This window comes from Tiliqua scincoides, chromosome 5, assembly GCF_035046505.1.
Source record: "Tiliqua scincoides isolate rTilSci1 chromosome 5, rTilSci1.hap2, whole genome shotgun sequence".
Lineage (NCBI taxonomy): Eukaryota > Metazoa > Chordata > Lepidosauria > Squamata > Scincidae > Tiliqua > Tiliqua scincoides.
In genome coordinates this window covers 114,432,167-114,504,255 of record NC_089825.1, presented here as the reverse complement: position 1 = coordinate 114,504,255, position 72,089 = coordinate 114,432,167, and the positions used below count along the sequence as shown (strand labels likewise).

Below are 72,089 nucleotides of genomic sequence, written 5' to 3'. Positions count from 1 at the left end.
TATCTGGCACGGTGCTGAGGGCTGAAAAAAAAATTTAAATATAAAATTTATATAAATAAATTAGAGATGGAACTCAGTTGGGCGAATAAATGAATGACAGCCCAATCCTCAGCTGCCCGGGACTCCCAGGCTCAGTGGCACCGAGAAGGGCTGAAGCCAAATCCTGCACCTCCCATGCTACCGTGGGAGGCGCCTAGGCAGAAGGGAAGTTTCATCTCCTTCTCCCAGGTAAGGGAGGCAGCCCCACGATGGAGCTACTCACTTTCCCGCTGACCAAAAGTTTGGCAATAAGGGAAAGGCGCTCGTGTAGGGCGTGCAGCCATGCACGAGCTCCTTGGATCCTGTGGAGCACAGCTCCGCGGACACTCCTGCCTCCCTCCCCCGACATGCCTCCCACCCACCCCCTGGCACACCTCCCTCCACCCTCTCTGCCCCCACCAGCCTTCCCCCTCCCTAGAATGCCTCCTCCCCACCCCCCGTCCATGCCCCCACCTCCTGTTCTGCAGCTCGGCGGTCCAGGAGACTGCCGAGCCGCAGAAGCTGGGCAACCGCAGGGCTAGCACCAGCGGAAGCCCGGCAGTGAGCCCCGCAAACGTGCCTTATGGTGACTGTGCTCGGCGGCACGGAGCCGTGCCACCGACCAGAGGATTGGGCATTGAATGGGCTCATTCATTCAAACTCTCTGGCCCTTAGAACACTCTCCGCATGCAACCAGAGCACAGTTCGAGTCATGTTTGACTAAGCTGGCCAGAGGCTTTCAGGGGACAAGAGGATGGCTGTGGGCCGATTGAGGCTGGCCGCGGGGCCGCATCTGGCCCCAGGCCAGGATTTGGAGACCCACGCTTTAAACGGATGGAACTGGAGGTGGAGCAAAATGGATCAGCTTTGGAAGGGAGGAAAAGGTGTGTTTGTTAAAACTTGGTGGGTCCTTTCCTTTTTGTTTTTTCTTTTGCTGGGCCAGGTGAGGTTCCGGCCTACCCTGCCGCCCCTGACAGCACATCCCTGCCTCATTAAAAAAAATAGAGAGAAAGGTTAAGATCTGAAAGAAATTTTAGTCACAGGCAGTGATGGTTTGTTGACGGTAGCATTGACTGCTCTGTTTAGAGAAGAGAGAGGGGAAGTGGTAGTGATGAGATCGGGTTACAAATTCAGGGCAGAGAAAACAGAGAGCGAAGCGCTTTAAGACCTGCTGTAGAATGTTTTCCCACTCTGCCCAATGAAATCCAAATGCTTAAAATCAACTGGATAGCTACTTCATTTGAAAGACAGGCAAGAATGAGAGGCAAGGGAGGGTGTTTGAAAATTTAGATGAAGGCCCTCAGTTCTGTTGGGAATCAGACAGATCATGAGCAGTAATGGACTTACACCTTGCTGCACCTGGGACAAAGGTCTGTGATGCAGCCTCCCCCCCCCCCCGTACAATGCCACCCTCCATACTTACCTAGTGCGATGGAGCCCTGCACGACTCCAGGGCTGACTGGGGAAGCATTCTGAAGTTTCCCTGCTGTCTTAAACAGTACTTCTGGGAAAGCCTCAGAAGGTTTCCCACACGGTCCTGGAGTCAGGCAAGCTCAGAACCAGGGGCATTTACCACATTTGCTCTGTTCCAGGTTCACCATTGACCATGTAAAAAGGAGTCTAGTACTTAATTGAGACATCCATTGAATTAGCCATCCGTTTCTTAAGTGGCAGCAACAACATGCTAGACAAAATGCTAGTAGGGAGCCTAACTCAAGTGAACTAGTTCTTTGCTGAAGTAGGAAGAGCCATCTCTAATCCTGACCCTGAAGCAACTGGAAAGGGTCAGACTGCAACCATAGACTGCAGCAGATTTGAGACTGATTCACGTCATACCCAGGCCAGGGCAGTCAGGCTGCTGAGCAAACATCTGGATTCTTAACCACAAAGAAAAATTGTGGACTCTGGGTCAGTGGGAGTGGGGGTGGACAGGAGAAAACAAAGTGGGAAGGAGGTTCAGGTGACGAAGGAAAACCTCATGAAACCTCCACACAACTCCACTGTTAGCTTTACATCCCCGGCACTGTCCCATTCATCTTTGTACATCATCTAAGACCTCATTGTATCGTCTCCTGCCAATTTCTCTGGCCAGCTTAGTCAGAACTGTAGCAAAAAGTGGCTCTTCATGACCTTCACCAATGCCAAACTGTAAAAAGTTAACCCTTTCTCACACAACACGGGGATGATCGATGAACATGTATGTAAATTCTACCCATTCAATTGCTTTTACTAACCCAACATCTCCAGGCAACTGATATTACTACTATGAAGCAACATAGAACTGACCTCACGATCTGAGCCCCGTAACCTGGATATTCTGTAAAAGGGTGCATTTTTTTGTAATCTGATAGTATAGAGAAGATTCCACCTATCAGCACTTGTGTCAGCATGTTTAAGTCAGGAACAGCAGCAGCAACAGCAGCAACACAAACAGCAGCATAAGCCTCACTGAATTCTTGCAAGCTGCAATCTTCCGGATGACAGCGGTCCTTACAGCAGGCATCACAGTGGAACTAACATGATCCTAGAAGTTACCGCATAGAACTAGATTCTATGAATCCAGAAATTCTGTTGAGAAGTTTGTTTCTCTTCGGGGAACAGAAAATTGCCTGAGCCCTCATTCTCTGTAGAGCAATCCCTACTCTCAGCTTTGAGCAGCACTTTTACGTATACTGAGAAGCGAGCTCAGAACTTAACCGCTAATTATTTCTTCTTCTTTTTTTTAAACTTCACTTTGTTATTTTCTGAACAGAAGAGAAGAAGAAGGAAAATAAGTCCTCAACTGCAATTTTGATAATAATAGAGCAGGCAAACGTCTTGCCTGGGGATACACATACTTTGGGTCGCACAACTTGGGGAAAAAAAAATACTTGCAAGATGTCAGAAAATTTGCATCTCTCCTCCCTGTTGTAGCTAATTAGGATGTTTGCTTCAAACTGCACTCCTGTGAGCAGATAGATATTCACTGAGTGTGCTGTTCCTAATTTTACTTCAATGGCATATGAGAAGAATTGTGTGGCCCCACAGAAAGAGGCCCAGCTTTCTAGGATGGGAGACACCAAGGAGGAAGACCCAAGTGTGGGTGTTAGATGGCTCAGTCATTGATGATAATACCCAGGCCGGACAGTGAACAAGGTTACCTATTTTGTGTTTGGTTGAGTTCAAGGCACTGCAGAAATCCTTCTAGATCCATAAGCTTACTTGTGGCCTTCGAGATTAGGAGGAACTAGATTAAGAGGACATCTGTCTTACCCAGATTTAATTTCATCTAAGCCCCAAATGCTTCCAGGCAGTGCCACAGATCTGTGACAGCCCCCTTGTAAACAGGTGGAAAAGAGAGATTGAGCTGAGTGTCATCTGCATATTGGTTGTGGACACCCAATTCCAAATCCCAAGGTGACCTCCTCTAGTGGCTTTAACATGTACACATCAAACAGCATGGGGGACAAGATAGATCCCTGTGGCAGCCCACAGGTCATCGATCAGGGTACTGAAGACATGTACCCTGCCTCACCATCTGGATCCAAACTGAAAGGAAGGAGCAGAACCTCTGCACAACCATGCCCTCAAGCCCAAACAGAGCCAGCCAGTCCAGACACCATGGTCAATGATATCAGAAGCCACTGAGTGGTCAAGTAGGACCAACAGTGATGTGCTCCCTCTATACAGTCCTCAGAGCGGGTCATCCTTCAAGATTGGCCATTGGATTGGGCCATTGGATTGGTGCCTGAATTAGTGTTCAATCCTTGATTGAACTTGGTCATGAAGTTGGTGGATTGGAGAACTTCCTTTTGAAGTTTCTTTGTTTACTCCAGGAAGCTACCAGGATGTGGCTTTTGTCCACAGGTTGGAATGTGATATACAAGCAAAGTGCACATGGAATTTTCCAAGAAGCAAAAGCAAGAATTCTCTCAAGCTAGGCAGATAGAGTGGAGGGTGATGCTAGTGTCTGACTGCTCAAAGTGACCAAAGTGTGGCCTTCCTCAAGGCCTGTGGTATATGAAGTCTTCGCCATTAGTCCTAATTAAGGGTCAAAGCACAGGCCTGGGTCGTGCTCTCAGAATTGACCATATACATATATAATCAAGTGTGCCATGCATCACACATCCAATCAGAAGATATCAGGGCACAACACTGCAAGACATCATGCAGATGCAAAGGAGACATCGGAATGAGTGCAATGTGCCCCATGCAAAAGGCACTGAAATGCAACATACATGATGAAATATGCAAACATGTGCAGCAGCAAACAGCTAGCAGCACACCCAACACAAACACCTCATTTGCCAGCATCCAAACATGTTAATAGACGTGCTTTTCAAAACATACACCAAACGTGCACACACGAGGGGCGAAGCAAACATGTGCCCAGATTCTGTGTCAAAGCTACATGAGCCATCCATGGAATTTGGGGGTGAAAAGATGACTGTGGTCAAATTCGGTTGGACTGAAATTTTTATTGAAGTCTTCAGAAAACCAAGCAGGGGTCTTGATGGGGACACTCAAAATTAGCATACTCCTTCTGACACTATGCAGGGGAAATCTAATACTACCAATCAGGCTTCATGGTGTGTGATGATGGCCAATGGTATCTTTGTGTTTGGTCCGCTGCTGCAGCATTTGTTTTCATGTGAAATGCCACATCAGCTATGGTGCATTTTGGTGTGGTGCACCTCACAAGGGAGCAAAAATGAGCTCCTTTGGTCCTGACTTCTGCTTTACTGCACAGGGCCAGGCCATCTTCAATAACCAAACCACCACCATGAGGAATAGAGCCCTTTCCAAGTCACATTGCACTCGCCACTGGCATAGCGGGGGGCTGGGGCATGGTTTGGAAAAGCCCTGGGTAGCATTAGGGAGTGGGCGGCGGCATGCCACCATCCAATATCCCATGCCACCACCACTCCCATACACCTCCTGTGCACCCTGTACTGAGGCCTCCAGAGGGTCTCCCAACTGCTTCTGGTTTTTAACAAAAAATGGAAGTGATGTTTTAGGCCCTTAGAATGCCTTTGGAGGACTGAAAGGCCCCCCTCCCTCTGCCATCCACAGCCTTCTAAGGACCTAAAATGTCACTTCCCATGGGCGCATGGGGGGGGCAGCAGTGACAGTCTCAGGGATCAGCATCTGTGGTCCTGCCCCTTGGCAGCACAGTAGCCAGGATCGCAGCTGGCACTAGCCACCCTCTCAATATGGATTAATCATATTAATCAACACCTTATGAGTTTCTGTTGCTTCCAATTTCACCACCAGGGGGCAGACACCTCAAGTTGCTTGCTCTAGGTAGAAAGCTTCTTTCCCCTTTCTAGCTCTAGGTAGAAAGCTTCTTTCCCCTTTCTTCTGTTTTTAAACATGCTAGCAATCAAATTCCATATTGACATGACCCCCAATTCACCCTAGATTTTTTGTGGTCCCCCCCCCCCTTGCTACATTCTCTCAGGTATTATTTGGGGAGTATATAAGCAATTGCATTTATGTTGCCTTCTTGAGCAAAGTACAAGAAAATACCTACAGCACTGATCAGACATCCTTTGAAGATCAGAAAATAATTCTAACATTAGTAATTGTGATTCTTAGTGGCAATGATTCATTTAACACATTATCATTTAATGGAGAACGTGTATCAAATTAAAAACAGGTTTTAAAAAGGCTAAGTGAGAGAGCGTGCACAAGAGCCACAACGTGCTACAGCCTTGGTTAGTTGCAGCTCTACGTTTTTTTTAATCCACGCTGGACTGGGGCCCTTGGTTTAATTCAAATATGTTTGAAACATTGGACCAATGTGTAAAATTACAGGCTTGTACATTAAATATTCTGCATCCACTTCTCCTTCACCAACCCCAGTTAAATCATCTATCATCCCAAGCTTCATGGGTGACAATATTCATTCATTTTTCCACCCCAAAGAAGAAGAAATTAGTCTAGTTTTAATTTCACTGGGAAAACTGTACATCCACACCAGACGACAGTGATTCAGAAAAAGAACTACGGGAAACAACATCTATGATTAGTTTTACAAACTGCTTTTTTCTCTTAATAATGCCTTGCTGTTGAGAACAGGTCTTAGAATAATGGTATAGCATTTAGGGGAAAAGATGCAAGCCAAACCTGGATACTAAATTGAATGAAGGAGCAGGGCAGAACAATGGAGTTGGCCACTTTCTGACCTAGATGTTTCCTCATCCTACTTCTACAAGGACCACCATAATTGTTTTTGCCAAGACACAAGACACTGCCATAGAGAACACAACGCCAAAAATTGGTTGTTGCAGAAGGCAGGTCACTTTTCCAGGTTTCCCAATGAATAGCAAGGAAGAGAGATAGCAAAGCAGGATAGAGCCGAGAAGAACACAGGTGAGGTTCTGGTGGTTGGCTTTGACAATGGCAGTATCTGGCAGTTCACAGAGCAAAAGAATGCAGTTAATTATGACTGTGATAGGAAAAAAAAAGTGTTTTCAATTATTGGAGGGCTCACTGAAGAGACATCCAGCCAGTTGGCCACAATCACCAGTGTCTACAAGATCCCACAGGAATGGGATTTTGATGTTCATTTTCATTTGTTCTTTGCTTTATGGTCACTGAGGGTCCACTCCTTCATTAAGTTATGCTCAAACAAATTGAAGAAACTGAAATGTCTGCATTATTGGAAGCCAAGTCTGAGAATGTTCTGGCCTTTGGATTTCTCTATTTACAAGTTGGAGAAAAGTGATTATAATGAATCAATTGGTACACATTGTGGAGAGTGACATGAACTGACTGATGAGTTGTTCTGTCCTGCTTAGGAAGACAGATAAGAACTCAACTGGAGAAGAAAATAAGTTTTGAAATACTGAAATTTGAATGGAAACTATTTCTGCCCAATGTTGCATATAAGCAACAGGGATCAAATGTGTATGCATTTGGGCTGGGCAAAAATGGATTAATGTTTTGAGTACTTACCCCTGCTAATTAGGCAAAGAGGCACCTTATAAAGTGTGCTTTTCTTATATTTAGCAAGGAGAGAACAACTGTCCCTCTTCACCTCATCATGGCATCTTTTCTATTGGGTATTGCTGGTGTCTCTCACTTTTTACACTGTAAGCCTTTGGGGACAGGGAGCCATTTACTGATTGGTTTTGCTCTGTAAACCACTTTGTGAACTACTTTTTTGTTAAAAAGCAGTATATAAATATTTGTTAATAATAATAATACTAAATATTGATAGACAATATTTAATAACAATAGACAATAATAAGAGGTCATTTCTTGATAAATTCAGTGTATTTTCTGTAAGATCTAATGCAGCTTACTTCTCCCTTCAGCTCTCTTATGGTTCATCTGTGACTACGCTGAGTGGTAAAACCAACTTTCCTACATTGTACCAAATGGCACCAAAGGAAATGACTTCTTATGTGGGGCTGGTTCAACTTCTTTGCACTTCTCATGGACATGGGTTGGCATTGTTTCAAATGATGCGGAGGAGAGATTTGTATGGAACCTCCAACCAATGTTTGAACATTACAGCGTTTGTGTGGAAATGGTCAATATATATGGTGGACTGAAGCATGATTTCATGAACAGCATAGGCTTATTATTAAAGCTAAAGGAAACACTTTTATTAACTGAAGCCAATGTGATTATTCTCTATGGGGAACCATGGACAATCCTTTCACCTCTCCACCTTCAACAGAAAAAATTTTTCAGAAAAATTGGTGGGGCTATTTTTTGGATATTTCACCTTTTACCAGTGTTGCGTTAACGTGTCTACGGTAGAATAAGGGTTAAGTAGAATTATTATGACCTTGAGAGAGGCCGTATTTTATGGTCATTATAGTGGTTCTCATAATATACTGATTTTATATTTTAAATTAGAGTAGTCTTGTGAACAGCATTTTTACAGTACCATAATATGGGTTTTTAAGCTGTGTTGGCCTTGTATTGGTACTGATTTTATGCTGGTCTGTGACCATAAAAAAGATTTTGACATTTGAGACAAACATTTCCACACTTCCCCTAAAAGATTTCCTGGTTGTGAACTGGAAAAAATATATTTATAAGAACAACTCAACCGATGTTCTTCTCCTTGTAGCTAATTACGAGGTTGGTTCAGAATGTGCTACTTTGAGCAGATGGGCTTTCTCCAAATGTAGACACAGAAATTCTTCTTGCAGGCTTTTGCTCTTTGGTAACTATAGTGAAGAAAATGGATTGAACCCTATTTCTCTATGGAGTGACACCTATTATCAGTTCAGAGCAGCACATTTGCTTCATAACAGGTGTGAGCTTGGCAGTATCAGGCTATATTTTTACCTGGGCATGTTGTGTTACTGAACTGAGAAGAAGAAGGGGGTAAAATTATCAGCAGTGATTTCAATAATTACAGAGCAGACAGACACTGGTATCAGAAATTCCCTGTCTATGCAAGTGGGGGGGGGGGAATGTTAGCAAGAGTTCAGGGAATCTGCTTTGTCATCCTTATTACAGCTAATCAGAAAGGTTGATTCAATTATACTAATGCAAGCCAAAAGCTTGGTCCCCTACATCTGTATGGAGGGCACAGAAAAATTCCCATCTGACCCCCATCTGCGGGTCAATATCACTGAGATAGCTGGGCAATGCTCTGATTCAGTATGAGGCATCTTCCTAGTTGCTTAATACTAGAGTAGTAGAATTATTTATAGGCTAATTCATTAGTTGTAGGGAAAGAATATCTAGATAGAGAGCGGATGATTTTTTTTTTTTCTTGAAGGCTCTGGATCTGAGAAGACCTTTGTGACAACTGCAGTAAAATGTTATGTGTCCCAAGAAGCAAATGCAGGAGACCACTGAGAACAAATGAGGGAATAGAACCCTAATACTACCTTCATAGTTTTCGGATTCCAAATGTAAAAAAAAAAAAAAATTAAAAAAAAACAGAGAGAGAGAAAAAGATGAGGAGATCTGGAAAGCCCCTAAACTCTGACAAAACTATGTTGTTCTGTGGTGTACTGACACTCACAAATTGGTTATATTCCACAAAGAAACTTTCTGAATTAACAGGGGAACTGCTACGCACAATGGTCTTTACCATGTATGTCCAAAGTTAACTTCAGAAAGATACTGAGTGTTTTCTAATAAATGAGACTTGGGGGATTGGGTCCAATGGGAATGCAGAAGCAGAAAAAGTTTTTTAAAAAGTCAAAACATCTTGTATAAAAGAAACTTCCTCTAAAGACAGAAGAGTCCCTCTTCTAATTTACACTGATATTAAACAAACAGACGTTTGTTAGAACATATTTCTCCTTCGCTTACTTGCTAATGAAACTGCAACATCAATTATTCCTTCAGCTATTTCTAATTATTATGACAATCCCTAGAAACATTTAACTTAATAAAAAATTTTCTAAGTATAGAGGCTGATTCAAGAACATTGTTGTCCCATTAGAATTAACATTTTAATCCATTTTAAATAATTTTTTATCAAGTGATTTTTTATCACCAGTCACTTGCTCTGGTGACTTAAAAACAGCCTTGCTGACCTTTGTGATGTAAGATAAGAGTCATTAAGAAGACAATCCATCAATCAGTCATCCTCCAAGCTAGCCCCTCCCTTCACCAAAACTTCACCAGTTTTTGAACTGATTTTATTTTTATTTTTATATATATATTTCATTCATTTATTTCAGATAAAGGAAAGGAAATGGGTTATACTTAGGTCAGGTACAACACAGGTTACACATGAGGATACTGGCCCTAAATTCCAACATGCATCATTCAGTTAACAAAAAAAAACACAACATAATCATCAGTACAAAGGCTATCATATTTACCAGTTTAAAAAAATTAAATTTAGCAAAACACTCAATATAGTTTAACTAAAATTATCTATCCAATCATAAAAAAAACTTCCAATAATTTCTTACTCTATCTAAATCTTTCTCTTTCATTCTTTCTGTTAAACTTCCATTTCTGCTATTTCATAAATTTTATCTATTAAATTTTCTTTAGTTGGCACATCTATAGATTTCCATTTTTGCGCAAACAACATTCTTGCCACTGTAACAATATGTACAATAAGGGCCTTCTCAGTAGTGGCACCAAGGTTATGGAACTCCCTTCCCCTTGACTTGAGAATGGCTCCCTCTCATGAGACCTTTCGGCGAGGCCTGAAGACCTTGTTGTTTAACCAAGCCTTCTGACGTTATGGCCTTTTTAACATCTTTTATACATCTTATAGTTGTTTTTTTTTTACAGGCTGATTCCTCTAAGAACTGCCGTTTTATGCTCTTTTTTATTCTGACTTTTATCTGACTACTGTTTTTATGGTTTCTGTTCATGAGTTTTTAATATGTTTTTATCTGTTTGTTAAATTATGTTTTAATCTGTTTTTATATGTTGTAAGACGCCCTGGGTCCCTTTAGGGAGAAGGGCAGGATAGAAATAAAGTTTATTATTATTATTATTATTATTATTATTATTATTATTATTATTATTATTATTATTATTATTCCTCCTCAAGCCATGAAGAAGATATTCAGAGGTCAAAGAGACACCCCCTCCCCAAGGCTGGTAGAACTGAAGGAATATAAGAACCTAAGAACATAAGAAGAGCCCTGCTGGATCAGGCCAAATACCCATCTATTCCAGCTTCCTGCATCTCACAGTGGCCCACCAAATGCCCCAGGGAGCACACAAGACAACAGGCACAACCTGCTTCCTGGTGCCCTCCCCTGCATCTGGCAATCAGAGGTAGCCTGCCTTTGAAACCAAGAGTCTGCACATACCTACTATGACTTGTAACCCATAATGGTAGTAATTATGTAGAAGCATGCTTTGGCTTTAGTGAACTTGACAACTTGCAGGCACATCTGCCCCCCCTTGAGGCAAATCTTGAGCAAGCCGGTTCCTGGAGCTAAAGCCTGTAAACAGGATGAGTTATGGCTTTTTAGATCAAGGTTAGCGCTGAGTTGTTAGGAATGTGCTTTTGCCTGCGAAAGAGTCTTTTATCAGTGGCTGAGAGTAACTTGAGCTCTGTTTCGTATTATTTCATGAGAATGTAATAAAGGCTGAGGGGCTAGCTCAGAAGAAGCTTTCTGCTCCTTGGGCTCCACCTGAAACCCTAGCTCCATGTGTTCTTTGTGTCAACTCGTCATTGCTTCAGTAATGAACTTCTCCTCCAGAAATTTGTCCAATCCCCACTTAATGGCATTCAGGCAAGATACCATAACTACTTCTTGTGGCAAAGAGTTCCACAAACTAATTACATGCTTACTAAGAAATAACCTTGTACTAACCTTGTAATGCTGGCTAACCAAATGGTGAACCAACGTTCACAAGGTATTCAGAAGTCAAAGAGGCACCCCCCCCCTTGAGGCTGGTGTTATTGAAAAAAACAGGTAGCCAATTAACCACAAGTTGAGCCAAGTGGGTCATGAACCACAGTTTGAGAAGCATTGGCAGTAATGCATGCCCATTTCATTCTCAAATAGGTGAACTCTCTTTCTCCATCATCTTAGAATACATTCTCCCCCCACCCCCACTGCACCTCTCTCTCAGTCATCTGGAGCATATGTATTTTCCCAGCAAATTCTGGTGAGACTGAACAAACATGTTTTCATCTCCATTCTTTTTCAAGTGCTGCCTTGAGCATCACAATACTCCAGGGACATGATTTAGTACCATGTAATTAACTCCAGTTCCTCAAATTCATCCTTCACATTGCCAAAGCCCACTTGGAATGTTTGAGGCGACAGACAGGATGAATAGCAGAGCCTGACAAATGATAGAAGGGATCCCTGCAACATTCAGATATGAATTGAGGGACTCCAGGCAGGTGGAACTGCAACAGTCTGAATGAAGTACTTCTCCCTTCAGCCAGATAATCCACAGAGGAATGATTGATGTTTGAGGAGACAAATTGTATAATTTCAATCCAGATTAGCTTCCAGATAGCAGGGATGCTTCTGTTGCTGTTGCTCTTTTGCTGGCTGCCTCATCCTGAAGCAAGATTACTATGTGTGCCAGGATCAATCCCTTCCAGATGCCCTATGAGTATTATAAAGCAGGAGACCTTACCATTGGCGCAATTGTGACTCTGTTTGGCTGCCTATTTGATGAGCTCTCTTTCACCCAAAACCCAAACACGATGACTGTGAATGAATTTACGTAAGGAAACTCTTTTCTTCCCTACATGACATTCACTATTGTTTTTGTATTGTATTGTGATTGTTGGAATTGTAGTATATGTTTATGCTTGTATCTCAAAGGTGCGTAAATTTTGTTGTGCTGTAGCACAATGACAATAAAGTTACTACTACTACTACTACTACTACTACTACTACTACTACTACTACTACTAGGCCAGAAAAAAAATGCAAACTGGTGGTACAAATGTTTTCTTACCTTCAGGAAGCCTCTGTGACTGCTTCCCTACAAAATGCATCACCATGGCCTGTTGGCATGGCTGCATCAATGTAGGAAAGTTGACTAGTTTTAATTGAAGCTACTTACACTTACAGCCCAATCATATCTTTGGCCAGCACAAAGCATGAAGTTCTGCCCAAGCACCAGTCGCTGATCCTATGCATTTTCTGGTAGACCAGGCCAGTTGGGAGAAAGGAGAGGTCAAATATTTACCTTATCTTAAAGGAAGCTGCATGGTACCCCATGGAACTACTTCAATCCTTGCCAAGCCTAGGATGGGGATTTGGGATCCAGTGGCCACCAGCAATGCTACAACCAACCCCAACCCTCCATGATCTGCCCCAATCCCCACCACAATCCAACTTGACACCAACCCGGATCCACCCCTGTGCCGAAAGTTTGGCTGAAATGCCAGCAAGGATCTCATTGTGCTGGAGAACCTCACAGCATACTGTTGATAACGAGGGATAGGATAGGACTTCTGTCTATGAATTTTATTTCTGATCACAAAATACTCAATGTTCCTTACTCTGCAGTTGAGGGGAGGGAGTACACTATTTAAATTATTTATGTCATTCTGCCTTTACTGTCTTGTGTAAGTGTGAAAGTATGCATACCTTCTGAACATAATGCTATGCTCTCAAACAATTCCGCCATGCACAGTCCTTTATTTGTCTTACGCATTCTTCAATTCCTCCTTTTAGTGGAAAACCAAAGGGCTACCTGCAAGTCCTGTCCTTGGTGTTCGCTGTCAAGGAGATCAATGCCAACCCCGAGATCTTACCCAATGTCAGCCTCGGTTTCCAAATTTACAACAGTTACCTTGATGAAAGAATGACTTATCAGAGCACCCTGAATCTTTTTTCCACCCGGAGTCGCACAGACCCCAACTTCAAATGTGAGAAGCAGAAGAATCTGGTAGCTGTCATCGGAGGACTTGATTCCGAAGTCTCCCGGCAAATAGCGACTATATTGGGCATCTACAAGTTTCCACAGGTAGGATGACTGTCTGGGGTATGAAGCTTTCCCACTTGAACTAATGCTTATCCCTTCAGAATATCTTCATGCCTGCCTTTCTGTTTTTATCAATCCCCCCCCCCCCCCGGAAGGGAGAGTAGCAGAAAAGACACATGTGCATAGAATAGTAAATGGAAAGATAGGTGGGAGGAAGAAAAGTATATCTGCATTTTGTGTATGTGGAGCAGCGTCACTGTGTGATTTGATTGAATAAATTAAAAAGACTGAGGAGATAAAGTGTAATATTTTGCTGTCAGTGGTACAATTCTACAAAATGGTTTTGTGCATACATGTATCAGAGAAAAGCATTGTGAAACATTTCTCCCATTCTTCCCCCCCCCCCCAACTTCATGAATTTCACACGATGAGATATTTGGAAGGGAATGTTCTCATTCAGCGTTGATGTGATATTTTTGTTTGTTTAGATTGCATACTGTGTATTAGCTCCAGTGAGGGATGTTAAAACTCAGTTTCCTTCCTTCTACCCGATGGTCCCCAATGAAGAACATCAATACCGGGGGATTTTGTATTTACTTCTCCATTTCCAATGGATCTGGGTTGGCCTCATAACAGCAGATGATGAGAATGGGGAAAAGTTTCTGCAGACATTGACTTCCATGCTTGCCCAGAATGGCATCTGTTCAGCCTTCAGTGAAAAAAACATCCACTGTCTCCCAAGCAATCGACAAAATGACTTCATTTGAAAACCTCCGTACACAGGCTAATTCAATCATGAGCTCCAATGTCAAAGTACATATTGTAAATGCAAGTCATCAGACCACAGTATTTCTGATTGTGTTGATATATCTGCATTCCTTACTTGAAGGTGTTACAAAGGTTTTGACTGGTAAAGTGTGGATCATGACTGCTCAGTGGTACCTTGCAGCAGATACAATGCACAGGAATAATGATATATAAATATTTGACGGTGCCTTGTCTTTTGCTGTTCACTCCAATGAGGTCCTGGGTTTTGCACAGTTGCTCCAGAGCTTACATCCTCAGTCTCCAAAAGGAGATGGCTTTCTCAAGGTCTTCTGGGAACAGGCATTCAACTGTTTATTTTCCAATTCTGACAAACCTGAAGACACCACTGATCTATGTACAGGGCAAGAGAAACTAGAGAACCTTCCCACCACGCTTTTTGAGGCAAGCATAATGGGCCAAAGTTACAGTATCTACAATTCCATCTATGCCATTGCACATGCTGTCCATAAGATGCACACATTCAAGTCAAAAGTCATTGGAAGAATTGAGAGAGGAAGATGGGAGCATCTGAATGTGCAACCTTGGCAGGTACTATTTCACATCAAGAACAATGACCTTCTCATGGCTAGTTTATTGGATGTTAGCATTTGATAAGGGCATTGTCCCAATCCTAACTAAGAATAGCACAAGAGGAATTTGTGTTCCACTAGTGCAGGCTGGTAAAAGAGCAAGTGTGAAATGTTTTGCAGCAGTGCAAGCAGCTGGCACACCACAGGAAAGGCAGGAGCCTTCCCTCATGGGCTGGTGACTGTTGGAATGTCTGCAGGAGCAGGTAAACCCAGCGAAGGGGGTGGAATGGGGCAGGGCAGAATAGGGAGGAGCTGGGATGGAGACTGGGTGTATCAGGCTGTGGAAGGAGGTGGGTTCAGCAGTGTTGGCAAACATCAGTTTCCAAGTCCCATGCTGGGCCTAATCCGCCTGCACACAGCAATGTGGACCTGTGCCAGTGAATGAGCTGGAGCTGGTCTGAGTTGCCCCACAGCGGTTGCTGGTGCTTATCTGGGACATGTGTTCCCTTACCCAGAAGAGACCTCCAGTAGCTGAAAATCCCTCATGAAATGCAACAGAAGCCAGAACTGTGCAGCTGCAGTGCTGCTCAGGGAATAGTAGACTGTCTTTTCTTAGCAAAAAGGTCCATGGGTTTGGTGAAGGAAAGGAGTTGTTTGAGTATTGATTTTTTTTTTTTACCAGCATCTATTGTATGATCTCTTGTGTACCAGGCTTTTAGATTGAGTTTTTACTCTTGGAAGTTTTTTCTTTTTTCTGTACAGAGAGAAATTTAAACTAAATAAAACAACATATAAACCATACAATCCAAGATTAGTTAATACTGACCTCACTATTACTTTTCTATTCTGTTTCTTTCTTTCAACCAAGCTTCACTCTTTCCTGAGAAGCATCATATTTAACAATACTGCAGGGGACACTGTCTACTTTAACGAAGAGGGTGAATTGGCTGCTGGGTTCGATATCATCAACTGGATTACTTTCCCCAACCAAAGCTTCTCAAAAGTGAAACTAGAGTGGATGGATCCCTGGGCTCCCGGAGGCAAGGAGTTCAGCATTATTGAGGAGGCCATCAAATGGCACAACATGTTTAACCAGGTGAGATTCAACTATGAGTATAATATGCCACGCTAAAGAGAAATGTGCTTTGATATTGACCTATGATAAACTTCCCATCCTCCTAGGGTAATTTCTTTCAGTGATATCACCAAAACGCAGATTTTTGGATTCTTAAAAATGGTTCCCGAATGCTAAAAATATTGCTGTCAGGTTGAAGGGAGCACACAGTGAGTGTTAGTCTTCTCCCAAGCAGAATTTAATCTGTGACATAATTTGTCTTGTCTCCTACCCTCCTGTGCTGCCACTCACCCCCTCCCCCCAGTTTTGTTGTTTTAGAGCAGGGGTGTCAAACCTATTTCATACAGAGGGCCGAAGTTATCATTCAGGGTGCCTGTTGAGGGCCGGAAGTGATGTCATTAAGCAGAAAGTAACATCATTAAGCAGCTGATGACCAGAAATCAGAACCTTGCTCTCATATAGAAGCTCATTAACTGCAAATGACAAAAGAGAAAATACACAAATCTTGATCAAATTTCAAAATATGGGAAAGCCCAATTTTCATGTGGGCCGCTGTTTCAGTGGTAACACCTCATCACTGCTCAGCAGCTGAGAGACTGAGGGCCGCATCAAAAGCTTCCGGGAGCCACATCCGGCCCCCGGGCCTTATGTTTGACACCCCTGTTTTAAAGAGTTAGGATAAGGGTTATAGAGCAGTGGTTCTCACTCCTTTAGTACTGGTGTTGCAAGGTTCAAAACCAAGACTCAGTAGTCAAGGGTGATCATCTACAAGCCTTTACTTTGTTGCTAGCAATGGGAATCTCATGGGACTCCTGTCCAAAGCATTGAGAGTGAGTATCAGTCTTAACCAGACCCTTTATAACATTTTGGGTCCTTTGTTTGAAGATTTGAACTTCCAATTGGCTGACATTTGACATCATAGATGGGGCTAACTCTTCATAGGCTGTAGATAGCCTTAGAGACACTTGATAGGTGAGCTTGAAATTAGAGGTTTCCAAATAAGGTAAAATTATACAATTAAACATATTGAATACAAATTTTTCAAGAACCAGTAGAGTGTGCTATAACCTTATTTTATTCAGAACTGACCTTCTTGGCAGGACTTCAGACCTATTTCTTGGCATACATCTGCCTTCCTGATTAGGATGGCCTTCCTTGAGCCATCTGTCTTATCTCTCCTGCATTCCTTCTCCTATTCTCAGCAAAACACTGTGGGGCTTTCTGCCAACCTCTGTTAAGCAAGGTCCTTTAAACTACCCTTTAACATTTTACTCTATGCCTTAATTCTATATGTGACCAGTTATTTTGAGTACATTTAAGGGGTCTATAGTGGTGTATATCTTTGCTAGAAGTGACCTCTTCCCTTTTGTAGCTGGCTAAGGCTTTAGCCAGCTTTTGTGAATTTTCATATATTTTAACATAAAACAAGCCAAACTTTCACTGCATATAGGATTTCTTTTTAGGAAATCCTTCTCCCATTTACCTTCAAACAATTAACATTACATGTCAGGCAAACTGCTTTTTCCTTGCACCAGCTCCCTTTTAACACTCATTTCTCCATTTCAGTTGCAACTGAAACAAAGGCTTTCTCATGAATGTTCTTGCTTATTTAATTAAATGTATTCTTTTTCTAAACTTGTGTCTGGCAGGTGTCTGTGTCCACCTAGCTAAACCTATTTCAGCCTGCCAACTGATATCTAAGACTTTTCTTACTACAATGTTGCATTTATGTGTTTTCTCAGCTTGTGTTATCTTAGCTGGTCGTATACTTCTGCCAAGAAGGAGTTTTATCTATCTTTGAGATACAACTCCCTTTTCCAAATTCCAAAGTTTGTGAAACTAGCAAAACAGCTTTCTAAGCAGCTTTTCTGTGATACTAACTATGATTTTTAGATGGAAATGGCTTGCACTATTCTATATGCCTTTATGCTTTAGCCAGACCTTTAATCATATCAGGCAGTTAAAACTGACTTCTAATGGCTATCATATTTCTATATATGTTGGTTACACTTTAAGGGTAAAGACTATTTTAAAGCTTGGAAGAATAAATGGCAGGCCAGCTTGGTGATGTCCTTGGCACTTCTGTGAGACTTCTGTGAAAATAGCAAACAGCTTCTAAAATAATTCTTCCAGTGTTCTAATGTAAGGCTTCTAGTTAAGACAATGACACTGTCCTTTGCTCTAAAAAGCATGAAAGAATAACAATTTTAAAACTGTAAACTGTCTTTGCTAAGATGGGTATTCTTCTGCCAAATAATGCCCATCTGCTTGCTGTTATCTGTTTTAGTTTGCTATTCAAACAGAGAGTCTTCAAAGGCAGAAGTTTTCCTGGTATTTTCTATTTCGTCCTCTTATCTTCTCCTCTCCTCCTTATTTTCAAAGGGGAATAGGCCTTGTCTTTATCTAACTAAAATATGTGTTGCTCTTCTAAAGTTTATATCTTGCCTAGAAGCAACCTTGACATTTAGCAGAGCTGCCAATTCAGCTCTTGCCAGCTAGCTTTTTAATTTTTAAGCTTTCCCCTAAGTGAAAATAGAGTGGCTTTTAAGCATTTGCCCTAATGGCATATTACCCTGGTCATTCTGTCACCTTCCATCACAGGGACGCACTTTTTAGAATGCGAATCTGTCGGGACCCACTGGAAGATGTCATGACCGGAAGTGACGTCATCAAGCAGGAAATTTTTTAACAATCCTAGCCTGCAATCCAACCAACGTCTTATTTACTATCTTTGTTAAAAGCATCTTCATAGTAGCCTGTTAAACGTACAGGTCTGTAACATTTCCCCCAAATGCAGTCACTTACCAGGGTAGTTTCAAGTTTAATATATTAAAAATAAAAGGTTGAATTGAATGGGGATCCACCTAAAATGGGATAGCAAATCACCTGGTGGGTCCTGACCCGCAGTTTGAGAAACTCTATAGTAAGCATCAAGGGAAGGAATTGTTTTTCTTCATTCTACTTCACATTCTGGCACCTGGCATGCTGCTGATTATTCTGAATTAATTTTGATTTTGAATTAAGAGTCATGACTCAAATGCTATCATCTTGGCAATAACCTAGGATTCTGTACATGCACAAAAGCTTGGTGCAAACAGCAGCGTGCAGGCAAGAAAAAAAAAAGATTCACGGAATGGAGCTTGGAATGAAATGAACTCATCCAGAGGAAATAATAATGACAAATATGCACAGCCCGCAAGATGCTGGTGGCTGGATTTGGCCTGTTTGGTCCTTCCCAGGGACCTTGAATTTACACATACATTTTTGTAATATGTGTGCTGTTCCAAGTAAGGCTGCTTTTCTGTGTAGTGATTTCATTTACACCTAGGATGTTCAAGCGTCTTTGAAGGTCTTTTGGTATTGTGCCTAGAGCACCAACAACAGTTGTAATAATTTTAATCTGTTTTGTATTGTTTATTTTTACGATTAAGAATAGTTATACACCACTTTCCAACAAATGAGTTCACACAGCAGTTTATGGAGAAAAATCCATGTCATAAAATGGCACACAACCTAAAAAGGAAACAGCTGTATCCAACTTTCCAGGTTTGATGCAGCCAAGGGGATGTGTGTGACATCCAGCGGTGGGGAAAAGGGTAGTCATGGAGGCCACCTCAAAGTAAGGGGAATGTTTGTTCCCTTATCTTAGGGCTGCATTGCAGATGAATCGGCACTGAAAAGTTGGATAGAATTGATCCCAAATTCTCACTGGGGGATCTGACAGTGAGAACCATTATCTCCTGTTGATGACAACTATTATCCTTCAGGGCTTGCAAAGGACTCAGGACCTTTGCTCTTCTCTTGCTAAACCTGAGAAGAGCACCACTTGAAAATGTGTGTCTTTGCCCAGTGTGCAGGGTAGTTTTGAGAGACAAAGGCCCAAATCTTCATCAAATTTCCTGCACTGACACAGCTGTTCCAATGGGGCATGTGCTGCATCCTGTAGTTGGGTAGCAGTCACAGAGGCCTCCTCAAGGTAAGGGAATGCTTGTTCCTTTACTGTGGAGCTGCATTGTCCTTGGGAATTGTGGGAAATTGGATTAGAATTGGGCCAATAGTCTCATCTGGAGATATTATTCAGTTGATGAGAAGCATTATCACCCAGGGCTTCCTCAGGTTATACTACCACCGTAAGTAAGGTCCAAGGGTAAACTTTTATCGCTCATATTCTTGTACTGTTTCCATTTCAGAGCAGCACAGAATCACAGCGATCCATAGGAAGACAGAGTCACCCCTGCCCAGAGTTGAAAGTTCAAAATATTCCATGTTCTGATCTTCTTGTTACTTTATATGCATCACCCTACCGCATTGTCCACGAGAAAGAAACTTTGTATTTGCTATCTGAAGTATGTTAGAGGGGCATAATGTCTCATCTCTTCTGAATAGGTGATGCCTCTTGCTGTGTGTAATGACAACTGCCATCCAGGCTTCCACAAAAAAACAAAGGAGGGACAGCAGTTTTGTTGCTACGATTGTGTTCCATGTGCAGATGGGAAGATTTCAGACCAGAAAGGTAGGAGACACATGTTCTCTTGAGGCATTTGGTGAGGGGGGAGTGAGTGGCGCTGACAGGCCTTGAGGAGGCTTGAAGCCCAGTCCTGAAGGCTTGGAGTGTTGGTGCTGCTGCTCAGCGCTGGCGCTAGGTATTGCAAATGTGCCATAAAGCACATTTGTGGCACCCAAGAAGAGCCCCGTGTCAATCAGCACTGAGCCTCAGCTCTGCTTGGACGGATGGTGGTCCGGCAGCACCAGTGTGCAGTGAGTATTTTCAGGGTGGGGGGAAGCAAGGAGTGGGTGGAAAAGAGTTCAGGGAGAGTTGGGGATGGGAGGAGCAGTCCCAGGAAGAGGGCAGAGATGACAGCAGATTCTGCCACTGAATCCTAACCGTCCACCTGGGCCGAGCAGCCTGTGGCTGCGTTTGGGAACTGCTGGGCTGAACAATGATTGCATCACTGTTTCAGTGTGGAAAATGTCAATTGTTTTATCTTTAAAAAAAAAAAAATCTGTTTGATTTTTCAGACATGGATGATTGTTTCACATGCTCAGAAGATCACTTTCCAAACAAGAACAAAGACCAGTGCCTTCCCAAGAGAATCCACTTCCTCTCCTACTCAGAAACTTTGGGAATGGTTTTGGTTTCTTTAGCTCTATCTTGCTCTCTGCTCATAGCTTTGGTGCTGGGTGTTTTCATCAAGAATCAGAACACTCCCATGGTCAAAGCCAACAATCGAGACCTCACCTACTCTCTCCTCCTCTCCCTATTGCTTTGCTTCCTCTGCTCCTTACTATTTGTTGGTCGACCACAGACAGTGACATGTTATTTACGACAAACTGCTTTTGGCATCATTTTCTCAGTGGCTGTTTCCTGTGTCTTGGCCAAAACCATCACTGTGGTTCTGGCTTTCATGGCCACAAAGCCAGGCTCCAGGATGAGGAAATGGGTGGAAAAAAGACTGGCCAACTCCATTGTTCTTTCCTGAAATACTGATTCAAGCCAGTATTTGCGCTGTATGGTTACTTATTGCTCCTCCGTTCCCTGATACTAACATGCGATCTCTGGCTGAAGAAAACATACTGGAATGCAATGAAGGGTCACTGACCATGTTCTATTGTGTTCTGGGCTACTTGGGATTTCTGGCTGTTGTCAGTTTCACTGTGGCTTTCCTTGCCAGGAAACTACCTGACAGTTTCAATGAAGCCAAGTTCATCGCTTTCAGCATGTTGGTCTTTTGCAGTGTTTGGTTGTCTTTTGTCCCATCTTACTTGAGCACCGAGGGCAAATATGTTGTAGCTGTGGAGATCTTTTCCATCTTTTCCTCCAAATGCTATATAATTGTTATGAGGCCTGAGCTGAACAGCAAGGAGCAGCTGATTAGGAGAAAAAATCCTTAAAGGCCTACGGCAGGGGATCTCACAATCCACTGCCATAGGCCCTGCCTTCCTGCAGCAGCATGGAAGTCACACCACTGTCATGTACCATGAAGCCGTGTGAACTCTAGACACACCCTGATAGTTCACCAGTCCAGGTAAGTTGCCTAGAGGTACAGAGCAAAGGTGGACTGTTAGGTATGGTATGAGGTATGGCAGGAGGTATGGAGCAGTCTGAAAGAGGTTCATTTTGTCAGAATAAGTGCACATTGGACCCTATCCCCCATTTTCCATCCTGCCCCACCCCCTTCTTCTCTGCAGATCTTTGCCAGCTATACAGCTGTTGTGTGTCTGAGGAAGCCCCCAGTGACCAGAATTCAGTGTTTTGTTTTTTAACCTCTTGCTGGCATTCTTTTCATGCTGCCCACACACTCCATTGTTATGGATGCATGCTATAGCGTACTGTTGATACGACTGGACTCTGATCATTCTTATCTAAGGAAAATGGGATTTATTATGAATAAATATGCATAGGATTGCAGGTTGTAAATTTTAGTTCCCTTTTACTCTTATTAAAGTTATGAAATTGTATCCAAAGATGCTTCCATGTTTCCCAGTTTACGATTTCTTTCCTCCACAATTTTACAGATGCTTCACTACAATCACCTGGAGTCTTCTTATTTAACCTACTCCACGAGAGCAGCATGAAAATGTTTTCTTGACATCGCAAGGCAGAGGGACTCAATTAGCTTGGAGTTGGGGGTAGCCTTGCTGGTTTTGCGTAGGGTGAGAATCTAGCAAAGGTGCTGTGGTCCCCCACTGGTGTCCAGGACTGCAGAGCAGGAATCACTGTAAACTCTGAGTAAGGGCCTGATCCATTGGCGCGTGCGCTAACCCAGCACTGGCACGCATTGTCGCCAATGTGCCATAAGGAACATCTGCGACAGCCTACACCAGGCGGACGCTGGAGCTGGCTCAGTCGGAGGGGGAGAAGGTATTCTAGAGTATGGGGAAGTATGACAGTGTAGGGAGCAGGGTGGGAGGAGGGTGGCAGGCCCTGCTGCCATGTCCTATCACCCAACCCATCCAGGATAGGGTCTCCTTCAATCTGTGCCCTCTCATTAGCAGTTGCCTCCTGGAGATTACACAGGTAAGGGAGATTACACTCCCTTAACTCAAGTAGATGCAATGCCGCTTCCCAACCCCATGGAATGCAGCGGTAGCCATTTTGGTGCAGCTGCAGCCCTGGGCGCTGGGAAGCAGGACTGGGCTCTAAGACAGTAGACTGTGCTCTTAATGCACCTCCAGGTGCAGGGCGAAGTGAATTGAGCTCACATCCAATTAGCCAGCACATGGTGACTGCTCTGAGCTGCAGTTGCCTAAACTTGAGCAATGGCACCTCAGTCTGGCACAGGACTCCAGACAGCCCAGGTATCTGATCATCTAGCACCACCCAGGTCCGAAAGGTGACAGATGATCTTAAGTCTGCTGTAGCGATTCCCAAATTCACAGGGAATTCTGCTTCTGTTCCCTTCTGCTTCTTTAGGATGAATTTTCTTAATATAAGGTTGAATGAGTGAAAGACCTGTCCTCTGCTTAAGCTGAACTCTCAGTATGCTGTTGATAGCTTATGGCCCAATCCTAGTGGGCCTCTATGCCACTGAAGGAGTGTTCTAGCAGCATAAACAAAATGACTCAGCTGTGACCTCGCTGCTGCCTCAAGCTGTGACAACAGATAGGGGATGCCCACTAATACAGTTAAGGAACTGCAGGGGGTGTAATGGGGTGGGAGGAGTGTAAGCGTGGGAGAAAGGGAAGGAGATGGGATGGGAAAGAGGGAAGATTGACCTGGCAAGGGTTCAGGTTCATCAGCAACGGCCTCTGAGGAATCCTATTCCCCTTCCTGTGCCTGATCCACCTTCATGGATTACGGGTCAGTGCTGGCTCATGCCAGCGATATCACTGCTGCAGTGATTAAGAAAACAGACTGCGTGAAGGTAATAAAACGGAGCTGGTCAATTCACTCGATTCATGTCAGAGTCAGCTGATGACTGCATCACTGCCTCAGCTGACTGAAAACCCCCTTAAGAGGCAGGGAAACACCAAAAATAATAAATGTTAAAGGAACCCCAATGTATGATTAGTGTCAGGTGGGTGAATGGCTTGAGATTCCTTAATTTGTAAGCCTCCAGCATCGGGCCATAGCCCGCCAAGTGGATAGTGACCAACAGTTTGAGAAGCACTGGCTGCAATGCAAGGAAAAGAGACAAGCAAGTAATGCAGGGACATTTCAGTCTCAAATACTTGAACTTTCTCTCTCTCTCTTTCTCCAGTGTCTTACAATACTCCCCCCCCCCCCCCCCGCAGTCATCTGGAGCATATGAAATTTCGCAGCAAATTCTGGTGAGATCAAACAAACATGTTTTCATCTCCATTTTGTTTCAAGTGGTGCCTCGAGCATCACAATACTCCAGGGACACAACTTAGAACCATGTAATTAACACCAGATTTTCGAATTCATCCTTCACTTTGCCAAAAACCCACTTGGATGTTTGAGGCAACTGACAGGATGAATAGCAGAACCTGACAAATGATATAAAGTATCCCTAAGACATTCAGATATGAGTTGAGGGACGCCAGGCAGGCGGTACTGCACCAGTATGAACAAAGTCCTTTTCCCTTCATCCAGAAAATCCACAGAGATGGAAGGAATGACTGATGCTGGATGAGAGACAGTTTGAGTGATCTGAATTCAGATTAGCTTCAGGATTGTAGGGATGTTTCCACTCCTGTTGCTCTTTCTGTGGCTGCCTCAAACTGAAGGCAAGAGCGCTCTGTGTGCCAGGATCGATCCCTTCCAGTTGCCCCATGAGTATGATAAGGCAGGAGACTTATCCATTGGAGCGATTGTGACTCTGTTTGGCTGCATATTTGATGAGATATCTTTCACTCAAAACCCAAACACAATGACTGCGAATGAATTTATGTAAGGAAACTCTTTTCTTTCCTACGTGACATTCACTAGGACAGAACAGGAACACAAACTGGTGATGCAAATGTTCCCTTACCTTGTGGAGACCTCCATGTATGCCTTCATTCTGCCTACAGAATGAAGCACAGCACTCTTGGCTTGGCTGCATCAGCATATGCTAGTTTATAACTAGGTCTTCATGTTCTCCATTCTTCCCCCCTCCATCCTGCCTTGCCAATATGCAAGTTGGATAGGATTAGGCTCTTATTAAAGTTAATCGGAGCTACTTACTCTTACACAGTTTATTACAGCTGACACAAAGCCTGCAGGTCTTCGACACCGTAAATCTATGCCAGTGCTGGTATGGGGATTCCTGACACAGTGGCCACTGGTTCTGCTACAACCCTTCTCCATCTCTCCGCATCTGCCCCAATCCCTAACACAATGTACCCTGATCCCCATCCTGATCCTGCCCTTTCCCGGAATAACCTGGTCTCTGCAGCTGCACTGCTTGTAGCTGCTACACCAAAAGCAGCATGGCACAGACTGATAGTGTATCCACCACAGTGTATCACTGTGCTAGTGAACCCCACAGTACACTGGTTCTAAAAAGGAATAGAATTGGGCCGTTATTTTAGACTGACTTGTGTCCATGAATTTTATTTCCAATCACCTGAGTGGAGTATGTTCCTTATTCTGTAGATTTAACAAAAGAAAACTGGGAAGACATATGACAGAGTCACAAAAAATAGCCATGTGGAATTTTTTTTTGAAAGTACACTATTTAAATTATTTATGTCATTCTGCTTTTACTGTTTTCTCTAAGTGTGCAAATATACGACTCTTCTGAACACAATGTCATGCTCTCAAAAAACTCCTCCATGCAGAGTCCAATATTTGTCTTACACATTATTTAATTCCTCCTTTTAGTGGGAAACCAAAGGGATACCTGCAAGTTCTGTCCTTGGCATATGCTGTCAAGGAGATCAATGAAAAACCTGAGCTCTTACCCAATGTCAGCCTTGGTTTCCAAATTTACAACAGTTACCTCAATGAAAAAATGACTTACCAGAACACCCTGAATCTTCTTTCCACCCGGAAACGCACAGTCCCCAACTTCAAATGTGACAAGCAGAAAAATATGGTAGCTGTCATTGGAGGACTTGATTCTGAGATCTCCCGTCACATGGCTACTGTCTTAGGAATCTACAAGTACCCACAGGTAGAATGACAGTCTGGACTACGAAGCTTCCCCACTTGAACTAATACTTATCCTTTCAGAAAAAACTTCATGCCTGCCTTTTTTTTTTTTTTTTTTTAATATCAATTAACCTGGATAGGACTGAAAGCAGAAAAGAGACATGAGCAAAGAATACTAAATTGAAAGATAGTTTGGAATAAGAATTTGCATTTCCTTCCACTTTATTCATGTGAAGCAGAATCACTCTGTGATTTGATTGAATAAAATATCTAGTGGGAGCAATAAAGTGTAAAAAATTTTATCAATTGATAGTATAAAGCTATAAAGTAGCTTTCTGAATATCAAAATATTGTGAACATTTTCTTTCAAATTCTTTTGTCCTTTAACATCAAATATTTCACAACTGTTGATATTTGGAAGGGAACATGCTCATTCAGCCTTCAGGTGATCCATTCCTACTATTTTTTGCTTGTTTAGATTGCATATTGTGTATTAGCTCCAGTGAGGGATGTTAAAACCCAGTTCCCTTCCTTCTACCGGATGATCCCCAACGAAGAACATCAATACAGGGGGATTGTGCATTTACTTCTCCATTTCCAATGGATCTGGGTTGGGCTCATAACAGCAGATGATGATAACGGGGAAAATTTCTTGCAGACGTTGACTTCCATGCTTGCCCAGAATGGCATCTGTTCAGCCTTCAGTGAAAAAACACCCTCTACATCCCAAGGTATAGACACATTGAGTTCAATTGACTCCCTCCGTGCACAGGCTATTTCAATCATGAGTTCCAATGTCAAAGTACATATTGTAAATGCAAGTCATCAGACCACAATATTTCTGATGATGTTGATATATCTGCATTCCTTATTTGAAGGTGTTACAAAGGTTTTGACTGGTAAAGTGTGGATCATGACTGCTCAGTGGTATCTCGCAGCAGATACGTTGTACAGGGATAATGACATACAAACCTTTGATGGTGCCTTGTCATTTGCTGTTCACTCCAATGAGGTTCTGGGTTTTGCACAGTTCCTCCGGAGTTTACACCCTCAGTCTCCAAAAGGAGATGGCTTTCTCAAGGTCTTCTGGGAACAGGCATTCAACTGTTTATTTTCCGATTCTGACAAACCTGAAGACACCACTGATCTATGTACAGGGCAAGAGAAACTAGAGACCCTTCCCACCACTCTTTTTGAGGCAAGCATCATGGGCCAATTTTATAGCATCTACAATGCTATCCATGCCATTGCACATGCTGTCCATAAGATGCACGTATTCAAGGCAAAACCCACTGGAAAGATTGAGAGTGGGAGATGGGATCATCTGAATGTGCAACCTTGGCAGGTACTATTTACATCTGAACAATGTCATTCTCATGGCTACTCTACTGGCTGTTAGTATATATAAGGGGATTATACCAATAGATTCATGGCCCAATTGTAACTAAGGGTAGCATCAGAGGATTGTGAGTTCCCCTGCTGCAGGCTGCTGAAAAGGAGCTATAAAGGTAGGAGGTCTGGTCTAGAGGTTTGAGCCTCCATTTGCCTGAAGATAACATCCGAAGGTCGCCAGTTCGAGGCCACTGGCACCGTGCGACCTTGAAGCAGCTGACAAGCTGAGCTGAGCTATTCCTTCTGCTCTGTGCATGGGAGGATGGAGGCCAGAATGTGCAACCAGATCAAGAAAGAAACATCTGATTGTTGTGGATTCTTGAAAGATAGAACCTTCTTTCAAATTGTAAAAATCCATACGGGGATTTAAATTGCCTGCCTATGTAAACTGCCTTGAATAAAGTCTGAGGAGAAATCTGAGGACCAAGAAAGGCAGTATAGAAATACTTGTATTATTATTTTTATTAAAGTGTTTTCCAGAGGTACAAGCTGCTGGACTGCTGGAGGAAAGGCTCCTGCACTCCATCAGGTTCCTGGAGGGAAGGTTCCTACCTTCCCGCATATGCTGTTGAACATTGGAAGGCCCGCAGGAGCAGGTAACCCCAGCGCAGAGGGTGGAATGGGGCAAGGAATGGTGGAACAGTGAGATGATGGGGTGGGGGTTGGATGGGTCAGGCCCTGGCATGAGTTAGTTCAGCAATGGAAAAACTTGTCAAATCCTAAGACCCTTGCTGGGCCTGATCCACCTTCACAGAGCAATGTGGACTTGCACAAGGAATTGAGCAGGCACAGGATTGAGTTGCCCCATAACAGCTCCCAAGGATTATATGGGGCAAGAGGGAATGTTTCCCCGTTCCATGACGAGACTTTCAGCAACTAAAAATATCTCACAGCGTACAGCAGAAACCGTAACTGTGCAGCTTCATTGCCCCACAGGGAATAGTACAGGGATTGCCCTGTATGCACATATCCTATATTCATAGTTTCATGTATCTGGACTCTCCGCACTCCCTCTATGTGCTCTCTGGAAGCCCTCAGTGGCTTCGCCACCCCTCATAATTCCTTTGAAAGGAGTAACAAAATCAATTCCAGTTTTGTTGAAAAACTTTTTTCTAATTGAAGCAGTCATTCTTAGACATGCAAAAGCCACGGGCAGACACTCATGGCCTCTTCAAGGCAGAGAAGACCTTCTGGAGGCAAGGGGAGCATAGCTCACCTCCAGAGTGTGGGTGAGTCCCCAGTATTCCCAGTTTCAGGGAACCATGGGGGGGGGGTGGCAAAATGTCCACTGTGGACATCAGGGAATGCCTGTCTATAGTCTTTTCTTCACAAAAAGGCCCATGTGTTTGAGAAAGGAAAGGAGCAGTTCTCTAAGAGTATTATTATTTTTTGTCGACCACCTATTGTATGACCTCTTGTATACCATGCTTTTAGTGTGATTGTTTCTCTTGAAAATGTTTTCTCTTTCTCTCCTTTTTTCTCTTTTTTTCTCATGAGAGACAAAACTAAACAACTTATAAATAGAATCAAAGATCAATTAATGCTGAAATTACTATTGTTTTTCTAGTACGTTTGCTTCTTCTAATCTAGCTTCACTCTTTCCTGAGAAGCATCACATTTAACAACACTGCTGGGGACACAGTCTACTTTAACAAAAAGGGTGAATTGGCTGCTGGGTTCGATATCATCAACTGGATTACTTTCCCCAACCAAAGCTTCTCAAAAGTGAAACTAGGATGGATGGATCCCTGGGCTCCCGGAGACAAGGAGTTCAGCATTAATGACAAGGCCATCAAATGGCACAACATGTTTAACCAGGTGGCATTCATCTATGAGTCATGACTGCGAATGAATTTATGTAAGGAAACTCTTTTCTTTCCTACGTGACATTCACTCGGACAGAACAGGAACACAAACTGGTAATGCAAATGTTCCCTTACCTTGTGGAGACCTCCATGTATGCCTTCATTCTGCCTACAGAATGAAGCACAGCCCTCTTGGCTTGGCTGCATCAGCATATGCTAGTTTATAACTAGGTCTTCATGTTCTCCATTCTTCCCCCCTCCATCCTGCCTTGCCAATATGCAAGTTGGATAGGATTAGGCTTTTATTAAAGTTAATCGGAGCTACTTACACTTACACAGTTTATTACAGCTGACACAAAGCCTGCAGGTCTTCGACACCGTAAATCTATGCCAGTGCTGGTATGGGGATTGCTGACACAGTGGCCACAGGTTCTGCTACAACCCTTCTCCATCTCTCCCCATCTGCCCCAATCCCTAACACAGTATACCCTGGTCCCCATCCTGATCCTGCCCTTTCCCGGAATAACTTGGTCTCTGCAGCTGCACTGCTTGTAGCTGCTACACCAACAGCAGCATGGCACAGACTGATAGTGTATCCACCACAGTGTATCACTGTGCTAGTGAACCCCGCAGTACACCGGTTTTAAAAAAGAATAGAATTGGGCCGTTACTTTAGACCAGGGGTGCCCAAACCCTGGCCCGGGGGCCACTGCCCCCAGTCTCCAATGAGTCTCTGGCCCTCCAGAGACTTTTTGGATCCTGTGCTGGCCCAACACAACTGCTGTCAGCAAGAGGACGACTGTTTGACTTCTCACCTGAGCTGTGGGACAAGGGCTCCCTCCACTACTTGCTGTTTCACATCTGTGACGCAGCAGTGGCAGTGAAGGAAAGGCTGGCCTTGCTTTGTGCAAGGCCTTTTATAGGCCTTGAGCTACTGTAAGACCTTCATTCATTCATATAAGTTCCATCTCTAGTATATTCATTTATGTAAATTTATTCAAATTTGAAATGTAAATTAATTCGGCCCCTGGACACAGTGTCAAAGAGATGGTGTGTCCCTCCTGCCAAAAAGTTTGGACACCCCTGCATTAGACTGACTTGTGTCCATGAATTTTATTTCCAATCACCTGAGTGGAGTATGTTTCTTATTCTGTGGATTTAACAAAAGAAAACTGGGAAGACATATGACAGAGTCATTAAAAATAGCCATGTGGAATTTTTTTTTTGAAAGTACACTATTTAAAATATTTATGTCATTCTGCTTTTACTGTTTTCTCTAAGTGTGCAAATATGCGAATCTTCTGAACACAATGTCATGCTCTCAAAAAACTCCTCCACGCAGAGTCCAATATTTGTCTTACACGTTATTTAATTCCTCCTTTTAGTGGGAAACCAAAGGGATTATTTATGTCATTCTGTGTTTACCATTTTCTATAAGTGTGAAGACAGGTACACCTTCAGAACACTATGTCATGCTCTCAATCAACTCCTCCATGCAGAATTCAATATTTGTCTTACACATTGTTCAATTCTTCTTTTAGTGGAAAGCCAAAAATCTACCAACATATCCTGTCCTTGGTATATGCTGTCAAGGAGATCAATGAAAAACCTGAGATCTTACCCAATGTCAGCCTTGGTTTCCAAATTTACAACAGTTACCGCGATGAAAGAATGACTTATCAGAACACCGTGAATCTTCTTTCCACCCAGAAACGCTCAGTCCCCAACTTCAAATGTGACAAGCAGAAGAATATGGTAGCTATCATTGGAGGAATTGATTCTGAGATCTCCCGTCACATGGCTACTGTCTTAGGAATCTACAAGTTCCCACAGGTAGAATGACAGTGTGGACTATGAAGCTTCCCCACTTGAACTAATGTTTATCCTTTCAGAAAATCTTCACGCCTGTCTTTGTTAATTCATATCAATTTACTTGGATAGGAGTGTAAACAAAAAAGAGACGTGCAAAGAATACTAAACTGAAAGATAGTTTGGAATAAGAATTTGCATTTCCTTCCACTTTGTTTACGTGAAGCAGAATCAGTCTGTGATTTGATTAAATACAATATCTGATAGGTGCAATAAAGTGTAAATTTTTTAAATCAATTTATAGTGTAATGCTACAAAGTGGTTTTCTGACTATCAAAACATTGTGAACTTTTTTGTCAAATTCTTTTGTTCTTTAACCTCATGAATTTCACAACTGTTGATATTTGGAAGGAAACATGCTCATTCAGCATTAATGTGATCATTTTTGCTATTTTTTGTTTGTTTAGATTGCATATTGTGTATTGGCTCCAGTGAGGGATGTTAAAACTCAGTTCCCTTCCTTCTACCGAATGGTTCCTAATGAAGAACATCAATACAAGGGAATTGTGCATTTACTTCTGCATTTCCAATGGATCTGGGTTGGCCTCATAACAGCAGATGATGAGAATGGGGAAACATTTCTGCAGGCATTGACTTCCATGCTTGCCCAGAATGGCATCTGTTCAGCCTTCAGTGAAAAAACACCCTCTAAATCCCAAGCTATAGACACGTTGACTTCATTTGAATCTCTCCGTACACAGGCTAATTCAATCATGAGCTCCAATGTCAAAGTACATATTGTAAATGCAAGTCATCAGACCACAGTATTTCTGATGACGTTGATATATCTGCATTTCTTATTTGAAGGTGTTACAAAGGTTTTGACTGGTAAAGTGTGGATCATGACTGCTCAGTAGTTTCTCGCAGCAGATAAGTTGTACAGGGATAATGACATACAAACCTTTGATGGTGCCTTGTCTTTTGCTGTTCACTCCAATGAGCTTCTGGGTTTTGCACAGTTCCTCCAGAGTTTACAGCCTCAGTCTCCAAAAGGGGATGGCTTTCTCAAGGTCTTCTGGGAACAGGCATTCAACTGTTTATTTTCCAATTCTGACAAACCTGAAGACACCACTGATCTATGTACTGGGCAAGAGAAACTGGAGAACCTTCCCACCACTCTTTTTGAGGCAAGCATAATGGGGGAAAGTTACAGCATCTACAATGCCATCTATGCCATTGCACATGCTGTCCATAAGATGCACACATTCAAGCCAAAAGTCATTGGAAGAATTGAGAGGGGAAGAGGGGATCATCTGAATGCGCAACCTTGGCAGGTACTATTTACATCCTGAACAATGTCATTCTCATGGCTACTCTACTGGCTGTTAGTATTTTTAAGGGGATTATACTGACAGATTCATGGCCCAATTCTATCTCAGGGTAGCACCAGAGGAATGTCAGTTCCCCTGCTGCAGGCTGCTGAAAAGGAGCTGTGAAGTGTTTTGCAGAGGTACAAGCTGCTGGACTGCTGGAGGAAAGGCTCCAGCACTCCAGCAGGTTCCTGAAGGGAAGGTTCCTACCTTCCCGCATATGCTGTTGAACATTGGAAGGCCCGCAGGAGCAGGTAACCCCAGCGCAGAGGGTGGAATGGGGCAGGGAATGGTGGAACAGTGAGATGATGGGGTGGGGGTTGGATGGATCAGGCCCTGCAATGAGTTAGTTCAGCAATGGAAGAACTTGTCAAATCCCAAGACCCTTGCTGGGCCAGATCCACCTTCATGGAGCAATGTGAACTTGAGCAGGAATTGAGCAGGCACAGGTTTGAGTTTCCCCGTAGCAGCTCCTCAGGTTTATCTGGGGCAAGAGGGAATGTGTCCCCTTTCCCTGACGAGACCTTCAGCAGCTAAAAATATCTCACAGCGCACAGCAGAAACCGTAACTGTGCAGCTTCATCGCCCCACAGGGAATAGTACAGGGAGGGCTCTGTATTGGCATATCCTATATTCACAGTTTCATGTATCTGGACTCTCCGCACTCCTTCTATGCGCTCTCTGGGAGCCCTCTGTGGCTTCGCCATCCCTCATAATTCCTTTTAAAGGAGTAAAAAAATCACTTCCAGTTTTGCTGAAAAACATTTTTCTAATTGAAGCAGTCATTCTTAGACCTGCAGAAGCCACGGGCAGACGCTCATGGCCTCTTCTAGGCACAGAAGACCTTCTGGAGGCAAGGGGAACATATCTCACCTCCAGAGTGTGGGTGAGTTCCCAGTATTCCCAGTTTCAGGGAACCATGGGGGGGGTGGCAAAATGTCCACTGTGGACATCAGGGAATGCCTGTCTAGTCTTTTCTTCACAAAAAGGCCCATGTGTTTGAGAAAGGAAAGGAGCGGTTCTCGAAGAGTATTTTTTTTTTGTCAAGCACCTATTGTATGACCTCTTGTATACCATGTTTTTAGTGTGATTTTTTCTCTTGAAAATGTTTTCTCTTTCTCTCCTTTATTCTTTCCTTTTTTTCTCATGAGAGACAAAACTAAACAACATATAAATAATACGAGGGTCGCCCAGAAAGTAATGCACCTCATTTTTTTTTCTTCAACAATTATTTATTGAACACAATGAAACTTACACTCAAGAAAGAATGATGTTTCTTCTACACTCCCTATTTTTCCACATAATCTCCATCCAGTTCTATGGCCTTCCTCCAGTGAGACACAAGGGCATGTTGGTACCACTTCTTTTTCTGGTCACGAAGCCATTTCTGCACTGTGCGAATCACCTCTTCGTCATCCTCAAAATGTCTTCCACGAATGGCATCATTTAATGGCCCAAACAAGTGGAAGTCTGAGGGAGCTAGGTCAGGGCTGTAGGGTGGATGGGGTAACACAGTCCAACCCTGTCTAGTGATGTGTTCCGAAGTCCTCAAACTTGTGTGAGGCTGAGCGTTATCATGTTGAATCAAACATTCACCTGGGTTGTTATGGCGCCGAAGTCGCTGGAAGCGCTTCTTGAGTTTGGTTAATGTCTTCACATAAGCTTCAGAATTAATGGTGCTGTCTCTTGGCATCACATCAATGAGTATGACGCCCTCACAGTCCCAAAACACAGTGATCATGACCTTACCGGCGGAAGCAGTTGCTTTGAATTTTTTCTTCTGTGGAGATTGAGGATGACGCCATTCCATCGACTGTCATTTTGTTTCAGGCTCAAAATGGTGAACCCAGGTTTCATCACCTGTCATAATTCTGGACAAGAACGCTTCCCCCTCATCTTCAAAACGTTTCAGCAACTCAGAAGAAATGTTTTTTCTGAGAGATTTGTGGTCCACCGTAAGACAGCGCGGAACCCATCGTGCACACACTTTTGAGTAATCAAGAGCACGGATGATTGCATCCACACTTCCTTTGCTGATTGACAGCTTCAGCGCCAACTGCCTAGTCGTTATGTGTCAGTCCTCGCAAATGAGCACATCAGCAAGCTGCGTCTTGTCAGGTGTGACAGCCGTGGATGGCCGCCCCGAACACTGCAAATCTTGGAGATCTGCCGAACCGCTTTCTAATGGCCTCACCCTCTGTGCCCAGCGACTAATCGTACTTCTGTCGACTGCAGATTCTCCATAAACTGTACACAAACGTTTGTGAATGTTCCCAACAGTTTCTTTCTCCGCAGTGAGAAATTCAATGACGACACGCTGCTTGTAACGTACATCACTTACAGACTCCATTTCGAAACACTGCTGCAGCTACGCTATCTGTCTGAAGAAACCAAAAATTTGCGTGCGCACTCCTGAAAATTCAAATAATGTATATCTAAAGTTTTGCATTCGTACCATTACTGTAGGCTGAGAAAAAAAATGTGGTGCATTACTTTCTGGGTGACCCTCGTAGAATCAAACATCAATTGATGCTGAAATTACTATTGCTTTTCTACGAGTATGTTTGCTTCTTCCAATCTAGCTTCACTCTTACCTGAGAAGCATCATATTTAACAATACTGCTGGGGACACAGTCTACTTTAATGAAAAGGGTGAATTGGCTGCTGGGTTCAATATCATCAACTGGATTACTTTCCCCAACCAAAGCTTCACAAAAGTGAAACTAGGGTGGATGGATCCCTGGGCTCCCGGAAGCAAGGAGTTCGGCATTAATGACAAGGCCATCAAATGGCACAACATGTTTAACCAGGTGGATTCATCTAGGAGTATAATTTGCCATGCTCAATAGAAATGTGCTTCGATAATGACCTATGATAAAAGATCTGATCCATATTAGATCCATTATAATAGTAATATTATATTACTATTATTATGATCCACCTAGGATAATTTGTTTTAGTGATATTGCTAAAATGCCGAATGACTCTTTAAAATGATCACAGAATGCAATAAATACTGGTCTCATGTCAAAAGAAGCACTTTTTGAAGTGGGCCACTGCACACAACGAGCGTAATTTTTCTCCCAAACAGATTTTAATCTGGGACATAAAATGCCTAGTCTTCCTATCCTCCTTTTCTGCCACTCCTTTCCCATTTTGCTTCATTCTACTCCACACTCTGGCATCCGGCATGCTGCCAGATGCTTTTGACTTAATATTGATTTTCAGTTAAGTGCCATGCCTCAAATTCTATCATCCTGACAATAACCCATCTTTCTGAACATGCACAGAAGTTGGACAGGAACATTGGGATGCAGGCAGTTGATATCAAGATGAAAGAAATGGAGCTTGGAAAGAAAGAAGATCTTCCACTTTTTGGGGGATTTTTTTTTTCTTCAATGAAAAAATATGCACAACCTTGTTGATGGCTAAATTTGGCCTGGATTAGAGTGCCAACAACAACTGGAATAATTTTATTCTGTAAATAATTGTTATATATATTTACTTTTCAATAAATAATTTCACAGTGCGGATTGGAGAGAAAATCTAACAAATAAATGGCCCCCTGTCACAAAAGAGCTCACATCCTGAAAAAGATGGAGAAGAACACCAGCAGCCTCTAGAAGAGTCACTGTGCCGGGGTGAATAGTGGCTCTTACTCTTCCCATGCTTAATATAAGAGGAGCACCACTTAAAAAAAATGCCCTGTGTTGAAAGACCTAAACCATCCATGTTCTAATCTTCTTGTGAATTTAAATGCACATTGTCCATGAGAAAGAAATTTTGTATTTGCTGTCTGAAGTACATTGTTTTACAGGGGGCATATACAGGGGGCATAATTTCTCCTTTCTTCTGAATAGGTGATGCCTCTTGCTGTGTGTAATGACAACTGCCATCCAGGCTTCCACAAAAAAACAAAGGAGGGACAGCAGTTTTGTTGCTACGATTGTGTTCCATGTGCAGATGGGAAGATTTCAGACCAGAAAGGTAGGAGACACAAGTCCTCCTGAGGCATTATCAAAGGGGGAAAGCATGTTTTTGGCACTCAAGAGGAGGCCAGTGTCAGTCAGCGCTGAGCCTCAGTGCTGTGTGGATAGATGGCGCTTGTGCAGTACCAGTCAGCTGTAGTATTTTCAGGGTGGGGGAAAGCAAGGAGTGGGCGGAGAAGGGCGTATGGAGGGTGGGGGAGGTGAGGAGCAGTCCCAGGAGGCGGGTAGAGACAGTGGCGTCACTAGGATTTGCGTCACCCGGTGCGGGAGGCCTGCGCATCACCCCATGCAGTGGGCGGGGCAACGTCCCAGGTGGTGGGTGTGGTGATGTACCATTGCCCCGCCCCCATTGGTTTTTGGACTGTACCTTTTGTTAGAACACTGATATTTCAATGTGGTTTGTTTCATTGCATTCTGCATGAAATTATGCATTGATTCATATATAACATGATGGGATTATTCCTCCAAAGTCTGATTTTAGTGATTTTGAAATCTTGTAGAGTCACATGAAGACAAACAATCCCATGTCAATCTTATTAACACCTGATTGCAGCAGTTCTCAAACTTTTAGCACTGAGACCCACTTTTTAGAATGACAATCTGTCCAAGAACCATTGGAAGTGATGTCATGGCCAGAAGTGACATTATCAAGCAAATTAAAATAAATAATTATAAATAATTACTTTAAAATAAAAGAAATAATTAAATAAGGGGGAGCCAGTCCTGTTCCACCAAGTGAATCTACTCTGAAGTAAGTCCTATTGTGGTCAATGGGGCTTACTCTCAGGAAAGTGTGGGTAGGATTGCAGCCTGTGAGCCCAATCCTATGCATGTCTACTCTGAAGTAAGTCCCATAGTGGTCAATGGGGCTTACTCTCAGGAAAGTGTGGGTAGGATTGCAGCCTGTGAGCCCAATCCTATGCATGTCTACTCTGAAGTAAGTCCCATTGTGGTCAATGGAGCTTACTCTATAGTTTGCCTGCAAAAACAACCCCCCAAAAAGAATTAGTGAGATTTCCAGCCCTCTGCAGTACCCAGTTTATAGTTCTTCTATTTCAGGCATATCAATACGAAGACCCACCTGGCTTTTCAAGTGCAAAATAGAAAACTTCCCCTTACCAGTTGAAGCCTCTTTTTGGTCCTTTTTTTTTGGGGGGGGGGGGGGAGGCTGTCTTCTGGAGCAGCTCCATCAGATCGGGACCATTCTGGTGTCCTCACATTCCCCTTTGCCTGGCCTGACCACCAGCCAAGGTCCGTCTCCTACTCATGAGTAAACGTGACCGTGAGGCTGCCTTGCTTTCCATAGAGCTCAATAGGGCAACTGGGAGGCAGGGACCTTCTTCTTGGGTGTCTATGGTGGCTGAATTCATTGGATTGGGACTATTCTGATGTCGTTGGATTCCTCTATGGTAAGTATGCCTACTCACAAATAATTGCACGATACAGCTCACTTTCACTTTCCATAGGGATCCATTCATTTTTTTCTTTCTGGTTTTTTGACCATAACATTTGATGGAAAGGAGTTATTTCAATTCTGTTTTTTTGCATTGCACACCACTGGGAATTCCACATCCAACAGTGTATGGCATGACAGGGTAGCTCCTACTGCTGTGATGTTAGCAGTCCTCCCCCCAGGGCACGTCACCTCCCCTGGTGCATCACCCGCTGCGGCCCGCACCCCCTGCACCCCCTAGCGACTCCACTGGGTAGAGATGACAGCAGGACCTGCACTGCATCCTAACCTCTCTCCCAACCCGGGCAGCCCGGCACAAAAGCGGGTATAGATTCAAGGAGATCCATTGGTGCCACGGCTGTATTACCCAGGGTAAAGAGGAAACTGTTTCCTTACCTAAAGAGACTCCCGTCGATAGCCTGATGCACAGTGGATATGGTGGTCGCCATTTTGGGACCTTTTGAGTTGTGGGCACCAGGCGATTTAGGATTGAGCTGTTGTCCTCTTTTGGGGGCAGATTTGATGCAATGTGCCAATGGCAACAAGAGACTACTGCATCAACCTGGATATGTTTCATTATCTCCAGGGAGTTCTCAACACAGTGCAATGGGGTCAAAGGGATGCTACTGTCAGTATCCACTTACTCTTGACAGAGATTTGGGTAAAAGAGAGATGGGAAATACAATGGAAAAATTTACTCACTCAAGATGTACTCTGTAGGGATCCTTCACTTTCACAAGTACGTCAGTGACTCAGTATGGCCGTTCTGTGAATTATTAGAAGTATATGCCAGAGAAAAGTAGTTTCCGAACAACATAGTTTGTAGTTTCCCCAGGAAACACCACTGAATACAAGATAATCCATGAAGAAATATTAAGGATAAAGTTACTGAGGGAATCTTATATAAGCAGAAGTAGCTTATACAGTATACAGAAGTAGTTTATACAGCATTTTACAGTAGTTTGCACGTGTGGGAAGGCCTGGCGAGTGGATCACATGTTCCCCAGACCCTCAGGAAAGCCCTAGCGACACCCAGGTAAGTTAAAAAAACCCTTTCCTTCCTGGTAGTGGTGTGAGATCATGGCAACTGTGTCACCGCCTCCTTTTCCCTCCCCCCCACAAATGTGCTAATGAATGCTTGCAGCACTGTTTCAGTGTTGAAGATTTCAATTGTTTTAGATCTTTTTTTTTTAATCATCTGTTTTATTTTTCAGACATGGATGATTGTTTCACATGCTCAGAAGATCGCTTTCCAAACAAGAACAAAGACCAGTGCCTTCCCAAGAGAATCAACTTCCTCTCCTACTCAGAACCTTTGGGAATGATTTTGTCATCCTTAGCTCTCTCTTTATCTCTGCTCACAGCTTTGGTGCTGGGAATTTTCAATAAAAATCAGAACACTCCCATTGTCAAAGCCAACAATCGGGACCTCACCTACTCTCTCCTCTTTTCCCTATTGCTTTGCTTCCTCTGCTCTCTGCTATTCATTGGTCGGCCTCAGACAGTGACATGTTATTTACGCCAAACATCTTTTGCAATCATCTTCTCAGTGGCTGTTTCTTGCATCTTGGCCAAAACCATCACTGTGGTTCTGGCTTTCATGGCCACCAAGCCAGGATCCAGGATGCAGAAATGGGTGGGGAAAAGTTTGGCCAACTCCATTATTTTTTCCTGCTCCCTCATTCAAGCAAACATTTGTGCAGTGTGGCTCTGCACTGCTCCTCCATTCCCTGATTCCGATGTGCATTCTCTGACTGAAGAAATCATAGCGGAATGCAATGAAGGGTCACACGCCATGTTTTATTGTGTTCTGGGCTACCTGGGATTTCTGGCCATTGTCAGCTTCACTGTGGCTTTCCAAGCCAGGAAGTTGCCAGACAGTTTCAATGAAGCCAAGTTCATCACTTTCAGCATGTTGGTCTTTTGCAGTGTGTGGCTGTCTTTTGTTCAATCGTACCTGAGCACCAAGGGCAAATCTGTGGCGGCTGTGGAGATCTTCTCCATCTTGGGCTCTAGTGCTGGGTTACTGTTTTTTATCTTTTTCCCCAAATGCTATATAATTATTCTGAGGCCTGAGCTGAACAGCAAGGAGCAGCTGATTAGGAGAAAGTAATAAAAAAAATATAAGAAGGACCTATGGCATTGGATCTTGCAACCCACTGCCTTCATGCAGCAGCATGAAAGTCATACCACTGTCATGTGCAATGGTGCCGTGTGAATACGGCATGTGTGTACTGTGGGAAAAATGAGGGATGGCAGGGGGCAACGTGAAGGACAATGATTTTGGCAGGGAAAATGCCTGCTGGATTCTATCCCCCATTTTCTAAGCTACCCCAACCCCTTCCTCTCAGGAGACCTGTGCTAGCTATACAGTTGTTGTGTCTGAGGAGGCCCATAATGACTAGAATCCAGTAGGTGTTTACTTGCTTCTCATTGGCCTTCTGGTCATGTCATCCACCACAGCATGCAGTGCACACTCCCTTGATATGGCTGCATGCTATAGTGTAGTGTTTATATGATTGGTTTGTTAGAGTTCTTTTTTATCTAAGGAAAAAATGATTTATTATTAATCAATGTGCATAATATTGCAGTGTTCATACTTCCGTTGACTCCTACTCCAACCTTTTCACATTGGGATTCTGACCTTGAAGCAAAGTTTTGAAATTGTATCCAAAAACACATCCATGTTTCCCAGTTTAGGGTTTTCTTCCTCCACTATTTCATTGATGACTTTCTAATACAATGATTAATGATGCCAGGCCCAATCCAATACACTTCACCGCCGGCGAGCACTGTTGCAAACATGCCATAAAGCAAGTTTGCGGGCCCCAGGGCTGGTGGAGCACTGGTGCTAACCCATCGCTGGCCAGCGTTGGACACCGGAGTTCTGCTGCTCAGTGGTCATGCAGACTGCCAGTCAGCGGAGAAGCAGGTGGGGGCATGGGGGAGGCTATGGACTCTTCTTCAGTCTGCTGTAGCCTTTTTCAAGCTCAGAGGGAGTCCTGCTTCTGTTCCCTGTTCTGCTGCTTTATGATAAATATTCATAACATAAGGTGGACTTCGTGAAAGACCTATCTCCTGCTTTAGGCTTAACTCTCAATATGCTGTTGATAACTTTTGGCCCATTATCACCCGGGCCCAGCCCAGGTGGCCAGGAACTCCTCAGGAGTAGGGGCCTCCTTGGGAGTAAGACCTAAGCACCATCAGGACTGGGGTCCCAGGCAGGACACCTCCCTGGGAGTAGGGCCTAGTGCCTCCTTGGAGCAGCAAGCAGCCAGGTGGCCAGAAGGGGTGGGGCTGGCCCAGCCAGAGACTGGCCTCATAAGGAGGCTGGGCAGCCTAGGGAGAGGTCACTCCTCTCCAGGTGGGAGCAGGGTCCATGGGAAGGCCAGAGGGGGTAGCATCCCCGGCCTTATTCAGACGATCCAGGCCCCGAAGGGAACTTCGCTTACCTCAGCCATGGAGAGAGGGGTCAGGGGCTGGGAGCTCCCGGATCCTAGACTCGCCCAGGGCCCCGGGTGTGACATCAGGAGAAGCGAAGGTACAGACCCAAGGACTTGGAGCCAACTACCTCCACTGGAGGCGGGCTGATCGGGGGGCAAGCCCGGAGGTACCTGGGGTCCTCCCGAGGACAGCTAAGCTGCCCCCGGACAACAGCACGGTGGCCATTGCGAACCCATACCCCTGGCCAACAGGCACCAGCCGGAAAGCTCTGCCCGAATGCTCAAGGCGTCAGGGAGGAACGGGGAATGAGCCTATCGTGCGCCGACAGCACAAGTCTGTGTAAAGCAAAGGGGCCTGTGCCGTAACAGGCCCCATGAATGTCAAGCGGTTGACGCAAGTAAACCGTCTGTGCAAAACAGCTGTGTCTGCCTCCCGTCCGTTTTTACGATGACGACCAACTCTCATGGACAGGGTAAGCCCCCTGCGCTCGGTCGCACACCAACGGGCAGGGTCTCCACCCGCCATGGACATCACACCCATCCTAAAGGGTCTTTATGTGACTGGAATAAGTGTTTCAGTGGCATAAACAAAAGTGACTCGGATGTGGCCTGGCCACTGCCTGAAGCTGCAACAACAGACCAGGGACGACCACTGCCACAGTTGAGACAGTGCAGAGGATGCAGTAAGGTGGGGAGGGGGCAGAAACGCAAGGAGACGGAATGGGGAAGGAGGCAGATTGGGTCTGGCAAGGGGACACGTTCATCCGCACCAGCACCGGAACCTGACAAATCCTCTCCCCTTTCTTGTGCCTAATTCAACTTCATGGATCAGAAGTCAATTCCGGCTTGTGCCAGAGATATCGCTGCTGCTGGACCATGTTGAGACCGAACAAACATGTTTTCATCCCCATTCCACTTCAAGCGGTGCCTCGAGCATCACAATACTCCAGGGACATGATTTAGAACCACGTAATTAACTCCAGTTCCTCAAATTCATCCTTCACTTTGCCAAATCCCACTTGGAATGTTTGAGGCAACAGTCAGGATGAATAGCAGAACCTGACAAAAGATAATAAATAAATCTTGGTTTGATTGTTATTGTTGCTTTGCCCCATTGAGGACTACTTGGGTCTTTTGGCCTACAATAAGGGGGGAGGGGAGAAATGACATAAGGGCCACTTTTAACCCAAATATTTAGGTTATTTCCTTATCTTCCTTATCTCAATTCTATCATCTTACTATACTCTTGCCATTTTCTCTATGGGTTGTCTTGATTAGACATGTCACATCTGCTTCTCCAGTATGTTTTGATGAGGTCTGATTATCTTGTTTTCATTTCCATTCTGCTTCAAGTGTGGCCATGAACAGCGCAGTACTCCAGGGACTTGACTTGAGACCCATAATCACCTCTAAATGTTAGGATTCGTCCTTCGTTTGGCCAAACCCAACACAACATTTCTGAGGCGAAAGAAAAAAGAGCCCAGCTTTACCCAGTGACATGCATAAGATGACTCTGATGAGTCATGTTCCCTTCATCCACATCGTTCCCAGAGATGGATGGCACAGCTGATGTTTGGGTTCTCTAAATCAAGATTAGCCCCAAAATGTCAGTGATGCTTCTGTTGCTCTCTCTGTGGCTACCTCAAACTGAAGGCAAGCCATACAGTGATATGTGCACCAGGATCGATCCCTTCCAGCTGCACGATGAGTATTACAAAGCAGGAGACCTAATCATTGGAGCAATTGTTTCTCTGTTTGGCTGCTTATTTGATGAAGCACCTTTCACTGCCAACCCAGACAACATGACTGTGAATGAATTTATGTAAGGAAATAGTTTTCTTTCTTTCCTGACATTCAGTATGCTCAAATAGGGACAGAAGGTGATTCTATAGGTATGTGACAGAGGGCACAGTTCTAACCAGCTTTCCAGCACTGAGATAAGGGCAATGCAGCTCCAGAGTAGGGGAACAAACATTCCCTTTAGCTTGAGGTGGCTTCCATGACTGCCACCCAACTGCAGGATGCAGCACATGCCCCATTGGCACAGCTGTGTCAGTGCTGGAAAGTTGGTTAGGATTTGGGCCAGAAGCAGTGGCATTTTCAGAAAACATTGTGCAGATGTCTTGTTTTAATAGCAATCATCCAAGTTTGTTAAATATTGTATATGAATCACCTATTGCATGATTATAGAGCAATTGCACCATTTGGTTTACCTTCTCTTGCCCATTCTGTATTCCTATTTGATTTCCTATCACATCACATAAGTCCACGTTTTCTTTTGTTTTGTTTCCATCATTTCCATCCTACTTTCTTCTCTTCCTGTAGCCTTCAATGCACTTCTTCTCCATACTACGGGGATACCTTTCCAACCAAGGTTCAACTCCCTGTCATTTTACCCAATCAGCAATAGAGAAAATACTGATTTAGAAATCCTATGGTCCCCCCAAAATAAAATCACTTTAGACTGCTTCTACCCATGGAGTATAAATGTCAGTTTCAAATAGAAGATAATGTCTCTTGTGTTTCTTTTATATGTTTGTGCATTTGTACAAAATAACTATTTCTCTTAGGGACCAGGCAGGGATTTTTTTACTGTTAGCAGGATGGCATTGTGTTAGCATCTTTTTTGCCTGCCCCAGACTTGCTGTGGGTTGGTTGGGGATCCTGATTTAATTCCAGTTGCAATGCTTGTTCTTGGTCACTTTGGCAGGTATCATGCATGCTGGGTAGGTAAAATTTTTATCAATTGATAGTGTAAAGCTACAAAGTAGTTTTCTGAATATCAAAACATTGTGAACATTTTTTTTCAAATTCTTTTGTTCTTTAACCTCAAGAATTTCACCACTGTCAATATTTGTAAGGGAACATGCTCATTCAGCATTAATGTGATCCATTTCTACTATTTTTTGCTTGTTTAGATTGCATATTGTGTTTTAGCTCCAGTGATGGATGTTAAAACTCAGTTCCCTTCCTTCTACACTTGGAGTGTTTGAGGCAACAGTCAGGATGAATAGCGGAACCTGACAAATGATATAAGGTGTCCCTGCAACATTCAGATATGAGTTGAGGAACTCCAGGCAGGTGGAACTGCAACAGTCTGAACCAAGTCCTTTTCCCTTCATCCAGATAATTCAGAGATTGAAGGAACGACTGATGCTGAATGAGAGAGAGTTTGTGTCATCTGAATCCAAATTAGCTACAGGATTGCAGGGATGTTCCCACTCCTGTTGCTCTTTCTGTGGCTTCCTCAAACTGAAGGCAAGAGCGCTCTGTGTGCCAGGATCAATCCCTTCCAAATGCCTCATGAGTATTATAAGGCAGGAGACTTATCCATTGGAGCGATTGTGACTCTGTTTGGCTGCATATTCGATGAGCTCTCTTTCACCCAAAACCCAAACACGATGACTGCGAATGAATTTATGTAAGGAAACTGTTTTCTTTCCTACTTGACATTCACTAGGCCAGAAAAGGAACACAAACTGGTGATACAAATGTTGCCTTACCTTGAGGAGGCCTCCATGTCTGCCTCCCCTGAGAACGAAGCACAGCCCTGTTGGCACAGCTGCATCAGCACTGGAAAGTTGGACATGAATGGGCTGTTATGAATATTAATGGGAGTGACTTACACTTACAACCCAGTCCAGCTGACACAGAGCATGCACGTCTGCCTGAAGACTGGCTGCTGCATCCTATGGCCAGGCCAGTTGATAAAGAGATGAGGTGAAATACCCACCTTATCTTAAAATAAGCTGCAAGGTATCCCATAGAACTCCTCAAATCTACGTCAGCTCTGGGATGGGGATTCATGATACGGTGGCCATCAGCTCTACCACCCACCCCATCCCTCCCCAATTTGCCCCAACACCCACCACAGCCCATTCTGATACCCACCCTGATCTTCTCCTCTGCCAGCATAACCCAGTCTGTGCTCCTGCACTGCTTTTGACTGCTGCACCAACAGCAGCATGGCACACGCTGATAGTGTGTCCGACATGCCAGCAAAGCTCTCATTGTGCTGGTGAACCTCACAATACACTGGTCTCAAAGAGGAATAGTATTGGGCCAATAGTTTGGACTGACTTGTGTCCATGAATTTCCTCATCACCTGGACACTCAAACTCCATGTTCCTTACTATGTAGATCTGTCTAAAAAAATCTGAGAGGAAACATGGCACAGCCATCAATTATTTATGTCATTCTGTGTTTCCCATTTTCTATACGTGTGAAGAGAGGTGCGCCTTCAGAACACTATGTCGTGCTCTCAATCAACTCCTCCATGCAGAATTCAATATTTGTCTTACACATGGTTCAATTCTTCTTTTAGTGGAAAGCCAAAATTCTATCAACATGTCCTGTCCTTGGTATATGCTGTCAAGGAGATCAATGACAACCCTGAGATCTTGCCCAATGTCAGCCTGGGTTTCCAAATTTATAACAGTTACCTCAATGAAAGAATGACTTATCAGAACACCCTGAATCTTCTTTCCACCCGGAAACACACAGTCCCCAACTTCAAATGTGACCAGCAGAAGAATATGGTAGCTGTCATTGGAGGACTAGATTCTGAGATCTCCCATCACATGGCTACTGTCTTAGGAATCTACAAGTTCCCACAGGTAGTATGACAGTGTGGACTATGAAGCTTTCCCACTTGAACTATTGCTTATCCTTTCAGAATATTCTCCTGCCTCCCTTTCTTTTTTTTGTCATTTCTGTTTTTTCTGGTAAGGAGTGTAAGCAAAAAGGAGAAATATGCAAAGAACGCTAAAGTGAAAGATATGTTCAAATAAGAAAAATATTTTTGTATTTCCTTCTACTTTGTGGGTATGTGAAGCATAATCACTCTGATTTGATTGAATAAAATATCTGACTGAGTCAAAAAAAAGTGTAAGATTTTGTTATAAGTGGTACAATTCTACAAAAAGGTTTTCTACATATGTACAAAAAGCATTGTGAACCTTATCTCCAGTTCTTTTATTTCCCTTAAACCTCATGAATTTCACAGCAGCAGATATTTGGAAGAGAATGGTCCCATTCATCATTAATGTGATCTGTTTTTTTCTTACATTATTTTGTTTGTTTAGATTGCATATTGTATATTTGCTCCAGTGATGGATGCTAAAACCCAGTTCCCTTCCTTCTACCGGATGGTCCCCAACGAAGAACATCAATACAGGGGGATTGTGCATTTACTTCTCCATTTCCTATGGACCTGGGTTGGCCTCATAACAGCAGATGACGATAACGGGGAAAATTTCTTGCAGACGTTGACTTCCATGCTTGCCCAGAATGGCATCTGTTCAGCCTTCAGTGAAAAAACATCCACTGTATCCCAAGCTATAGACACATTGAGTTCAATTGACTCCCTCCGTGCACAGGCTATTAAAATCATGAGCTCCAATGTCAAAGTAAATATTGTAAATGCAAGTCATCAGACCACAGTGTTTCTGATGAATTTGATATATCTGCATTCCTTATTTGAAGATACCAAGGTTTTGACTGGTAAAGTGTGGATCATGACTGCTCAGTGGTTTCTTGCAACAGATTCGCTGTACAGGAATAATGATATACAAATATTTGATGGTGCCTTGTCTTTTGCTGTTCACTCCAATGAGGTTCTGGGGTTTGCACAGTTCCTTCAGAGCTTACATCCTCAGTCTCCAAAAGGAGATGGCTTTCTCAGGGTCTTCTGGGAACAGGCATTCAACTGTTTATTTTCTGATTCTGACAAACCTGAAGACACCACTGATCTATGTACAGGGCAAGAGAGACTAGAGAACCTTCCCACCACTCTTTTTGAGGCAAGCATAATGGGGCAAAGTTACAGCATCTACAATGCCATCTATGCCATAGTTCATGCTGTTCACAAGATGCACCCATCCAAGCTAAAACTCAGTGGCAGGACTGAGAGAGGAAGACCAGATCATCTGAATGTGCAACCTTGGCAGGTATTATTTCACATCAAGAACAATAATCTTCTCATCTATTGAATGTTAGCATTTGATGAGGGGATTATACCAACTATTCACAGCTCAGTCTTAATGGGCAGGCCAATCCTAACTAAACTCCTGTGCAGCAATGCCACATAATTCGGGTGAGTTTTGGCTGCTGGAAGTCTCCACAAGGTAAGGAAAGATTTTTCTCCGTGCCTCTGGGTAAGTTCCAGCAGCCACAATGGTCAATTTGGACCTGTGTCAGTGATAATGCTCAACCTGAGAACCTTAAATTGAGTTCAATTGGTAGCTAATACAATTGGAGCAAGTTGGTTTTAATTCTAGGTTATGTTGGTTTCTATTGGCTGAGACATAAATGAGAAAATGAAAAACCAGTGATTTAAGTGGCATGACAAAGTATGATATGTAAATAACAGCCCAGTTCTATCCTCTGCTGTTTTATGGTACACAGTCGTGCCAAGGAGGTGTTTGCTTTATTCTGTGGTGAGAGGGTGTTCAGAAGGCCTGGGAGAGGAACTCTCCATATGCCTACTGATGACATATGGGCCTACATATGCCAGCTACATAGTTGGTGGCATACTTCGTAAGAAAGTGGGGACTGGGCATGAAAAAGAGAATAGGATCCTGGTGCAAGTTGCTACCACCAGATTCTAGGACCCTTTCCAAGATCCCTTCCAAGATCCATCCCTTCCTTCCCCCTCTCTGCCCTGAACTCTCCCTTCCTTCCTCATTCCCACACATGCCACACACAACCCCCACTGCCAACTTGCTGTGAGCATTGGAGCCCAGGGTCCACGGCAACATGAGTTTGGAGCTGCTGCTGACTTGTGGCAGCAGTTCAGACTACCCCAGCTGTGGTGCAGTCTTTGAACCATCACTGGTCAAAGAACTCATACTGCTGTTTGAAAAGCCCCACGGGCTTGCTTAAGGAATGGAGATCTTCTAGGAGTATTAACTTTTTGACAGACATCTATTTTATGAACTCTTGCATACTATGCTTTGAGTTGTGGACCTGCCATTTGGTCCGATGGGGCAAAAGCCCTGGGCACAAGATGCTAGGACCCCGCAGAAGCCTCTCTGAGGCTCCCGATAGGAGTGGAAACTGTGCTTCTGGTTTCCCGGAAGCACACTTTATAGCATCAAGGAAGCCTCTCTGAGGTTCCCTGACATGGGCAGAGGTCGTGCAAGACTCCATGAGCCTCAGGTGAGTGGGGGGGGAAACGTTTTGTGATGGGGTGGCCACAGCCCACAGGAGGGGCACCATCACAAACCTTTGCCCTGGGCGTGGGGAGGTCTGCCTCTGCCTGTTTTTTTTTTCCCCCCTCTTAGGACAGAATTTGTTTTTTGTTTTTTCTCTTGGGACAGAAAAAAACAGATAAAACAACTGTGTAAATATTAGAATTGAGAATTAATTGATGCTGAACTCCCTATCTCCTTTTTATTGTGCTTTCATTTTCCAATCTAGTTTCACTCTTACCTGAGAAGCATCATATTTAACAATACTGCTGGGGACACGGTCTACTTTAATGAAAAGGGTGAATTGGCTGCTGGGTTTGATATCATCAACTGGATTACTTTCCCCAACCAAAGCTTCTTAAAAGCGAAATTAGGATGGATGGACCCACAGGCTCTAGAAGGCAAGGAGTTCAGCATTAATGCTGAGGCCATCAAATGGCACAACATGTTCAACCAGGTAGGTTTCAACTATGATATGGACAGGATTGGGCCCAAACTCTCATTTGGAGATCTTGTCCTGTTGATGGAGAACCATTACATAGGCCTGTGAGTTTGAGGGTCAGAAAAACATTTTTTCCCAAAATTTACTGTGGTTTTATATGGATTTTGGGTGCCATGATTTCCTCATGAGTACGATGCTTGAACCATTCACTAGTGAGGCTATGCCATATCTCCAAAACTAAACATGACAGGGTAAAACTGATGCCCTTTTTTGAATCAGCACTTCAAATATACCCCAAATATACCTAGGAATATGTATAACTTAGGACAGCAAAACATGTCTTGGTCTGTGTTATCGCTCAGAACATGCTCAGGTTATTTTGTCACCATAACTAAGGTAGAAACGTAAACTTTTACCTCTCCACCACCATATTCCCGTATTGCTTTCATTTCTGAACTGCATAACAACATAGTGGTCTGTGGGAAGACAGAGTAACCCCTTCCCAGTGTTGACAGTCCAAAACCATCCAAGTTCTGATCTCTCCATCATTTACATGAATCACTCTACCGTCTTGTCCATGAGAAGGAAATTTAGTATTTACTCTCCAAAGAACTTTGTTCTTGGGGTATGAAGGACATAATTTCTCCTCTCTTCTCAATTAGGTGATGCCCCTTGCTAAGTGCAATGACAACTGCCACCCAGGCTTCTGCAAAAAAACCAAGGAAGGTCAGCCATTTTGTTGCTACGATTGTGTTCCATGTGCAGATGGGAAGATTTCACACCAGAAGGGTAGGAGACATAAGTCCTATTGAGGTATTTTATGAGGGGGAGACTGCGGGACAGGTCATAAGGCGAATTGTCCTCCTATGGAGGCAGCATTTAATGCAATGAGCCAATGGCAACAGGAGAGAACTGCAGCCTCCCATCAAGCTGGGTATGTTCTGTTTCACTCTGGCCAATGAGGAGATCTCAGGACAGGGCAGTGAGGTCAAAGAGACACTACTCTATCCAGTTCTATTGAAATGGCCAATCAGATTTTCCCATTGCTATGAAGGGAGAACTGAGCTCCTCATTTTAAGCAGGTGTCTCTTCTCTTACTCTGACTGAGAACTTGGTTGGTGGAGAGAGGCTATCATTAGCAAGATTAAAAGATGGTCATTGATAGGTTAATCGGTGACTACAACACTGTTTTAATGTTGAAGATTTCAATTGTTTTGACTTATCTTTAGTATTTCCTTATAAAAAACAATGGTTTGAGTATTTAAATATTTCCAAGATTGGAGATGGGTATTATAATTTCATGGAATACAGGGTGGTAGACGCAAGAACACTGAAATCAACATACAATCTGTTGTATTTTTCAGACATGGACGATTGTGTCAAATGCTCAGCAGATCAATTCCCAAACAAGAACAAAGATCAATGCCTGCCCAAGAGAATCAACTTCCTCTCCTTCTCAGAAATGTTGGGAATAATATTGGTTTCCTTGGCTCTCTCTTTTTCTCTGGTTACATCTTTGGTGCTGATTATCTTCATCAAGAACAAGAATACTCCGATTGTCAAAGCCAACAATCGGGACCTCACCTACTTTCTCCTTCTCTCCTTAATGCTTTGTTTCCTCTGCTCCTTGCTATTTGTTGGTCGACCACAGACAATGACCTGCTATTTTCGCCAAACATCTTTTGGCATCATCTTCTCAGTGGCTGTTTCTTGTGTCTTGGCCAAGACCATCACTGTGGTTCTGGCTTTCATGGCCACCAAGCCAGGGTCCAGGATGAGGAAATGGGTGGGGAGACGACTGACCAGCTCCATAGTTCTTACCTGTGCCCTGATTCAAGCCAGTCTGTGTGCTGTGTGGCTAGCTACCGCTCCCCCATTCCCAGATTTGGACATGCATTCTCTGGCTGAAGAAATCATAGTGGAATGCAATGAAGGGTCACTGATCATGTTCTGTTGTGTTCTGGGCTACCTGGGATTTCTGGCTACTATCAGCTTCACAGTGGCTTTCCTAGCCAGGAAGCTGCCAGACAGTTTCAATGAAGCCAAGTTCATCACTTTCAGCATGCTGGTCTTTTGCAGTGTTTGGTTGTCTTTTGTTCCCTCTTACCTAAGCACCAAGGGCAAATCTGTTGTGGTCGTGGAGATCTTCTCCATCTTGGCCTCCAGTGCGGGGTTATTGGGTTTTATCTTTCTTCCCAAATGCTACATAATTATTTTGAGGCCAGAACTGAACAGCAAGGAGCAGCTGATTAGGAGAAAGTGATAAATAATATATGAAGGACCTATGACAACACATCTGATGATCCACTGCCATAGGCCCCATTGTGCTGTGTGAAAGCCACACACTGTCATGTGTAATGGAGCTGCATGAATGCTAGACACACACCAATAGTTCACCAGCTCAGATGAGGTGCCCACAGAGGCTGGGCATGGGAGGGCTGTGGGAAGTGTGAGGGATGATTGCTTTGAGCTACAGCTGCCTGAGCTAGAGCAATGGCACTTCAGTGTGGAATAGGACTCCTGATAGCCCAGGTATCTGATCGTCTGGCACCACCTTGTTCCCAAAGGTGTCATATTATCTGTAGTCTACTGTACATTTCATTTATGTTCTTATGTTCTTATTTACAAATAAATTGCTGAACTCTTTCGAAAATTAAATTGATTCTTAATTTAATTATAATCCAAGTAGAAATCTATATTGGTCTCGCACCCACCACATATCATACGAGACAATATTGCTGGTATACCCCATGTGAATCCCCCCCCCATTCCTCATGAAATATATCTCCATCTATGTAAGCCCATATGAATTTCACAATGTTCATATTTTCTGCAGTTGCAATCCTAGCCCCTCTGATGCCTGGGGCCAAGACCACAAAATGCTGCCCCCATCCTGCCCCACCCCCCACCAGGAGTCAGAAGTGATTTTTAGGTCCTCCAGAAGGCCCTGGCTTTTTCAAAAGGGGGGGCAGTGAGGGGGTCATGACACTGCCCTGAAGTGGTGCCCTGGGACATTTGTTCCCCAGTCCCCCTAGGTATGCCACTGTGTTGCAGTTAGGAGTCAGGATTTCTATTAAGGACCAAGAAGATACCACAGACATATTTTGGCATGTGTGCGCATGAGAGTGTGCGCCAGCAAGGAATAATATTTTATAAACCTGACCAAGCACACTCAAGGCACAAACATTGCATTCCAAAATATAGGCTATATTTTATGATGCCATAATAAATCTTGGTTTGATTGTTATTGTTGCTTTGCCCCATTGAGGACTACTTGGGTCTTTTGGCCTACAATAAGGGGGGAGGGGAGAAATGACATAAGGGCCACTTTTAACCCAAATATTTAGGTTATTTCCTTATCTTCCTTATCTCAATTCTATCATCTTACTATACTCTTGCCATTTTCTCTATGGGTTGTCTTGATTAGACATGTCACATCTGCTTCTCCAGTCTAGACAGGCCGGTAGACAGTGCTGGGAAGGAGGTAGCGGTTGTGGTGCATGTCAGCACCAACGACGTTGGCAAGTGTAGCTGGGAGGTCCAGGAGGCCAAATTTAGGCTTTTAGGTAGGAAGCTGAAAGCCAGGACCTCAAAGGTAGCGTTCTCTGAAGTGCTACTTGTTCCACGTGCAGGGCCAGCTAGGCAGGCGGAGATCAGGGGTCTCAATGCGTGGATGAGGCAGTGGTGTAGGGAGGAGGGGTTTAGATTCGTTAGGCACTGCGGAGCCTTTTGAGACAAGCAGGGCCTGTACAAAAGGGACAGGCTTCACTTGAACCAGAATGGAACCAGACTGCTGGCGCATAACATTTAAAAGGTGGCATAGCAGCTTTTAAACTGATCCCTGGGGGAAGGCCGACAGGAGCCGAGGGGCATCCGGTTTGGGACTCCTCATCCCTATGGGACAAGGATGGGGAGGCTAGAGAACAACAAGACAAAGACGGAGTAGAAGAAGAAATTGAGAATAGTAGCGTGATGGGATGTGACAGTTTGGCACAATGAGAGGATGCGGGGACAAAGGAGCGAATAAGCAGCCCATCCTGGGGCATTCCACGTACAAATGCTTTTATGCAAATACCTGAAGTCCCCAAGCAAAGATGGGAGAATTGGAATGTCTGGTGACAAGGGAAAACACTGACATAGTGGACATAACGGAAACCTGGTGGAATGCGGAGAATCAATGGGATACCGCAATCCCAGGCTATAAACTCTACAGGAGGGACAGGCAGGGGCGTGTTGGAGGTGGGGTGGACGTTTATGTTAAGGAGGGGATAGAATCCAGCAAAGTAGAGATTGAAGGTGGGTCCGACTCCACTGTAGAATCTCTGTGGAGCAATGTAATATTGGGGGTGTACTATTGTCCTCCAGACCAAAAATTTGAAGGGGACCTTGAAATGAGGAAACAGATCAGGGAGGTGACAAGGAGGGACAGGGTTGTAATCATGGGGGACTTCAATTATCCTCATATTGACTGGGTCAAATTGTGTTCTGGTCACAAAAAGGAGACCGGATTCCTTGACATGCTAAATGACTGTGCCTTAGAGCAGCTAGTCATGGAGCCCACCAGAGGACAGGTAACTCTGGATTTAATATTGTGCGGTACTCAGGACCTGGTTAGAGATGTCAATGTTATGGAGCCATTGGGGAACAGTGATCATGCTGCGATCCGTTTCGACCTGCACGTTGGGGGAAGAATACCAGGCAAATCTCTCACAAAAACCCTTGACTTCCGACGGGCAGACTTCCCTCAAATGAGGAGGCTGGTTAGAAGGTGGTTGAAAGAGAAGGTAAAAAGAGTTCAATCTCTCCAGAGTGCATGGAGGCTGCTTAAAACAACAGTAATAGAGGCCCAGCAGAGGTGTATATGACAAAGAAAGAAGGGCTCCACTAAATCCAGGAGGGTGCCCGCATGGCTAATGAGCCAAGTTAGAGAGGCTGTAAAGGACAAGGAAGCTTCCTTCCGTAAATGGAAGTCTTGCCCTAATGAGGAGAATAAAAAGGAACATAAACTGTGGCAAAAGAAATGTAAGAAGGTGATATGGGAGGCCAAGCGAGACTATGAGGAACGCATGGCCAGCAACATTAAGGGGAACAATAAAAGCTTCTTCAATTATGTTAGAAGCAGGAAACCCACCAGAGAAGCCGTTGGCCCTCTGGATGGTGAAGGAAAGAAAGGGGAGATAAAAGGAGACTTAGAGATGGCAGAGAAATTAAATGAGTTCTTTGCATCTGTCTTCACAGCAGAAGACCTCGGGCAGATACCGCTGCTCGAGCGGCCCCTCCTGACCATGGAATTAAGTAAGATAGAGGTTAAAAGAGAAGATGTTTCAGACTTCACTGATAAATTAAAGATCAATAAGTCACCGGGCCCTGATGGCGTCCACCGAAGAGTTATTAAGGAATTGAAGAATGAAGTTGCTGATCTCTTGACTAAAATATGCAACTTGTCCCTTGAAATGGCCACAGTGCCAGAAGATTGGAGGATAGCAATTGTCACACCGATCTTTAGAAAGGGAAAGAGGGGGGACCCGGGAAACTATAGGCCGGTCAGCCTAACGTCTATATCATGTAAGATGGTGGAATGCCTCATCAAAGATAGAATCTCAAAACACATAGACGAATAGGCCTTGCTGAGGGAGAATCAGCATGGCTTCTGTAAGGGTAAGTCTTGCCTCACAAAACTTATAGAATTCTTTGAAAAGGTCAACAGGCATGTAGATGCGGGAGAACCCATAGACATTATATATCTGGACTTTCAGAAGGTGTTCGACATGGTCCCTCACCAAAGGCTACTAAAAAAACTCCACAGTCGGGGAATTAGAGGACAGGTCCTCTCATGGATTGAGAACTGGTTGAAGACCAGGAAACAGAGAGTGGGTATCAATGGGCAATTTTTACAATGGAGAGAGGTGAAAAGCGGTGTGCCCCAAGGATCTGTCCTGGGACTGGTGCTTTTCAACCTCTTCATAAATGACCTGGAGACAGGGTTGAGCAGTGAGGTTGCAAAGTTTGCAGACAACACCAAACTTTTCCGAGTGGTGAAGACCAGAAGTGATTGTGAGGAGCTCCAGAAGGATCTCTCCAGACTGGCAGAATGGGCAGCAAAATGGCAGATGTGCTTCAATGTCAGTAAGTGTAAAGTCATGCACATTGGGGCAAAAATCAAAACTTCACATATAGGCTAATGGGTTCTGAGCTGTCTGTGACAGATCAGGAGAGAGATCTTGGGGTGGTAGCGGACAGGTCGATGAAAGTGTCGACCCAATGTGCAGCGGCAGTGAAGAAGGCCAATTCTATGCTTGGGATCATTAGGAAAGGTATTGAGAACAAAACGGCTAATATTATAATGCCATTGTACAAATGGATGGTAAGGCCACACCTGGAGTATTGTGTCCAGTTCTGGTTGCCGCAACTCAAAAAAGACATAGTGGAAATGGAAAAGGTGCAAAAGAGTGCAACTAAGATGAGACTGGGCTGGGGCTCCTTCCTTATGAGGAAAAGCTATGGCGTTTGGGCCTGTCAGCCTAGAAAAGAGACGCCTGAGGGGAGACATGATTGAGACATACAAAATTATGCAAGGGAAAGATAAAGTGGATAGAGAGATGCTCTTTACACTCACAAATAACACCAGAACCAGGGGACATCCACTAAAATTGAGTGCTGGGAGAGTTAGAACAGACAAAATAAAATATTTCTTTACTCAGCGTGTGGTTGGTCTGTGGAACTCCTTGCCACAGGATGTGGTGATGACGTCTGGCCTAGACGCCTTTAAAAAGGGATTGGACAAGTTTCTGGAGGAAAAATCCATTACGGGTTACAAGCCATAATGCGTATGTGCAACCTCCTGATTTTAGAAATGGGCTATGTCAGATGCAAGGGAGGGCATCAGGATGCAGGTCTCTTGTTTTCTGGTGTGCTCCCTGGGGCATTTGGTGGGCCGCTGTGAGATACAGGAAGCTGGACTAGATGGACCATGGCCTGATCCAGTGGGGCTGTTCTTATGTTTTAATGAGATCTGATGAACTTGTTTTCATTTCCATTCTGCTTCAAGTGCAGCCTTGAACAGCACAGTACTCCAGGGACTTGACTTGATACCCATAATCACCTCTAAATGTTAGGATTCATCCTTAATTTGGCCAAACCCAACACAACATTTCTGAGGCAATAGAAAAAAGAGCACAGCTTTACCCAGTGATATGCATGAGGTGACTCTGATGAGTCATTTTCCCTTCATCCACATCGTTCCCAGAGATGGATGGCACAGCTGTTGGATTATCTAAATCAAGATTAGCCCCAAAATATCAGTGATGCTTCTGTTGCTCTTTCTGTGGCTACCTCAAACTGAAGGCAAGCCACACAGTGATATGTGCACCAGGATCAATCCCTTCCAGCTGCTCTACGAGTATTACAAAGCAGGAGACCTAATCGTTGGATCAATTGTTTTTCTGTTTGGCTGCTTATTTGATGAAGTACCTTTCACTGCCAACCCAAACAACCTAACTATAAATGAATTTATGTAAGGAAATAGTTTTCTTTCCTCCCTGACTTTCACTACGCTCCAATAGGGACAGAAAGAGGTGATGCTATAGGTATGTGACAGATGGCACAGTCGTAACCAGCTTTCCAGCACTGAGATAAGGGCAATGCAGCTCCAAAGTATGGGAACAAACATTCCCTTTAGCTTGAGGTGGCCTCCATGACTGCCACCCAACTGCAGGATGCAGCACATGCCCCATTGGCACAGCTGTGTCAATGCTGGAAAGTTGGTTAGGATTTGGGCCAGAAGCAGTGGCATTTTCAGAAAACATTGTGCAGATGTCTTGTTTTAATAGCAATCATCCAATGTTGTTAAATATTGTATATGAATCGCCTACTGCAAGATTGTCTAGCAATTGCCTCATTTGGTTTACCTTCTGTTACCCATTCTGTATTCCTACTTGTTTCCCTATCACATCACATAACTCCATGTTTTTTATCATGTCCTTCCTACTTTCTTCTCTTCCTGTAGCCTTCAGTGAACTTCTTCTCCATACTATGGGGACACCTTTCCAAGCAAGGTTCAACTCCCTGTCATTTTACCCAATCAGCTATAGAGAAAATACTGATTTAGAAATCCTATGGTCCCCCCAAAATAAAATCACTTTAGGCTGCTTCTACCTATGGAGTATAAATGTCAGTTTTAAATAGCAGATAATGTCTCTTGTGTTTCTTCTATATGTTTGTGCATTTGTACAAAATAACTATTTCTCTTAGGGGCCAGGTAGGAATTTTTTACTCTTAGCAGGATAGCATTGTGTTAGCAGCTTTTTTGCCTGCCCCAGACTTGCTATGGGTTGGGTCACTTTGGCAGGTATCATGCATGCTGGGTAGGTAGATTTATCTCAGTGGTGTCTATGCTAAGATGAACAAAGTCAGGGGAAGTGCCAGGACCGCTCATACATGATTCCCACAAGGTTGGTGAGGTTGGCTAGAAGTTCCTTGGAATGAATCAGCTCTATTCCCTTGGGCAGGGTGACCAGATGTCATAACCACAAAAGAGAACAAGGAAACCAAAATGTAAGACATCCAAGAAAAATGTAGGACATGACAAAATAAAAGCTAAAAACATGTGTATATTGATTTCATGTGGCTAGTTAAATACTATATTACTTGATAATAAATTTAAAAGTATTTGACATAGAATTTATTACATATGATTAATTAATTACAAGAAGCCTATGCACTGCCTGCAGGGCAGTGGCCCGCTCACAGGGAAAAGGAAGACATTTAAGTTCTTCTCCAGCACACAAGGCCAAAAGAGAGGACATGTCCTGGAAAAAGAGGATATCTGGTCACCCTGCCCTTAGGGTTTACCTGAGGGGCATTGATGATATCCTGCCGTTTTGACCCATTGGGATTGACGGTGACAACTCACTCGAGCATAGCCTGAGCTTGGCTTAGATGGCTACGCCCTTCATTACATTGGGATAACTGAGAGCTCTTTCCCAGCCTTAGTGGTTGAGTTTAATCCCTGCTGCAGTTTGATTGTTATATTGTAATAAAGTGGCCCTAATATCCAAACCTGTGTCTTACTTCCCTTTTTTCTGGGAAGGGGTTAATGACTTACACGTAGTTTAGACTGACTGGGCAATCCTTTGTATGTCTCATCTTAAGTAAGTTTCTTTATACTCAACGAGGTTTACTCCCAGGAAAGTGTGTACAGGATTGCAGCCTGAGTTGTGTTCTTATATTAGACATTTCACTAAATATGTTCTTCTATTTAGACATTTAAAACACTGAACTATTTCAATGATAATTATGCATTTTCTGTTTTCTATCTTGTTGAAAATACATCCATTTCAATCCAGCAAACACAATACCATGCTCACAAATAGCTCCTTCATATCTGACTCAATATCTGCCTGAAAAATATTTTTTTTTTTTTTTAGTGGGATACCAAAATTCTACCAGCATGTTGTGTCCCTAGTATTTGCTGTGAAAGAGATCAATGCCAACCCCAAGATCTTACCCAATGTCAGCCTGGGGTTCCAAATTTACAACAGTTATGCAAGTGAAAGAATGACTTATCAGAACACCCTAAAACTTCTTTCCACCTGGAATAAGATCATTCCTAACTTCAGATGTGACAAGCATAAGAATTTGATAGCTGTCGTTGGGGGGCACTACTCTGAAATCTCCCGTCACATGGCTACTGTCTTAGAGAACTTCAAGATACCGCAGGTAGGATGACTGTGTGGGCCGTGAAGCTTTTCCATTTGAAAGAATATTAAACTTTTATACTACCTTCATTGCTGTTTTAGGGCCCAATCCTATCCAACTTTCCAGCACCAGTGCAGCCACAATGCAGTCCCAAGGGAAGGGGAAAAAAAATTCCCCTATCTTAAGGAAACCTCTGTTACTGCCTCCCCATCACAGGATGCAGTGTGTGCCCCATTGGCACAGCTGCACCAGTACTGGAAAATTGGTTAGGATTGGGCCCTTAATATCTTTTTTTTTTCTTTCCTTGAAAAGAGGATAAGCAAAAAAGAGTTATGTACAAATAGCAGTGAAAAGAATGATATGCTAAGTGAGGAGAATGTTTATCTTCCTGTATATGGAGGAGGAAGTATAGCAGGCCTTACTTCTGAATAAACATGTATAGGATTATGCAGGAAACATTATTTCAAATTCATATTTAAGAAACCTCAGGATTTTCTCTAGTGTCTCAAAGCAGCAGATATTGGAAAGGAATCATTGTAACTTATTGTTAAGGCTGCAATCCTATCCACAGTTATCTGGGAGCAAGTCTTATTGACTATAATGGGGCTTACTTCTGAGTAGGCATACATAGGATTGGGCCCTAAGTATGTTTCTGACAACCCGATCCTAACCTGCGCTGGATCAGGCAGGCCAGTTGGCCTGCCCTGTACCCAGTGTGGTGTTGGGACTGGCTGTGATGCAATCTGGGGCAAGGGGAATCTATTTCCCTTACTCTGGGTAATGCAGAGGTGGCACAGATCCAAGCAGCATGTCACGAGGCTGGGCCTCCAGGGAGGGAGGTTAGGATGCAGCCTAAGTCCTGGAACCTGGCACTATCCCCCTCCTGGCCCCGGCCCACCTACAGGCCCACCAACCACCACCTGCCATCCCCTGCCCTGGAACATCCCAGTTTTGTCCTCCCCAACCTGCCACAGACCCCCATGCTGACCTGAATCAGCCAGCAAGAACTCACTGGGTTTGGGGCTTGCTCCGGGGAGCAAAAGAGGTCCAACCTCCCTCCAAGTGCAAGGAGGTCGGTATGCACCCTTGCAATGGCCTCCCAACTCCTCATTGCAGACGTGCATTCCAGGACATTTGCGACACTCCTCCACCAATGCAAGGAACTTGCGTCAGCTGATAGACTGCTTGGGATTGTGCTGTAATTGTGATTTTGTTTTCCTTAGATTGCTTATTGTGTAACAGCTCCAGTACTCAATGTTAAAACCCAGTTCCCTTCTTTCTACCGGATGGTCCCCAGTGAAGAACATCAGTACAGAGGGATAGTGCATTTACTTCTGCATTTCCAATGGACATGGGTTGGGCTCATAACAGCAGATGATGAGAATGGAGAAAAGTTTGTGCAGACCCTGATGTCCATGCTTGCCCAGAATGGCATCTGTGCAGCATTCAGTGAAAGGATACCAGTTATCTCTCGAGCGATAGATGCATTTGGTTCATTTGGGTCCTTCAAGGTCAAGGCTACTTCAATAATGAGTTCCAATGTCAGAGTGCACATTGTGAATGCAAGTCTTCAGACCATAGTATTTTTGACATGGTTGATATATATGTATTCTGTATTTGAGGATATTACACAGTTTTCAGTTGGTATCGTGTGGATAATGACAGCCCACTGGAATTTTGCTGCGCACACACTGTACAGGGCTTATGATATACAGATCTTTGATGGCGCCTTGTCTTTTGCTATTCACTCCAACAAGGTTCTGGGTTTTGCACAGTTCCTCCAGGCTTTACATCCCGACTCTCCTGAAGGAGACGGCTTCCTCAGGATCTTCAGGAAACAGGCTTTCAATTGCTTATTTCCTTATTCCAGTGAAGACAAAGAGGGCATGAATATCTGCACTGGGCAAGAGAAGCTGGAAAGTATCCCGCCAACTCTTTTTGAAATGAGCATGTTGGGTCAGAGCTACAGCATCTACAATGCTATCTATGCCATAGCACATGCTTTGCATAAGACGTACACATTGAAGACAGAACTCACTGCAAAGATTGGTAGAGGAAGACAGGGTCAATTGAACGTACAAGCATGGCAGGTAAAATTTCACATCTGGAACAGTGATCTTCTCATGGATACTGTTTCTTGGGCGTGATGACTGAATTGCATTAGCGCAGTGGTTCTCAAACAGGTGGGTCGTAACCCACCAGTTCATGTAATGCTTCCCTCGTCCCTTTAAGGGGCGGGAGAAAGGGAGAGGCAACAATGTGATTCCCAGGATCGCGTCAGTAAAGGGGGCAAGAGGGAGCACTTTCAACTTACTTGTAACTAAGTGGGGATGCTGGAGGCTGCAGGAGGTGTGGGGAGCCCTGTACAGCCCTCCTCAGGGCTCCCAGAGGCATAGAAAAATGGGCGCAAGGCTCCTCCTGAAAACCGGAAGTGTCTAGTAGACTAGAATTGCACTAGATGTGCACATAGTAATCCTTCTCTTCATAAACTTCCTTGCAAAGATACCTTCATTCCTCAGTAATTATATGTATTATCCTGAGGTAATCCATATAAGAATCTTCTACATTCAGTGTTGTTATCCCCATTTCGCAGCTGGGGGGTGAGTACGGGTTTCCTAGTATCATTTAGGTCCCAATCCAATCCGGTTTTCCAGCACTGATGTAGCCATGCCAATTGGCCATGCACTGCATCCTGTGTTGGTGGGGGCAGCCAAGGAGGCCTCCTCAAGATGAGGGAACTTTTGTTCTCTTGACATGGGACTGCACTGCAGCTGCATTGGTGCTGGAAAGTTAGATACGGTTGGATCCTGATGGAATTCACGGCAGGGGGAAGTCTTTAACTGGGCTTGCCCTGCTTCATAGCTCAGACTTTAATGCTTTCTAAAATGTGCCCTTGCTTCTTGCAATCTAGCTTCACCCTTTCCTGAGGAGCATCTCATTTAACAATAGCGCTGGGGACACTGTCCTCTTTAATGAGAATGGTGAATTGGTTGCTGGGTTTGATGTCATCAACTGGGTGACTTTCCCAAACCAAAGCTTAGTAAAAGTGAAAATAGGATGGACGGATTCTCAGGCTCTTCCAGGCAAAGAGTTGTTCATCAATGAGGAGGCCATCACATGGCACAGCATGTTCAATCAGGTGGGATTCAACTGGAAGTGTGAGATACAAACTTCAGTAGAAAAGTGCTTGAATAGTGACCCTTGACCATCCCTGCCACTCTGCATGCAGAATTTGTTTTAGAGATACTGCCAAAGCTTAGTGGGTTTTTTTTTGGGGGGGGGGGAGGGGGGGTGCTGGTAATGTGATCCTTAAAACAGGGTGGAAAGGGGACAAACGGTGTGGAGACTGGAGTGAGGAGGGGTGAGTCAAGGCTGGGAAGGGAGCAGTATTGGTGTCAGAGCTGTATCCTACCCCTCTTGCCAGCCTTTATATACCTTCCCAGGTCCATTCAGTTTTGCACCAGCAAAATTGCTAGTGTAGATCAGAGTAGACCCATCATGGCAGTGGAGGCTCACCCTGAGGCAAGGGAACAAATGTTCCTTGATCTCAAGGAGACCTCCGTGATTACCTCCCCCTTCGGGATGCAGTATGTACTCCAGGGGCAGGACTGCATTGTTCCAGGGGGTATTCAGTTGGGATCGGGCTGTGAACATTTAAGGGTGTTCACTTTAAAGGAACATAGACTTTCAGAGTGATTTACCAGCCAACATTTTGCATTAAATGCCATTACATTTCAGGAAGCAAAGGAAAATCTGTCCTCAGTACAGTGATATCAGAATGGATCCACCATTGCTCACTTTGATATGCAGGAATCACAATGCGCAACAGAGGCATCACTGGGTTAGTGTCACCTGGTGCGAGAGCTCATTGTGTCACTCCCATTATGGACCTCTTCCCATACCAGACCATAAAGAATAAATTCAATATCATACACACTGCCTAAATGCAGCAGCATCACTAGGGTCGCTGTCACCCCCTTTAACTTTACTTATTCCAATACATAACAGAATAGGTCCGTCAACAAATCATTAACCAACAAAAAGCCACAGGCCAACTTGATGACACGCACAAAACCGAAAAAGAGTTCTAGTATTAGCTCTGAGACATGGGGATGAGAGCTCACTCCTGCTAACACCTTATTGGTTCCCTGCTGTGTCATAATAACACCTCATTGGTTCTTGGAACAATCAGTCTCACTGGTCAGTTTTGAGCCAAGAAAATCCACTTTTTGTTACATGAAGCAATTGTGTTTCCTTTTTCTGGTTAATTAGCCGTACCTTTTGACAGAATGCAAATAATTCATTGCCTTTCCAATGGCACATAATATGATGCTATAATTCATAAATACAAATTTTCCAAAAGGTTTCCAGATTTTCTAGTGTTGTCACCCACCTGATGGTGTCCCTTAGCGCAGTCCACACACTTCGCAGTTCCTAGTGAGGCCACTGATGAATAGCGTGTTTCACTGAAGCTAAAGTGTGTTCTGAGTATTTATTTTGATTTTTTTTAAATTACTATTTCAAATTTCTACATGAATCCCTGTTCACACTTTCAGAAGCTAGGTTTTGCTGCCCTGTACTGAATATCCACTGGACCCTCCATAAAGCTGCATTGCCCTTATGTCGGTGCTGGAAAGAGGTTTAGGACTGCGCCCTTAGGCTGTAAATCTATCTTACCGGAAACAAACACCTCTAGTTGTAACCATCACCCTACCATCTTGTATATCAGAAGGAATGTGGTGTGAACTTTGTTGTTAAGCCATCACAGAATTGTTGGTAGGTTATAATCAAACCATCTATAATTGAACCGTTTGTTTTCTTCTTGCTGTGAATAGGTCTTGCCTCTTGCTGTGTGTAATGACTACTGCCATCCAGGTTACATCAGGAAAGCCAAGGAGGGGCAACCATTTTGTTGCTATGATTGTGTTCCATGTGCACATGGGAAGATTTCAGATCAGAAGGGTAGGAGACACAAGTCCTTTTGAGGCATTCTTAAAGGAGGTACCATGATTAATGCTGACAGGCCAACAAGAGATCTTCTTAGCAGCTAGAACTCAAAACACTGTGTCCATGACAACTGAATCTGCTGCAGATTCTCATGGCCATGGACAAATTTTCTTTAATGTTGGCCAGAGAGAGAGAGAGAGAGAGAGAGAGAGAGAGAGAGAGAGAGAGAGAGAGAGATTACTTCACTTGACCCCAATATTCCAATTGCTCCAGGCAAAAGTTGGTTAAAGGTGAGATGGTCAAGTTGAATTGTTTGCCAAGGGGTCTCCTTGGACCTTCACCAACTATTTTGCTGGTGTACATTTGTGGAGAGGAAGGGGGAGGGACTGGGAAAACATTATATGATCCAGAGTGTGTGATACTTGCTGAGATCCACTCCAACTGACACTAAACCTGCCCACTGGTATAGCACGATCTCAATCCTCTAAAGAATGAACCCCTCTTCCACCTTACCTTTCCAGTATCATTGTCCTGCAGCCACTGCCACATGTGTGGGGCCTCCAGAAATCTGTACTGGTAACCCCAAAGTGCATGAGAGTGCCACAGGTTTTATGATGCCCCTATAGCATTTATGACAGTGGATCACAAAATCCACTGTCATAAATAGACCATGGCTCATAAGTCATATAAAAAAGTTCCGGCGCCCCCGAGATCATTTTTCAGCTACCTGTAAAATTTTATTCCTACTATATAATGACTTAGGGCCCAATCCTATCCACCATTCCAGCACTGACGCAGCCATGTCAATAGGGTACACACAGCATCCTGTGGTGGGGGAGGGGCAGTCATGTTAAAGGAATGTCTTTTCCCTTATCTGCAGGCTGCATTGCAGCTATATCAGTGCTGGAAAGTTGAATAGGATTGGGACCTTAGATTGGATTTGGTAAATAGGAGTGCCACGTCTATGAGAACTACTTTCTGGAGAGAACACCAAGAGCTAAAATAGATAATGTGCTTCCTTTGGGTACAAGATGAGAGATGAAGGAAAACTAAGGCTGCAATCCTAACCACACTTTCCTGAGAGTAAGCCATATTGAACAAAATATAACTTACTTCTGAGTAGACCTGGTTAAGACTGTGCCCTAAGACACTAACATATCATGTGCTTTCTTTTTCAGATATGGATGACTGTTTCAAATGTGCAGATGATCAATTTCCAAACAAGCACAAAGACCAATGCCTTCCCAAGCAGTTCACCTTCCTCTCCTTCTCAGAGAACTTGGGAATGATTATGACTTCCTTAGCTCTCTCTTTCTCTTTGCTCACAGCTTTGATGCTGGCTCTTTTCATTAAGAGTCAGAATACTCCCATTGTCAAAGCCAACAATCGGGACCTCACATATTCTCTCCTCATTTCCCTATTGCTTTGTTTCCTCTGCTCCTTGCTATTTATTGGCCAGCCTCAGACAGCTGTGTGTTATTTCAGACAAACTTCTTTTGGTGTCATCTTTGCGGTGGCTGTTTCTTGTGTCTTGGCCAAGACCATCACTGTGGTTCTGGCTTTCATGGCCACCAAACCAGGATCCAGGATGAGGAAATGGGTGGGGAGACGACTGACCAGCTCCATTGTCCTTACCTGCTCCATGATTCAAGCCGGTCTGTGTGCTGTGTGGCTAGCTACAGCTCCCCCATTCCCAGATTTGGACATGCATTCTCTGGATGAGGCAATCATAGTGGAATGCAATGAAGGGTCGCTCAACATGTTCTATTGTGTTCTGGGTTATCTGGGATTTCTTGCTGCTGTCAGCTTCACTGTGGCTTTCCTCGCCAGAAAGCTGCCAGATAGTTTCAATGAAGCCAAGTTCATCACTTTCAGCATGTTGGTCTTTTGCAGCATTTGGTTGTCTTTTGTTCCCTCTTACCTAAGTACAAAGGGAAAATATGTAGTGGCTGTGGAGATCTTCTCCATTTTGTCCTCTAGTGCTGGATTGCTAGTTTTTATCTTTTTCCCCAAGTGCTACATACTTATATTGAGGCCAGAGCTGAACAGCAAGGACCAACTAATTAAGAGAAAGTGATCCCGGCTTAAAGGTCCATTTCTGAGGAAAAGTGTCAATGAAAGTATTGGAATTTTGTTCTGAATAAACATATTCATTGTATACTATGTATAGTACACAGTGTATACTATCTATGGCACTGTGTATACATTTCAAATACCAACTCTGTCTAAATGGTGATGTTGGCCATACTATTGAAATGTGATCACAGACACTTCTATCCCCTCCCCCCCCCCACACACACACACTGAGAAGTCTTATAACCAATCATGGCAGGCTAGTAGCCTTCTTCAGGGTTATATTCCTATCTTAAATTTGTGCATCATATTTATTATTTTAGAAAAGCCACATATCTATGGAGCGAGAGGAACATTTTGCTCAATGCCTGATTTCCCTTTTCAAATCTTATCTCAATTTGGGAAACAAATCAGGCAAATTGCTCCCAAGAAGCAGAGAGAAAACCCCAATCCTTCCTCTTTATATTCCCAAGCATGTACATTGGCAATCCTGTCTAGAATGGTATGAATATTTGTCTGTGATAGTTGCAGTCAGGGCACAAGCCTAACCAGGTCTACTCAGCAGTAAGAACCATTTTGTTCAATGGTGCTTACTCTCAGGAAAGTGTGGTTAGGATTGCAACCTCAATTGCTAATACTAAGTGTTCCATTGGCATAAATATGAGCTGTTATTCTAAAGGCTGAACCTCCACTTCAAGAACTAGGAATATAAATTAGTCTTCTCGTGGAAGAATTGCAGCAGTAACCATCAACCAAAATTAAATATTTGATCCTTTTCAACAGAAATCCTTAATCACATTAATAAAACCTAGGGTCAGGGCTGTCCCAGAACCACCTAATGCCTGAGAAGGCAGGCCAAATGCTCACCCATCCCCTTACTTGATTAGGTGCCAGCTCACTCCCCAAAACTATAGCCCAGCACACCTCTTCCCTCCATATTTCCTCCTCCTCTCTGTGCCACACTTTCTTTTCCAATAGAGGGAGTAATGACAGAAGAAGGATTCATGGAGCGAATTGGTGGAGAGAGACTGCCCCCCCCATCTGCCGCCTGACAGCCCAATCCTGATCTGCCTGGAGCTTGTGGTAGCTGCGGCGCCAAAATGGGTGCAGCGGCATCCAGCACACAACTGGGCAGCCTGTGGTAGCTCCTTGGGGAAAGAGGACTTTTGTCCCCATCCCCCGAGGAAGGGAAGCAGCCCCACAATGGGGCTACTCAATTCTGCGACGACTCTTGAGCCAGCACAGAATCAGAGAGTCCCCTGTTGGACCATGTGGTTCCATACAGGGCTCAGGATCCAGTGGAGTCGAGCTCCATCAGTCCCACCTCACTCCCTCCCCCACCACACCAACTCCCCGCCCTCCATCTGCGTTCCCCCGCCTCCCCCACTCTCTCACTCAGCTCTCCGCCACCAGGTGGTCCGGCACTGGGCCCTTGTAAGGGGCTGGTCCAGGCTGGCTCCGGCACTGGGCCCATAGCAAGGACTCGCAAACATGCCTTATGGAGCATTTGAGACAGTGCATACCGATGATCAGTTGGCATGCATGGGTCTGGATCGGGCTCTGAAGCATCTTCTTCAGTTGGCCTCATGGATGGGCTGGCATGGTCTAGGATTGAATTGGGATTCATTTGAAAGAAAAGAAAGGAGGGGATATTGTGAATGGCATATGTTGGTCAATGGACTGAATAAAGTGTTCCAAATCTGTATTCCATAGATCTTCAGTATGCAGAAAAAAGAAGGACTGAAAAGGAATGCAGCCCTGCAGCACTGTGGAGATTGCTGATCCAAGACAGAGGCAATGTGCACATTCAGAATGCCAGTCTGCCCTCCAAGTCCATGCTATACTAGAGTTGGGCACTCAAGTTCTGCGCCTGGGTACATGCTTCAAAAGAGATCCTTAGGAAGGCAACACTGGGGCAGATTACCAAAGGAATACAATGAACTCTATGCTGTCTTGTAATCAAAATATTATTGGGGTCAATACTGGGATTTTAACCCTGGCAGAATTCTATGGGCACATACCAGCAGAATGTGCATTCCGCCAGCAAAACAAGCGTTATGACTGCCATAAACATGACTATGCCAGAGCATGTGGCCCAGCCAGTGTCACAAACAGCTTATTCCATTGAAACCAACGACATAGGTCTAGCAGACACAGAAATGCTCCTTTGACACAGCTGTATCAGCTGGGGTTTAATTAGGATTGGGCTATTACTCTTTTACTCTACAGCAGTGGCATCATTAGCGTTTGCATCACCCTGTGCAGGAGACCAGCAGATCACCCCCATGATGGACTTGCTCCCATGCAGTGGGTGGGACAATGCTCTGGGCGGTAGGCATGGGGACGCACCACCACCCTGCTCCGCGCTGTCTCTTTGGCTATAACATTTGATAGAATAGAGATATTTCAACACGGTTTGTTCCACTGCATTCTGTATGGAAATACGCATTGAATGATATATAACATGACTGTATTATTCAAAAATATCAAAAATTTTGGCCAGTAGTGGTGACACCCCCCCGTATGTGTCGCAAGTGTTGCCTGCACTTCCTGCACCTGCACCTGCAGTAGAGCAATGCCACTACTCTACTAAAGAGATACTGCAATATCAGCGCCATTTCTATCCCAAAGTTTGAGTTTACTCTCTTCCTCCATCACACTGCCCTTTTTGACCCCTCAGATTTCTTTCTCTGGGTCCTCTAGAGCTTACATGTCCCAAATGTGTTCCCACTAAGCTTTGCAGAGGATTGACAAATATACTGTCTTTTCTGCTTCAGGTGGAGTCTTGAACATGACATGATTTTGAAACCTGTAATTCCAGCAAGCTGCCCAAGCTCCTGTTTTCCCCTGACAGATTCCACATGTATTTTGCATCATTATCAACACTTAACCACAAACCATGGTGGATCTACTCCAGCCAGACTGACACTCAGAGTCACTAACACATTCTCAAAGTCTTTTAATGACTGTCATTATAGTAAAAAGTGCATCACCATTCAGAAAGATTCAAGGTCTTTATAACCTACTGAGTGACATTCAGGGATCAGCTGAGGGATTGTAAGCATGTGGGGCTACATCGGTCTCCATCAGCTGGGAACTCCACCCATTTCCCTTCATCCAGATAAACTGTGGAGATGCAAGGAATGGTGTTAAATCATGGAGATGCATAAGAACAGAAGAGCCCTGCAGGATCAAGCCAAAGGCCCATCCAGCTTCCTTTGTCTCACAGTAGCCCGCCAGATACCTCAGGGAGCACACAAGAACAGAAGACCTTGCATCTGGCATTCTGAGGTAACCCACTTCTAAAATCAGGAGGTTGCACATACCCATCATGGCTTATAACCTGTGATGAACTTTTCCTCCAGAAATTTGTCCTATCCCCTTTTAAGGCATCCCGGTCAGACGCCATCACCACATCCCGTGCCTAGGAGTTCCACAGACTGATTACATGCTGGCTAAAGAAATGGCGGTGCAAACTGTCTGATACTGGATGAGAGATTTTGCGTCAAGGTTTTTCTTGAGATGGCAGGGTTGCTACTGGTGCTTCTTCATGTCCTAAGGCCACCTCAAATGGAGGGCAAGGTCCTCAATGCTTTGTGTTCCATGACTGATCCGTATGATATCCCTTATGAGTATTATCAGGAAGGGGACCTGATCGTTGGAGCAATTACCAATATGTTTCCCTGCATATTTGATGACATATCTTTCACTGAAAATCCAGTAGGAAAAACATTAATTGAACTTCTGTAAGAAATTTTCTTTTCCTGTTTTCAGTATGCACTGGGCTGGGATAGAAGCACACAAAGATGATTCAGCGAATGTGCTGTAGAACCATCACACCTTCCCTTTTCCAAGTTGTTTTTGCAATTCCCAAATAAATATTCAAAGTCGGTGTCCTTTCATCCTGCACTTTGCGTTATGCTTGTCAAGATGAAGGAAATAAAAGGAGTGGATAACAGCTGTTCCATCACAACTGCAACACACAACTCAGGAAGTGGGGGGTGGGGAACCTTTGACTGCCTTCGTTAACCGCCCTGTTGCCACATTTTCCAACCTTGGACCTAGTAATTGGATGATTACTTTATGCAAATGCACATTTTTACACCAACCATGAGGAGGTTTCTTAGCTCCATGTATGTGTGTGTGTGGGGGGGGGGTATTGGACACAATCCAGAAACAGTAATTGATTTCAATGGTAGTGGAGTGGGGGAGAAATCCAGTTACTTTCTTATCTCATTGAAGCTAATTACATTGGTCTGGTTTACATGGAAATATGCCTATGAATTTGCAAAAATGGTGAAGAACAGAATGATACACATTTTAATATTTAGATTTTAAAAAATGCTGGGTGGGGGGGAGTAGGGAGTTGCAAAGCACTCCGATGTGATAAGAGCTCGGAAAGCATAAATAACCGATGTGATTGTTGACTCATTGACTAGCAGCTTCCACAGAATGCGTATTCCACCAGTGTACGCAATCACAAAAGTACTGTAATGTGCTTTGCCAAAACGTTCGCTCCAGTTATGCAAGAAGGCCAGAGCCTTCCTGTGCATGTGGACGACTGAAGGGACGCCTGCTGCAGCAGGTAAACCCAGCACAGAGGCAGGTAGGGTGGGGGGAGCAGGGAAGGGTCAAATGGAGTGGGGAAAGGGCTACAACAGTGACGGGGGTGGGCACATTGGGCAGGGCTAGGCAAAGGGGGCAGGATCTGCAGCAGCAGAATCCACCATATCCGACCCCCTTCCTGGGCCTGATCTCCCAAATGGATCAACCCAGACTCACACCAGTGATCTCACAGGTCCAAGTTGACCTGTTGTGGCTGCTGGGCTTACCCTGGACAAGGAGATGTCACCGTTTTTTGGCAAGGATCCTTCTGTTACACCACTTAACATGTTGTTTTGCCATGAGTTTTGCAGCGTAGCTTGCCCTGGTGCCGTTGCATCACCACGTGGGAATTTAGTTAGGATGGAGCTGCTCGCCTCTTCCTTTATTTCTGTAAGTGTGAAGGGATATAAATAGGGTTACCAAATACAAAAAGCAGACAAAATGCCTGTACCTTCAACCATTGTATTAATCATGGTATAGAAGAAGGAATTTTGGCAAGAGCAGGTCAACATGGAAGTGTTTATAAAGCTGCACCTGCCCAAATTTCCTCTTCTATACACTGGCAAAAGATACAGACACTCTGTCCCCCCTTGTACCTCATAACCCTAAATATCAACCTCAGCCCTTTGCCCACAATGTCATACTCTCCAGCATCTCCTTCATGTATCTATCTTACGCATATTATAACTCTTCCTTTAGTGCAAAGCCAAAGGTCTACCAGCATGTTCTGTCCATAGTATTTGCTGTGAAGGAGATCAATAAGAATCTCAAGATCTTGCCCAATGCCAGCCTGGGCTTCCATATTTACGACAGCTACGCAAGTGAACGAATGACTTATCAGGATACCTTGAAGCTTCTTTCCACCCAGGAAAGGATCACCCCCAGCTTCAAATGTGACAAGCAAAAGAATTTGATAGCTGTAATTGGAGGACTTGACTCTGAAATTTCCCTTCACATGGCTACTATCTTAGACATCTACAAGATTCCTCAGGTAGAATGTGAGTTTGGGACAAAAAGCTTTGGCAAGAAATACAGTGTTGCTCCTTTTCACAGAGATCCTGGCGTGTCTTTATTTTTATCCGTTTTGTGAATGAGGGTAAGGAATTTGGGAGGATGTGCAATGAACAGAAAAAAGGAAACAGAATCTCAGGGGGAAAAAAATAAACATGTTTTTAAAAAAATAAAACCACAAATGCTTTTCCGTATCCAGTACAGTCGGACCTCAATACCTGCTTGGGTTCGGGGCATAAGTGATTGTAATTTAGCACTAATTTTGCACCCTGTTTTATTTTTTATTTTTTCCTTTTGCTAAGATTTCTTATTGTATATTAGCACCACTGATGGATGTTAAAACCCAGTTTCCTTCCTTCTACCGGATGGTCCCCAATGAAAAACATCAGTACCGAGGGATTGTACGTTTACTTCTGCATTTCTATTGGACTTGGGTTGGACTCGTAACAGCAGATGACGAGAATGGCGAAAAGTTCTTGCAGACGCTGATGTCCATGCTTACCCAGAATGGCATCTGTCCAGCTCGCATTGAAAAAACACCAGCCATACTTCGAGTGATGGACTTGACTGCTACATTTGAATCCATCCAGTCCCAGGCCACTTCACTAATGAGCAACAATATCAATGTATACATTGTAGACGCAAGTGATCAGACTACATCATGTTTGATATGGCTGATATATGTGCTTTCCTTACTTGAAGGCATTAAAAATGTTGCTGTTGGTAAAGTGTGGATTTTGACAGCCCAGTGGGATTTCTCAGTGATGACGCTGCAGAGGGCACTCGAAATACAACCCTTTGATGGCGCCTTGTCTTTTGCAATTCACTCCAATGAAATTCTTGGGTTTATGCAATTTCTCCAAAGCCTTATTGCTTATTTTCTGATTCAGATGAAGGCAAGGAAGAAACTGTTCCTTGCACTGGTCAAGAGAAGCTGGAGAGCCTCCCTGGGACTCTTTTTGAAATGAGTAGAATGAGTCAAAGCTACAGCATCTACAATGCAGTCTATGCCATAGCACACGCTTTACACAAGACGTTCACTTCCAGTTCAAAACGCAAC

At 43.9% G+C, this 72,089-nt stretch overlaps 2 protein-coding genes across 2 annotated transcripts; both read left to right on the top strand.

Moving 5' to 3' along the window:
* The first annotated feature begins 41,513 nt into the window (after positions 1-41,513).
* On the top strand, positions 41,514-50,960 carry LOC136653266 (vomeronasal type-2 receptor 26-like). The gene is made up of 6 exons (XM_066630175.1): positions 41,514-41,538; positions 42,719-42,887; positions 45,390-45,681; positions 48,485-48,712; positions 49,360-49,486; positions 50,062-50,960. The coding sequence occupies exons 1-6, from the start codon at positions 41,514-41,516 to the stop codon at positions 50,958-50,960; spliced, it is 1,740 nt and encodes a 579-aa protein (XP_066486272.1).
* Positions 50,961-60,051: 9,091 nt separating this feature from the next.
* On the top strand, positions 60,052-65,417 carry LOC136653265 (vomeronasal type-2 receptor 26-like). The gene is made up of 2 exons (XM_066630174.1): positions 60,052-60,442; positions 64,519-65,417. The coding sequence occupies exons 1-2, from the start codon at positions 60,052-60,054 to the stop codon at positions 65,415-65,417; spliced, it is 1,290 nt and encodes a 429-aa protein (XP_066486271.1).
* Positions 65,418-72,089: the final 6,672 nt, after the last annotated feature.

Bases quoted from the DNA above. Each gene is read 5' to 3' on its own strand.
- LOC136653266 (XM_066630175.1), top strand. From the start codon at position 41,514: ATGACGACCAACTCTCATGGACAGG. The intron at 41,539-42,718 runs GTAAGCCCCCTG...CTCAAACTGAAG, and splicing joins GACCAACTCTCATGGACAGG to GCAAGCCATACAGTGATATG. The intron at 48,713-49,359 runs GTAGGTTTCAAC...CTTCTCAATTAG, and splicing joins GGCACAACATGTTCAACCAG to GTGATGCCCCTTGCTAAGTG.
- LOC136653265 (XM_066630174.1), top strand. From the start codon at position 60,052: ATGACAGCCCACTGGAATTTTGCTGCGCACACACTGTACAGGGCTTAT. The intron at 60,443-64,518 runs GTAGAGGAAGAC...TTTCTTTTTCAG, and splicing joins AGAACTCACTGCAAAGATTG to ATATGGATGACTGTTTCAAA.